General features: G+C 39.4%; 4 protein-coding genes and 1 long non-coding RNA gene across 9 annotated transcripts in view; 3 read left to right on the top strand and 2 right to left on the bottom strand.

The window, feature by feature from the left end:
• The window catches only part of LOC118231319 (H-2 class II histocompatibility antigen, E-S beta chain-like), a 14,440-nt gene extending 2,062 nt beyond the window's left edge, over positions 1-12,378 (top strand). The window contains exons 2-6 of the mRNA XM_035425021.1: positions 6,377-6,646; positions 7,550-7,831; positions 7,961-8,074; positions 9,022-9,048; positions 11,713-12,378. Coding sequence (XP_035280912.1) covers positions 6,377-6,646; positions 7,550-7,831; positions 7,961-8,074; positions 9,022-9,047 — 692 coding nt within the window. The 3' untranslated portion in view covers position 9,048; positions 11,713-12,378. The remainder of the gene's footprint in view (positions 1-6,376; positions 6,647-7,549; positions 7,832-7,960; positions 8,075-9,021; positions 9,049-11,712) is intronic.
• Positions 12,379-17,252: 4,874 nt separating this feature from the next.
• LOC118231348 lies at positions 17,253-24,316 on the top strand. Its single transcript, XR_004766043.1, has 2 exons — positions 17,253-20,005; positions 23,906-24,316. It is a non-coding gene; the product is annotated as an uncharacterized LOC118231348 (long non-coding RNA).
• A 9,036-nt stretch (positions 24,317-33,352) lies between these two features.
• Positions 33,353-53,555, bottom strand: LOC118231268 (retinoic acid receptor RXR-beta-A-like). Of its 4 annotated transcripts, none has more exons than XM_035424936.1 (11): positions 52,469-53,555; positions 50,126-50,343; positions 48,160-48,313; positions 45,093-45,272; positions 43,206-43,366; positions 42,683-42,812; positions 42,203-42,335; positions 38,052-38,093; positions 37,354-37,445; positions 36,496-36,601; positions 33,353-36,038 (listed from the first exon to the last, which is right to left on the bottom strand). In XM_035424936.1, the coding sequence occupies exons 1-11, from the start codon at positions 52,482-52,484 to the stop codon at positions 35,891-35,893; spliced, it is 1,380 nt and encodes a 459-aa protein (XP_035280827.1). In that variant the 5' UTR covers positions 52,485-53,555; the 3' UTR covers positions 33,353-35,890. The 4 variants fall into 4 exon arrangements, with proteins under 4 accessions (XP_035280827.1, XP_035280845.1, XP_035280819.1 ...); XM_035424954.1 differs by having other exon boundaries at positions 52,995-53,555; XM_035424928.1 differs by lacking the exon at positions 52,469-53,555 and adding an exon at positions 51,864-52,079.
• A 4,019-nt stretch (positions 53,556-57,574) lies between these two features.
• On the top strand, positions 57,575-61,706 carry LOC118231255 (C-type mannose receptor 2-like). 2 transcript variants are annotated; one of them, XM_035424915.1, is made up of 8 exons: positions 57,575-57,645; positions 58,034-58,078; positions 58,258-58,302; positions 58,918-59,307; positions 59,588-59,932; positions 60,543-60,791; positions 61,093-61,449; positions 61,568-61,706. In XM_035424915.1, the coding sequence occupies exons 2-8, from the start codon at positions 58,036-58,038 to the stop codon at positions 61,579-61,581; spliced, it is 1,443 nt and encodes a 480-aa protein (XP_035280806.1). In that variant the 5' UTR covers positions 57,575-57,645; positions 58,034-58,035; the 3' UTR covers positions 61,582-61,706. The 2 variants fall into 2 exon arrangements, with proteins under 2 accessions (XP_035280806.1, XP_035280800.1); XM_035424909.1 differs by lacking the exon at positions 57,575-57,645 and adding an exon at positions 57,707-57,855.
• Positions 61,707-68,694: 6,988 nt separating this feature from the next.
• Positions 68,695-71,876, bottom strand: LOC118231325 (40S ribosomal protein S18). Its single transcript, XM_035425033.1, has 6 exons — positions 71,753-71,876; positions 71,024-71,122; positions 70,769-70,855; positions 70,169-70,270; positions 69,223-69,314; positions 68,695-68,815 (listed from the first exon to the last, which is right to left on the bottom strand). The coding sequence occupies exons 1-6, from the start codon at positions 71,753-71,755 to the stop codon at positions 68,740-68,742; spliced, it is 459 nt and encodes a 152-aa protein (XP_035280924.1). The 5' UTR covers positions 71,756-71,876; the 3' UTR covers positions 68,695-68,739.
• Between the last annotated feature and the right edge of the window lie 213 nt (positions 71,877-72,089).

The raw sequence follows: 72,089 nt of genomic DNA, 5'->3' as shown, positions 1-72,089 counted from the left end.
ATCGCAACACAGATTAAGGTCTGGTTCTGTCTGTACTAACATTACACTCACTCTGTTGGCTCATTAGCAAGCTAGCTAATGTTAAACTCTGTCAAAATGCTGAAAGCGAATCTGTCTAAAGTGTGGCTGTATTTTACCCAGAAGGATTCAAACAATGGTACGTGCCTTTGCAATAAAACAGATGTCGTCATTTGCTCATTGTTTTAGGTAGACTACTGGTTCAGGTTTAAAAAGTGTTGTTTTATAGCAGGGGTATAATTCATTTAAAATGAATGAATTCATCCCTAGTCATGTAATGATATTATGTGGGGTTTGCATGTGAAGTGACAGAGAAATATATATTTCAGAAATATAAATTAGTTTCCCACAAAAATTATACAACTGTAAAAGCAATAGTTTTCATTGTTTTGGCACTTATTAGTTAGTAAGAAAGCTTCCACATGAACCAAAGATGGTGGCTGAAAAGATTTTTTAAAAATGTGTGCACTTCCTTATCCTTATATGTCCTGTCTTAACGACTAATTGTATTTTTATTTATTTTTATTTTTCCATAGATTGCGTTGTTGCCGTTCTCGTTGTTAGTGTTAATCAGTTTAACCATCAGGGTCCAAGTTGAACTATGCGGTTGTTCCCTGTACTTGGACCGGTACTTCTCTCTAGGGTTTTCGTCATACTTGTTCCTGGTTATGGTTATACACTTTGTTGTACGTCGCTCTGGATAAGAGCGTCTGCCAAATGCCTGTAATGTAATGTAATGTAATGTAATTTTGCGTGTGCATCCAAGTATCCTGAAAGCAGTTGGCTGCTTTCAAGATCCGATGTTGTCATAGGCTGCTATAGCTAAATGTCCAATGGGGAGAATTATTGATTGTGGTACTGGAGCATTTGTGATGATGTAAACACCTGCAGGAAAAAGGAGAAACATGAAATCAAGTTTAGGGCTTTGTTGTGTGGATGTTTGAAGTTTGTGAATTCTGTCTGTTAACATGAGGTCAAAACGTACAGAAGTTAATGTTCTAAAAGTCAGTGGTCATTTTGGTTATTTCTGTAGGGAACCCAAAAAGTGCTCTATAGGTATGGGGCATGCCTTGCCAAGGCGTAACATGGCAGATGGCATACCTGCCATCCTAATGCGGCCCGTAACAGCCGAGTGTAGCCCACATGGCTGTATGCATGGAAATGGTGCATGCATACACTTGCAGTGTAATGTAGTTGGGCCTGATTTGGGACAGAATTGAAGTGCAAACACACTTGAATCATGTCACCCAATCATCGGCTTTGAGTGCAAAGGTTATAATATCGGTCAGATTTGGTGAGTGGATTTGTTCAGCTGACATTTTATTTGATAAAATTGTGAATTATTACTAACATTAGCTATGGTTTGGTTTAATTATGGTGATGCTTTTATGCTGCAGTGAACAATGCTAGGGTTGAATGCTGTTTAGCTAACAGTGCCTAACATTAGTCTTAGAATCTTAACATTGCTTTCATTACTTCAATGATCTAGTAGCTTCATGGCTGTGTTGTAACACAAATATCTGAAGATATTTAAACTATCATTAGCTAGACTTGAGATAACATTATTTGTGAAGCAACATTAACGTTAGGTACCTTTACTAATTATAGACATAGCAAAACTGCTCTTATCTACAATGTAACTTTTTCAGGAAAACGGCAACTGTCAGCAAGAAATAGTGTTGACAAAATGCATGCTGTTGGACATGCTATTCGATATATATATATAGTACCAGTCAAAAGTTTGGACACACCTGCTTAAACCAGTTTTTTTCATGATTAAAAATGCTTTAAACTGTATAAACTTGTCTATAAACACTTAATATTTCATTATATGACATATGTACTTATATAAACAGATAATCTTAATATAATCTTGTAAGCTCATTAAATATGAAAAATTCTACAGGTCATCATGAACACCAGTATGTACCAAGATATTTAAATAACAAAACAATGCACCCCCCCCCCCCCCCCCCCCCCCCAATGAGCTTACAAGATTTCCATTTTCATTTAAAAACTTTTGAATGCAATTCACTTATGATTATCTGCTTATATAAGTATAGATATCATATAATGAAATATTAAGTGTTTATACACAAGTTTATACAGTTTAAAGCATTTTTAATCATGAAAAAACAGATTTAAGCCAGTGTGTCCAAACTTTTGACTGGTACTGTATATATATATATATATATATATATATATATATACTGTGGGCTCCAGAATTATTGGCACCCCTGAAGAAAAAATGAAGAAAAAAGGCTGCATCTAATAAATGACACAGATAATAATCTATATGTTATGTTCAAACATATGGGAAAACTGTATACCTTTATTTCAATAATTTACTCTCATGCTTCAATGTTTTTTTTATTAAGTAATCAAATTTTTTATGAAAACCAGAGGTGCCATAATTATTGGCACCCCTAACAGTTATTGTAAGTAAAATCAAACAAAATGAAATTAGCAATACAATTTTACTTAATTTAGTTCATCTCAGTCTAAAGGAACTATACTGTGTCATTCCATCACTTCCAGTTTCACTAGAGAATAAAAATGAGGTAACACGCATGCAAAATCCCTTTGTCATCCATCAGCATGGGAAAAGCCAAATAACTGTCAATTCAGAAGAGAACGATAGTAATTTACCGTCACAAGTGAGGTAATGGGTACAAAAAAAGACATAAACAGATAAACATACCACATAATAAAAAGGTCTAAAACATATGGAATGGCTGCAAATTTGCCAGGAAGAGGAAGCAAGTGCATGTTGTCCCCACGGACGGTGAGGAAGATGGTGAGGGAGGCCATTAATAACCCAAAGATCACTGATTAAGAATTGCAGAGATTGGTTTGTTTCTTGCGGTCAACAAGTCTAAAAAAAACATAAAATGGCAGCTCCATACCAACTAACTCTTTAGAAGGGTGGCACAAAGATAGCCCTTACTTAGCACAATAAACAAAACCAAGAATCTGGAGCTTGCCAAAACTCATTGGAATTATGACTGGAAGAGAATGCTATTGTCAGATGAGACCAAAATTGAATGTTTTGGCCATACGCACCATCAACATGTTTGGCGGCAAAAGAGGAATGCATACAGGAGAAGCACCTCATACCTACTATGGAGGTGGGTCATTGATATTTTGGAGTTGTTTTGGCAGTGGTCCCGGGGCACTATTTTAGATCAATGGCACAATGAATTCAACAAAGTAGCAGGAAATTCTGGCAGAAAATTTGGTTGTCTCTGCTAAGAAGCTAGGACTTGGTCATAGGAAGATTGTCCAGCAGGACAGTGACTCCAAGCATACATCAAAATGTAAACAGAAATGCTTAAGTGAAATCAACATCCATGTTTTACAGTGGCCATTTCAGTCTCCAGACTTAAATTCTATCAAAAACCTGTGGTCTGAACTAAAGCGGGGGGGGGGGGGGGGGGGTCCATAAGTGCAAACCCAAAGATATCAATGAATCTAAAAAGTTCTACATGGAGCAATGGTCAAAACCCCTCCAAATGTGTTCTCTAACCTTATCACAAATTATAGGAAAAGACTCATGGCTGTCATCTTTGCCAGGGGTGTTTTCACAAAGTATTAAACCAGAGGTGCCAATAATTGTGGAACCTGTTTTTTGGGGAAATATTTTATTTATTTAAAAAATGACTTTGGTTGATTCCAATGAATCATTAATCAAGCACACTCGTTTACGTATGTTGGGAAATAAAGCTTATGTCAATAACTATTATTTTTTTAGTTTAGAATTTTTTTAAGCATTTTTTGTGCATATTTATCAAGGGTGCCAATAATTCTGGAGCCGACTGTGTGTATATATAGGTATATATACATACTATACTATATATACTAATAGGGAAAAGTGCTTATTTCGTGTCTTGGTGTAGGCTGGTTTTTATTCCAACCAACTGCAAACCCAATAGTTTAGCAAGCTGTTATTTTAGGTGCTTTCTTGTTTAGAGGGTTTATTTACCCATAAAGATTTAAATTTTCTTGTTCATATTGTGCTTATTGTGTTATATTGCAAACAATTGCATAAAAAGAGGTAAAACTTAAAATTAACAACTGAGGTGAATCAATAGGCTTTTAACTGGTGAAAGTATGGACAGCTGGCCAGGAAAACCAACCATTAGGAAGATAATGAATTCAAAGACAAAGAAAATAATGAGTCAAATCTGCATTGTCTTAAGTTTAAGAAAAGAATTATGAAAGAAATTAAACACATGTTCAACAACCTAATTAGGAGCCTATTGATTTACCTATGTTTTTCATTTGATCAAAAAAGTTACCTCTTTTTATGTAATTGTTTGCAGTGTAGCACAATGTAGCACAATATCAACATGGGGATTTTATTCTTCATGGCATGCAAAGCTAAGCATAAAGCTGACAATTTTTTACTGACCAAGTCATTGAGAACTGTCATGGAGAACACACTTATAACACGGTGACAATAGTGTCAGCAGCTCACTCACCGGCCACTTTATTACCCAGACAGCACGCTCAGAAGAGTGACATAGGGCCGATGTAGACGCTCTGCTTTCCGTCTGTGGGAGGTAGTCCTGCCGTAGCGTGGAGGTAGTTTGCCCATTGGGAATTTGTCACAGCTCTCTGCTACAGGAAAGCAAAAGTATCTAACAAAGTATTGTATCAAGTATCAAAGACAACAGATATTTTTCACAGGCATATAAAAAATTACTTGTAATGTTTTTCCTTTTTGTTCCAAACTCAAATGTCTTAGGTTTTACTCTAGAAATCAATGTTTTTCTTTGCAATATTTATTTCGTTGTTCTCAGTCAGAAATGTTTTGTTTGATAATTTTGACACAAATCTAATTTTGTGATAACCTGAACAGAAAAGCCACAAATGCTCAAATCACAGCTTTTTTTCAACTGATGTGCAGAAGAGCATCTGAAGACTGGTAAAATATTGCCTGGTTTGAAGAATCTTGATTTCTTCTGCAACATGCAGATGGTAGGGTTAAAATTTGGGGTAAACAGCATGAATCCATGGATGCATCCAGCCTTGTGTCAATGGTGCAGGCTGGTGGTGGCAGTGTAATGGCATGGGGAAAGTTATCCCGACACACATTTGACCCATTAATACCAAACAAGCATCTTTTGAATGCCACAACATACCTAAACATTGTTGCTGACCATACGAGTTTCTTTATAGCCTCAGTCTACCCTTTTTTAAATGGATATTTCTAGCAGGATATGCGTGCCTTATCACGAAGCACACATCATCTCAAGCTGGTTCTACGAACATGACAGTGACCTGTTCACTCCAGTGACCTGCACTGTCTCCAGGTATCAGTCCAATCGAGCATTTTGGGAACCTATCGATTCAGCATGGACCAAAATCCCTAAGGAATATTTTCAGCACCTTATTGAATACATGCCACCAAGAATTCAAGTTGTTTTTTTAGGTAAAAGGGGTTGCTACTTGGTACTAGATAGGTCTACTTAATAAAATGCTCTGTGAGTGTATATTCATAATTTATATGTTTGTGCAGCTGTACTGTTTGTTACAGAGGTGCAAGTGACAAACTAGTTATAATGTCATGTTTAACAGAAGGAAGAAGGACACTTGAGCTAGCCTCTGACATGATCGCATGGCATCACTTGTGGGTGTGTCTTCTATTTTTGACACACTGTGTTCATTAAATGTTGTCTGGAGTTTAATGTTGTGTTGTCATTGTCCACAACCCTGACTAGGAATATGTGGTTCAGAAAAGAAAGAATGGGTTACTTTTGTGCAAAAAGGCAAGTGTGCAAGACTCAACTTTTGGCTTTAAAGAAAACGCTACAGTTTTACTCCATAGTCTGTGAGAGGAAGTTTGCAAGTTTGTGAAGTGAGTTAAAGTAATAATCTCAAATCTCAAGCTAAAATAGCAAAAATACATTCCTAACAGATAAAGTATATTTTCACACCCTTGAATGCCCCTATAACAGCCACTGTAAAGCTGACAGGACATCACAAACCTCTCTAAATATCTAGAATATTTTAATTGAACTATTCACTTAGTAATAGCACCCCTTTCAGAAATGTTTAAATGGACCTGCTTCATCAAAGAAGAATGCCTTGCTGATTTTTTTCTCCATTTGCCTCTTGATCATTATGTAACAGCACAATGCACCCACTCCCCCACCCCCACAGCATCTCCCAAATCTTCACCTCCCCCAGCCCTCCACATCGCCCCCTCTCCCACCCCCACCCAACCCCTGACCCCGCAGCAATCTCTCAACCCTCCTTATAATTCATTTACATTACCTTTACATTAAGACTGTTTTAATGACACATTTGTTCTGATTTGCTTGCTTGTTTGTTTTTTTTCTTGTTTATTTATCAGATGGCTATTTCCACCATATGCAGAGAGAGTGCCGTTTCAGCTCCAGAGGCCTGCAGGACCTCGAGTTCATTGACAGATACATCTTCAATAAATTAGAATACGGCAGATACAACAGCACTCTGAATAAATTTATTGGCTACACTGAACATGGAGTGAAAAATGCAGAGAGATTTAACCGAGACGGGGAGGCTGACCGTCAGCATACTAATTTGGATGGTTACTGCAGGCCTAATGCTAAATTGCGCTTTGACGCCATACTGGATTATACAGGTGAGTGTTTATAAAAGTGATAAAAATACAAATATGTTCAGAAGCTTAAACTTGGAAGTTACTAACAGGGAGACTATTGATAAAAAATGATTGGTAAAAATAATTTCTTTTTTTGGTTGGCAAAATGTAAATACGTTAAATTAAACCATGCATATATAGTGTATCCTTATGTAAAGGCAAATGTTGATGAGTGTTAAAGGCATGAAACAATACATGTCTTTGAAGCAGACTATGATTAAGCATATGGACATGATGTACCGTATCGAGTGTTTGTGAACCACATAGGGATAGATAAAACAGGACAAAAATAAATTTTGTTGCAAAATGGTGTTAGTTGTTTTGCTGGTGTACGGATGCATAAACCATACAAAGAAGGTTAGCAACTTGTATTATATGTAAAATATGTACATGAAAATGCTTGCACAATATTACATTATTTCCCATCCCTATGGTCAACAAATAATTCCTTCACCTGTTAAAGATTGATCTTTAAGACTTGATGTTTAATTTGACTGTGCAGCTTTATTAAAACTTTTTCCACTGCAAGGTCTCTATAGTTATAGGTATTACAACCATATTTGCAGATATGCATGGGAGGAAATTCAATTTCAATACTGTGAGACCTTCAGACCAGCCTAATACATGCCTTGTTCTTCTCCAGAAGAAAGGCCCTTATCCTTGTTAATATTTCAATAGGTTATTTAAACTGAGAGCCTTTCTGCAACAGAAGACCTAATTCTGTGTTTTATGATGGAAGCCATGATGGAGTCATGGACATAATGTAGTATATCAAATAATATGTTTCATAGAAAACAAATGAGCGGATATAGTGCAGGATTGAAATGGGAAATTGCATAATATGGTATGAGAAAATGGAGATAAAATGTGTATGCTTGTTTTCAGTTGAACCCACCATCGAAGTAATATCTGCCACCCATGGCAGTCACAAACACACCTCCCAGCTAGTCTGCAGTGCCTATGACTTCTACCCCAGAGGAATCAAAATGACCTGGCTGAGAGATGGAATGGAGGTAAAGTCTGATGTGACCACCACAGAGGAGCTGGCTGATGGAAACTGGTACTATCAGATCCACTCTCATCTGGAGTACACACCCAAATCAGGAGAGAAAATCTCCTGCAAGGTGGAGCATGCAAGTCTCCCGAAAGGCAAAGAGGTCAAGTGGGGTAAGACAATGATTTGTAAGGCAATGTACAGGTGTTTTTAATAGCAATTTAACACACGGTGTATTATGTAATAAAAAGATTCAAATCAGGAATAAGAACTCTGGGCTGAAGGAGAATATTGTTTTTCAGACCCCACCATGTCTGAGGTAAAGAGAAACAAGGTGATCATTGGGGCCTCTGGCCTGGTGTTGGGGCTGATAATCACTATTGCTGGAGTGGTCTATTACAAGAAGAAATCCACCGGTAAGAAGCAAGCTGTCAATCACCGATTAACATTGAGCATACCATGCGCTTCTAATCTGTGTTATATCTGATAAGGATTATTTTTTATTTATGTTAAAATATAATCAATGTTTATTTAATGCACTTTACAATGGGCTTCACTGGATAATTGTAAACACCAGTGCCAGTGAGTGTAAAATTTTCTGCTAATTCCTGGGCCCCTGATTAAAATAACAAATACATTCCCTGACTAAAAATGGTTTCGCTGTGGCATGTAAATGGTCACCTATGCTCATTATATTGCTTATATTATTATGTTATACTGCCTGTTTTGATCAGGGGCTCAGGAATTAAAATGCTTACTGACCCTTGTGATTACAATTCCCTAGTGAAGCCCATTATAAATTAAAATTGGTATGATAATAATATATTAGACAGGGTATTTAGGCTCTGAACTTTAAGTGCTTTTCTAAGGACCGATTTTTTCCCCAAAGTTCACAGGGCAATGCACAAGCTTATGCACTGGTGCACATATACATGGTGTGTACTCATTAGGAATATGGTTGTCTTGGATTGCACTTTGCCTTGCAGCCATGTGCACAGATCCCCTGCAGGAGATTTCAAGTGTAACAAGAAGTTTGCATGATTCCTCTTCTAATGTCATAATAATTATTTACAGTAAATTATTTTGATATTGCTATTATTGTTCTTACTGTTAATGCTGTTATTGCTATTACTATTAATGTTGCAGCAGTAGACCACTAGTGTTCTAGCAGCTCTGGCTTACAATCCAAGATACATGCCCCCACAGTGCACTGGCTAATGTAATTGCTCTGTATGCCCTTTGTATTTTTCCTTTGACCACACTGTGCATGTTATGTTTCCAGTTCAGGAAAAATGACACAAAGGATAGAAAAAGAATCAGTTCATCGGTTATTAATTGTGTTTTCTATGTTTTTGATGAACAGGGAGAATTCTGGTCCCATCAAATTAAGGTAAGATTTTATTGTTCTTATGACTGTGATTTTGACAAGGATGATTATTCCACTGATGGTTATGATGAAAGTATTTATTTGGCATCATCTTATGGACTACTAGTAGTTTTTAAAGTGATTGTGAAGTGGCTGAATATAGTTGAAATTACCATTAATTTTCACAGAGGGATGTATCCACACATCCACCAAATTTTACGAAATAATTATTCATTGTTAAATGTGTAGCAAAGTAGAATGAAATTAAAAGATGTCGTTCTTACAATTTCCCAACCATGGGATGTGGTTTAAGTAGCCACCATATGCAAATTTGGTCACAAAAGCGCATCTTTGCTCTGATTGGCCATCAAGATGCCATTGTGTAGATCTTTTCAGTGTCAAGATTGAATGTAATCCAATTCCCATATGCAGCTTAAAGCAAAGCTAATAAGGACAGAGAACATTTATTGGCTGTTACGTCAAGTCCTTCATGACATCATGAAGCACCTGGACCCAATAGTAATAATAAAGTAAGAACCTAGTAATTAATTGAACTCCACCCATTCAGTCCCCACATAGAAACTGATGAAGGTGTTTAGACTGATATACAGTCCCCTTCAAAAGTATTGGAACAGCAAGGCCAATTCCTTTGTTTTTGCAATACACTGAATACATTTGGGGTTGAGATAAAAAGATGAACATGAGACAAGAGTTCAGAATTTCAGCTTTTATTTCCTGGTATTTACACCTAGATGTGTTAAACTACTTAGAACATAGCACCTTTGGTATCAGACCACCCAATTTTTAGGTGAGCAAAAGTATTGGAACAGAGAGTATTTAAGTAAATGAAAGCAAATAACACTTAATATTTGGTAGCATATCTCTTGCTTGCAATAACTGCATCAAGACTGCAACCCATTGACATCACCAAACTGTTGCATTCTTCTTTTGTGATGCTTTTCCAGGCTTTTACTGCAGCCTCTTCCAGTTGTTGTTTGTTTCGGGGAGTTTTTCCCTTCAATTTCCTCTTCAGGAGGTGAAATGCATGCTCAATTGGGTTAAGGTCTGGTGATTGACTTGTCCAGTCTAAAACCTTCCCCTTTTTCTCCTTAATGAAATCCTTTGTTGTGTTGGCAGTGTGTTTTGGGTCATTGTCTTGCTGCATGATGAAGTTCCTCCCAATTAGTTTGGACTCATATCTCCGTAAGTTGGCAGACAGAATGTTTTTGTAGACTTCTGAATTCATCCTGCTGCTACCATCATGAGTTAAATCATCAATAAAGATTAGTGAGCCCACTCCAGAAGCAGCCATGCTAGCCCAAGCCATGACACTTCCTCCACCGTGCTTCACAGATGAGCTTATATATTTTGGACCATGAGCAGATCCCTTCTTTCTCCACACTTTGGCCTTTCCATCACTTTGGTAGAGGTTAATCTTGGTCTCATCAGTCCATAAAACTTTGTTCCAGAACTTTTGTGGGTCATCTCTGTACTTCTTTGCAAATTGTAATCTCGTCTTCCGATTCTTACTACTGATGAGTGGTTTGCATCTTGTGGTATAGCCTCTATGTTGCTGCTCTCTAAGTCTTCTTCGAACGGTTGATTGAGATACCTTCACCCCTGTCCTGTGGAGATTGTTTGTGATGTCACTGACTGATGTTTTGAGGTTTTTCTCTACAGCTTTCACAATGTTTCTGTCATCAACTGCTGTTGTTTTCCTTGGTCGACTTGTTCGATATCTGTTGCTCAGTACGCCAGTGGTTTCTTTTTTTTTCAGGATATTCCAAGTTGTCGTACAAGCTTTCCCCAATGCTTGTGCAATGGCTCTGATCGATTTCCCCTCTTTTCTAAGCTTGCTTTTCTCCCAAAGACAGCTCTCTGGTCTTCATGTTAGTTTATCTTTTATAACACAAATGCAGTTTTCACAGGCAAAACCCAAGGCTTAAACCAAGAGTAGACATTCAGAACTATTTATTGTTTAACCAATCAATCTAACAGGACACATCGGGGCAACAAGAAACACCTGTCAGTCACATGTTCCAATACTTTTGCTCACCTAAAAATTGGGTTGTCTGATACAAAAGGTGATATGTTCTAAGTTGTTTAACAAATCTACATAAAAATACCAGGAAATAAAAGATGAAATTCGGATCTGTCATCTCATGCACATCTTTTGACCTCAAACTCAGTTGTCAGTTGTATAGCAAAAACAAAGGAATTGACCTTGCTGTTCCAATACTTTTGGAGGGGACTGTAAGTCAATATTGCAATGCAATTGATTTCTCCTACTGTTGCTAATATGTAATACATACCAGACCTGGGTCAAATACGTATTTGTTTTGGATTCAAATACTTTTCTACGCTTTACTGATCTTGTCTGGTGTTTTGGAACCAATGAAATACCCTCAAAAAGTGCAAACCCCACCTTCTGGTCATATTGGCAGGCTCAATTATACCAGGCAAGATCAATAGAACACAGAAAAGTATTTAAATCCAAAACAAATATGTATTTGACCCAGGTCTGATACATACCATAATAACCACATACAATTTAGTCTGAAGCCATTCACGGATTTACCTTTACAGTCACTTTAAAATTGTCATGCATGTTGTACAATAATATTATTTTTTATTGGAAACTTAAATATGTGGAACTAACTAGCTATATGATTTCTTTGAAATTTCTAGATGCTGAATAATCATAAAGAAGTGGATCATGAGGATGGACTTAAAACCATAGGCTACATTTGAGATCTCAATAATATGTTGATACATTCACTGTTGCGTTGCTTTGATTGGACATAGATTAAGATGTTTTTTGGAGTGTGGGAACAACTTTTCTTCCCTATTTTAATATATCAAATCATTTAAAGGGTAGCAGGGCATTGCTTCACAAATTCTTATCATCTGCATTACACAATATAACATAATATTGCATGCCATTCTGTTAATACTGTACTAATGTTTAATAAGTTGTTGAATCTTTTATGTTGTATTTTACAGGTCTATTTTCATATATCAACTGTTTACTGTAAACTTAATTGGTTTTTTCTTTTAGTAGTATTTTTCTTAAAACTTCAATGGTATTGACTACTCTGTTCATGTAGCAAATTTTTTCACAGTTTCAAAGAAACGACTGTTGTTTACCTATAAATTTTAAATGACAAATGTAAAATTCCTCATATAACTTTTTGATTTGATAGTTGAAGTCCTATAATTAGTTGTATGAGTTATGTACGCTTAAGAAATCCATTACAGTTCATAATGGCAATGCTGTAATAAATAATAAAATAAAATTGAATAAATATAAAAATAAAAAAAGCCTGGTCTAACTGCACATTATGTGGTACACAAGAGAAGAGAGATTCTGTGTGTTTATCTTATGGTCAATACTATCTCAGATCAGATGTAGACAGTACACTTTCAAACAAAAGAGATACTTCACTGGTCACCGAAAGTTGTGTACATTCACAAAAAGGGTTTAAACAAAAAATGAAATATCTGAAAATGGTGCTCCATTAGGACCAATAGCACAATGGTATCCTTGAAAACCTCATTAAATGCAATCTAGAATTTTCTACAGCTACACTTCAGGTTTGTTTTGAAACAATATTGAAAGGGCACAAAAATTGTGTTCTTTTTTTTTGGAAAATCATTCCAGCAGGTGAATCGTGGTTTGGAAACCATCTTTAGAAATGTCATTTTAGAATGTTCATCATATTGAAACCATTGTTATAGTGGTGATAGGTTCCCAGTTTTATTTAGTATATATATATATATGTATGTATATTATATGTAGTGTGTTTCCTTTTCATACCATACTGTGTCTGTAGTTTGCTTGCCTCTATGTTTGGCACCTCTGTAGTGTGTCTCTGTATAACACCTCTAGTGTCTGCGGCAAGGATGTAACATTCCTATGCTAAATGGCTGCGAGGGTTCCCAGGAAGGGACAAGACCATTTGTCTCCGGCCCGCCACTTAACTCAACCTTTTGATGTGTATGACTGCAAACTGTATATCCAGACACCACACAGCGTGATCGGCAGAGATTCTCTCAGCACAGCGCCCGAATGTGCTGGGTCTGTCTCTCCCTTGCGCATTGAATTGAACATCAAATCCTCTGAGGAAACTTTGTCAGTGTGTTCTTCATCGTCCTGCATTTGACTCCACAAATAAGGGCAAAATATCCTAACAGTGGAAAGAGAAAGTAAAAAGTAGAGTCTTCTCTAAAAATGTATGTTAAAATGTATGTTATATGTGTGTGTGTCTGTGTGTGTGTGTGTGTGTGTGTGTGTAAAATATTACATAATTATAAAATGAAGGATATGCAAGTGAAAAGCACCTGAGATTAATGTTGAGACAATTTTAAATGGGCTCATTAGAATTATTTTATAAGTGATCGTTAGAAGTGAACTAACCAAATGAATACACTGTCTAAAATGCACTCAATTGCCAAGACCCTCTCACAGAAATAAATAGGCAAAAATGATAAACACACACTGCAGCCTCAGAAGGACACACACACCATTCACTCACACACTCATGCTTAGGCCAAGAAAGATGTCTACAGTTACAGATAATTGAAGAATTCTCACCAAAATGAAGAAAACCCCCCCCACCTGTCCCACAGATCAGAAACACTCTTCAGGAGGCAGCCGTGGACGTGTCAGTAACAATTGTCTGCAGAAGACTTCATGAACAGAACTTATAGAGGCAACACTGCAAGATGCAAGCCAGTAGTTAGCCACAAAACAGGATAGCCAGGTTACAGTTTGCTATGAAGTACCTAAAAGAACCAGCTGAGTTCTTGAAAAGGTCTTGTGGACAGATGAGGCCAAGATCTGTTCTGTTTTTAATGATTGCAATGCCCCCTACACAGAGCACAAGTATTTTCCCAGTGACTTCTGGTGTATGACAGGGACCAAATCTGCAACAAATTGAGTTTTTATAATGTATTCTGGAGGGTCACTTGAGGCAAAGTTTTCAAAACAAACATGAATTCATTGTCTTTCTCATGGAACACTGGTGTTATATACCTCCTGCACCTTACGCACTATTCCACTGGTAGACTTTGTCATGATGCATACAGGCTACACATGGGACCAAACATCCTTTTAAGTGACTTTCATATGTGTGTCTCTTTTATGACTACTTGCACAATGAAAACCTGGGGGGATGGGAGAGGGAGGGTCTTACTACCCAAATTGCTTAATCATCTCATCCCTTTGCATCACATACTGAAATGTCACTTGTCGAGGGAAGAGAACAGGAAGAGACTTGATTGCATTGTAATTCTTTTGATTCTACTACCTATTTCAAAAGTTTTTTAAAGTTATTTTTAAAGTTATTTTTAAAGTAAATCTTAAAACATACTACAGCGAATGTGAACTAAAATAAGTCAGTATAAATGGAACATGAATTATTGTATTTGCAGGCTTTGTTAGGACTGTTAGCATGGTTGGTGCTTTTTGCTAATGGATACTTAATTTAACATTGCAGGTCTGTTTTATCAGTAAACTCATGAAAACAGTACTGATAAAACCCAAACACAAACACAAGTAAAGCTAACCACTACCCATTACAGTCCACTTTAAACAGAAGGACAGTAAATGAGGGGGGTGGAAGGTACAGTACACACACAAACAGGACTATATCATACAAATGCTTCATGACTTCATGGAAGTTTCCACTTACTTTAAGCAACCATCCAATAAACGAAATGCCTCCATCTTTAGGAACCAATGAGAAAATAAAGAAATGGTGATGGACCTGTTGTTAGGTAAAATGATTCCCAGCAGAGCAACAGTCCTGCTTTATAACCTTTGTTTCGCCAATAGCTACAGAGTCTACACGTGAGATAAAGAACCAACTTTTGTCCTCAGGTTTGATTTATTATTGATTTATGTGTTTTTGTAAAAAAACATTTTTATTATAAACACAGTTTAAGGTATTCACTGATCACTGAAGGTAAAAAAAATTGGAAAACTATACATGAAAACAATACTTGCATTCAGTTTAAAGTTCAGTTTAGGGATAATGTTGATCGATGCCAGTTGCTTGTTGAGAAGTGCTATCCACAGCCATGGCTGGATTATGGACCGGGCCAGTGGGGCCAGTGCCCCGGGGCCTTGGACTGCCAGGGGGCCTCCAAGCCTCAGGCCACGTGCAGTGCATGGCCTAAGACTTCCCGAAGAAGCTGAACGCTAGGGCCCTCAGTGTGCACAGTGCAAGCTGACCACTAGGCCCCTGGGTGCTTATAGCATGAGCTCACCACTAGGGCCCCCCAGACCCCTCAGTGCTTACAATGTGAGGGCCCCCATACCCATTGGTGTTTAAAACGAGAGCTGACCACTACTGCCCCCCAGACTTTTTGCTGCTTACAATGTGAGGGCCCCAATACCCCTGGGTATTTAAAACGTTAGCTGACCACTAGGGCCCCGGGGCCCCTCTGTGCTTACAATGTGAGGGCCCCTGGGCCCCTCAGTGCTTACAGTGTGAGGGCCCCTGGGCCCCTCAGCTCTTACAGTGTGAGGGCCCCCAGGCCCCTTGGCGTTTAAAGAGTGAGATGACCACTAGGGCCTCTAGGCCCCTGGGGCTTAAAGCGTAATCTGGCCACTAGGGCCCCTGGGCCCCTTGGCATTTAAAGAGTGAGATGACCACTAGGGCCTCTAGGCCCCTGGGGCTTAAAGCGTAATCTGGCCACTAGGGCCCCTGGGCCCCTTGGCATCTAAAGTGTGAGGGTCCCTGGGCCCCTGGGACTTAAAGCATGAGCTGACCACTAGGGCCCCCGGGCCCCACAGCGCTTACAATGTGAGGCCCCTCGGTGCTTAAACCGTGAGTTGACCACTAGGGCCCCCAGTCCCCTTGGTGCATACATTGAGCGCAACACCTGGGCCCCTTGGTACATACAGTGCATGCTTAAAACGAGAACCTCTCGGAGAGTACAGTGCTGTACAACTGAGCCACTGGTTGGCACGCTACAATATGCTGTGGCATGATACAATATTCACCAACAAGTCAGTTCATTATGCATAACAGGACAGTTTGAAGGGCGTCATATTATGGCAAGCCGTTCGTTATTTGACTTACCGTAACTAGCTATCCCTTTATTTTAGCTAGCTGCCCATTTTCCCTAGCTAGCTGCCCATATGATTCAGCTTGTTAACAGAAATTAGTTAGCTTATAGGCGTAGATTTCGGGGGGGGACGCAGGGGATACGTCCCCCCCAAAATTTAGAACACGTGCATTTGTCCCCCCAATAAAAACATGAAATAAGCATTTCCACCATAAATTGATGCAGAAAAGCACAAATTGGTGCATAAAAATTCATCAGAATGCAGGAAATGAAGTGTTTGACGCTCAAAATTTCCTGGGGGAGGACACCCAGACCCCCCGCTTAATGTGTCCCCCCAATGTTCCAACAAAACCTATGCCACTGAGTGGCATTTGTTCGCGGGTCATCTGTGTGAAAGGGGTATAAGATAAAGGGGTAGCTAGCTACAGTGGGTTGAATAAATGTTAAAACAGCACGCTAGTCATGATGCTTAAATCAAAGCTACTAGCTAGCTAACTATTAGTGCTATTAGTCCAAAACTACTATTTGTTCAAAACATGGGATGCTGTGGCCGTGGGAATAAAAACCTCATTGAGAGCTTATTAGCTAGCCCAAAAGAACAAGTATGCTAAATGCACATTGTGGTGTTGTTACACACTAGCACACTGTTTAGTGGTTATCATTTAAGATCGTTGTTGGGGTGGGGTGGGGGGCCTCCAATAGACATGTGCCCAGGGGCCTCATGGGACCATAATCCGGCCCTGCCCACAGCACCGAAGTACAAACACTTATAAAAGCTATACTTTTCAGAGGTGAATTTTAACATAAAAATGAATGTTGTGACTACATAAGAAACTAAATATAATGCTCTCACGGTGTATATAAACAATAAAACATCAAAAATAAAAATGATAAGGATTTGATTTCCAGAATGGACTGCTTCCAGAATGCATTGATGGGGCTGACATAAACTGCCATGGCTTAGCTCTCTGGTCAATAGCACTAGTAGCATTAGTATGAGCAGACACACAAATAGGAATATTTTCAATCTTTGAACTGTAGTGTGAAATGATTAAGCCATAAATCGAACTTGACTCAAACTGGTCAGTTGACATTTTTAGTGGTTCTTTGACTGACCAAAATTCCGGCGGACAGCTGAACCTATCACAAGCATCAAGGCCAGACAATATCAAGAAAAAAGTCCATAATTTGCCAGTGGGGAAAAAAACATAAGTGTCAGCCAATTAAACAATGTGAAACCCCTGATGTCATCAGTTACCATGCAAAGGGATTCTCTGTTTCAAGTCTTCAATTCACGGAGGCCATCAGAAAGGTAATATGGACACTTAACCACCACCAAGGCACAATTTCTATTTTACTTGAACTTTCTCCCTGTTGGAATTCTAATCAATAATTTATATTTCTATTTTGAAAGTTTCTTCTTTAAAAAAAGAGTATGTTTTTAAAAATATATTTATTTTTTGAAGTAAATCTTAAAACATACTACAGCGAATGTGAACAAAAATACATCAGTATAAATGGAACATTAATTACTGTATCTGCAGGCAGTGTTAGGACGTTTAGCATGGTAGGTGCTTTTGGCTAATGGATAATCAATTTAACATGGCAGGTCTGTTTTATCAGTAAACTCATGAAAACAGTACTGAAAAAACACAAACACATGTAAAGTGAACCACTACCCTTTACAGTCCACTTTAACCAGAAGGACAGTAAATGAGTGGGGTGGAAGGTACAGTACACATACAAACAGGACTACTTCACACAAATGCTTCATGACTTCATGGAAGTTTCCATTTACTTTAAGCAACCACCCAACAAAATAAATTCCTCCATCTTTAGGAACCAATGAGAAAATAAAGAAATGGTGATGGACCTGTTGTTAGGTAAAAGGATTCCCAGCAGGGCAGTTACAGTTCTGCTTCACAACCTTTGTTTTGCCAATAGCTAACATCCTACACATGAGATAAAGGCCAAGAACAAACTCTTGTTTGATTTATTATTAAATTTGTGTGTTTTTATTTTTTTTTTAAAACAAACAACTTTTTTTTTCTAAACACAGTTTAAGGTATTCAGTGATAACAAAAGGTAAAAAATGGGAAACTATACATGAAAACAATACTTGCATTGAGTTTAAAGTTCAGTTTAAGGATAATGTTGATCGATTCCAGTTGCTTGCTGCGAAGTGCTACCCACTGCACCACAGAACAAACACTCGTAAAAGCTTTTTTTTCAGAGCTGAATTTTAACATAAAAATGAATGATGTGACTACATAAGAAACTAAATATGAAGCTCTCAGGGTGTATATAAACAATAAAAGATAAAAAATAAAAATAATAATGATTTTATTTCCAGAATGGACTTTTTCCAGAATGCATTGCTGGGGCTGACATAAACTGCCATTGCTCAGCTCTCTGGTCAATAGCACTAGCAGCATTGGTATGAGCAGACACACAAATAGGAGTATTTTTAATCTTTGAACTGTAGTGTGAAATGATTAAGCCTTAATCGAACTTCTCAAACTAGTCAGTTGACATTTTTGGTGGTTCTTTGCCTGGCCAAAATTCCTGCGGACAGCTGAACCAAAGTTGAAAAAGTCCCTAATTTGCCTGCGGGAAAAAAACATAAGTGTCAGCCAATTGAACAATGTGAAACCCCTGATGTCATCAGTTACCATGCAAAGGGATTCTCTGTTTCAAGTCTTCAATTCATAGAGGCCATCAGAAAGGTAATATGGGCACTTAACCACCACCAAGGCACAATTTCCATTTTACTTAAACTTTGCTGAGCCATGATACATTTTAAGCTGTCTCATAGATTTTATTTTACTCCTTTACTGTGAATCCTGCAGATGACAAATTTTATGATAAATTGGAAAGAAAGGTGGATGTTTAATGCATAATTACTTATGTTGTGGGAATTCCCAATGCAAAATGTAAGATCGGTCACATCAGACCTTCTACATAAAGAGATATCAATACTTCCATACTTTCTGTTTTTCTAAAGGATTACTCACACCTCTTTTTAACAAATTGGAAAGTTTTAATATTCGTGGATGGATTAAAGTGGGAAAGCCTGTAGTTAAATCCCATGTTTAACCATCTTACATGTTAAAGATCCCATTAAAAGCATAATTGCTGCAATAGCTCAGGGCCGAGGCTATGCTTATGTATATTTACTTCTACAGTTATCTAGTTGTTTATATGTTTGTCTTGAACAGAACAGCATCTGCTTAATTATACTCTGATGAGATTTTGTCCACTTTTCTTACAAGTTAAGTTGCCACTGTCACCTGTATAAAATGTAAAAAAAAGTTAAATAAGTAATCTTATGTTTAGATATCTGAATACAAAGATTTCCTTCAACAACATCCATCAGTGGCTTGCCCAGTTCCTCTAAGCTGAGTCCCTGAGCTAAGAGAGTACAGGCAGAGCAGCAGGTTTCACTTCTTTATGTCAAACCTCACATGTTTTGTTCTCATACAGGGAACAAAAACAACCAGAAAGCCCCTGGCACTTGTTCAAACATTGTGGCAATAAAGCAAATATCAGCACAGACACAGATATACAGAGAGGTGGAAAAGAGAAACTGAAAGGGAATGCGTGTGGCTGTGTGTGTGAGTGTGTGTGTGTTTGTCCAATATTTAACTGTTTTTGAGACACAGTGGGCATGCGTTGCTTTTAAATAATCCTTCCGCATGCCCAATGCATACACATGCTTGTGAATGTAGAATAACTTCTACAATTTTTGTTTGTTGTTGCTGTTGTTCAAATGTTATACTGCTAGTAACACTGGGAACACAAGTATTAATCTTCTCAATCCTATGAATTTATTTGAAACAGGTTCACCATCTTAAGATGGAATGCAGGAAACAATCAATGACTGTTAATATCTCAAAATTAAAAACAGGTAAGTTGGCATTTCAGATGGCTCAGTCCCTGCCCAACATTTGTGTGGATAACTGATCTTCACAATCATCGGTGCCAGAGATGATCAAAAAAGTCCCCAATTTACCAACAGGAAAAGAAAACATGCATGCTAGCCAATTGAAAAACCTGAAACCCTGGACGTCATTGGTTACCAAGCAAAGGCATTATTTGTTTAAGCATATTCATTCAAGATGCCTATCCAGCAGGCACCATGAAAGCAATTCCACAATATAGTGGATTTAAATCAGAAAAAACCAACACCACAAAACTAAGAGCCCAATGCTCTAAAAATAATATCTAACAGTCAACAAGTGTCTCTGGTCAAATACTAAGCTGTAGAAAGTATCAATGCTGGTTCGCCATTCTCAGTATAAAATAAACACTGTAATAAGCAGTTACTGCATCTTGCAGGCTGAGGGTAATGCCCATTGCTTTCACTGAGAGATAAGATGCATGTTGCAACTAGAATGTGTTGTGTGTGGATGGAGATTAGCTAGAGAAAAGACTGTTAACGTGTGTAATAATGAGTCAGTCAACAAAAGGCAAATGTTATGGGACACATATGCCTTTATATAAGTAAAAGTGAGGTTGTGTAGCAACCATGGCAGAAGTTGAAAGTTTACAGCCCTGTCTTAACATCAGTGAAAATGTAGTAATTGTCCAAAATCAGAGCAATTGACAATAATATACTCTATATGATCAAAAATACCTGGACACCCCTTGGACTAGGGCTGTTTTTCATGGTTTGGGCTAGACCCCTTAGTTCCAGTGAAGGAAAATCTTAATGCTATAGCATACAATGATATTCTAGACAATTCTGTGCTTCCCCAACAGTTTGGGGAAGGCCCTTTCCTGTTTCAGCGTGACAATGCCCCCAGGCACAGAGTGAGGTCCGCATAGAAATGGTTTTGCCAAGAACGGTGCGAAAGAACTTGACTTGCCTGCACAGAGCCCTGTCCTCAACCTGATCTAACACCTTTGGGATCAGTTGGAAAGCTAACTGTAAGCCAGGCCTGATTGCCCAATCAGTGTCTGACCTCACTAATGCTTTTCTGGCTGAATGAAAAAAAAATCCCTGCAACAATGCTCTAACATTTAATATAAAGCCTTCCCAGAAGAGAAGAGGTTGTTATAGCAGCAAAGGGTGGACCAACTCCATATTAATGGCCATAATTTTGGATGAGATGTTGCATGTGAGATGTCCACATACTTTTGGCCATATAGTGTATGTTCATTCAATGATGAATTGAGATCATAAATCGGCAACCATAGGAAATTTTTTGTCAATTTTTACATGAAAACTGAAAAAGTCGAAAACCTAATCTAAGCTCTTACTATTGGTCCAAAAAAATGTAAAAAATAATAATATATTCAAAAATTATAAGGCAACTAATCAAAAATCCAAAAACCACTTTTAAAACATGAAAATCCTACACATTGAAATGACTGAAATCATTCAATAGACCGTATCTGAGATTGAGCTACTATCAGATTGGGAAGAGACATGATAATTAGTTTTGTGTTTATCAACTGGAATAGAAACACAAAAACATACTTGCCTTTTAATGCCTGTAAAATGCTTTGAGCTAAAGTGCTATACAACTGAAGATAGTATTATTGCATTCGAAATATGATTCCCAAGAATCCAGTCCCTACACTATGATTAAAAAAATGATTATGTCACAGATTATGATTTGACTCCAGGCAACAGGATGGGAAAGCATTATCAATAATGCTTTCCCATCCCATCCATCCATCCATCCATTATCTATACCCGCTTATTCCTGGTCAGGGTTGCGGGGAGTGCTAGAGCCTATCCCAGCATGCATTGGGCGAGACGCAGAAATACACCCTGGACAGGTCGCCAATCTATCTCAGGGCACACACACCATCCATCATAAGCATAAACACGCTAATATTAATGAGAGCAAGAGGTATGTGTGCGTGCGTGTGTGTGTGTGTGTGTGTGTGTGTGTGTGCGTGTGCTTTTGCTTGCGTCCTTAATCATTGTTTCTGCACAAAAGAGTGTTAATTAGAGGCGTTTCTGAATGTTTGGAAGTTTAGTGTGATTACAATCTGATGATGTGATTGAGACAGGTACAGTAAATACAACAGGTTTGGTAACATGATATATCACGAGGTGAGGTAATATCAGGAGTGAACAACATATGTTAGTCAAAAGTGTCCATTCTGCAATCATACTCATTTTATAGTTAGCAAGCTGGAACATGATTGTAAACCAATGACTTCAGTCAGACAGTTATACCTTGTGAAGAAAGAGGAATTATGCAGTAGAACAGTTGAACCTGTTAAGATACAAAGACTACCTCAAAAATATCTCAATACTTTAAATAGCATTTTAAGCAAGGACACTATAAAGGCAAGTTCATTTCAGTAGACACAACAAGATTCTATTACTTAATTTTTTTTAGCCAAAATTAAAAAAATAAAAAACTTCCAGCTGTAACTGTGAAGTAAAACCGATCATGGCATGCATGTCTATGTCTGTAATAACTTTACTACCAATGGTATTGAAACATCATTTGAGTAACAGGAGGTTGTTGTGGACCAGGGCAACAACAGGGAGAAGCAACCCTTATAAACTATGGGTAATATTTCTGTACAGAAATTGGTCATAAGAAAACAATAAATAATACATTAAATGACAGAATGGCTTTTAAACATTTTGAACAATGCTAAGGCACATACCTCAAACTGTCAATTGCATTGGGCACACAACGTTTTATAATGGCGCTTCAGTTCAGCACACCCAATGCATACTGATATTGAATGTACAATGTCTTTTAAAGATTTGTTTTGTCATTGTTACTGTTGTTCAGGTCCTAAGTTGTCTATTGTAGTATCACTGGTAGAAGGAGAAAGATAGAAACAAGCATATACCATCTTAAGATGGAATGCCAGGAGGGAAATCATCAATGACCCCTTATATCTCATATGTAAAAATAGGTAAGTTGGCATTACAGAGGCTCACTCCCTGCCCAGCATTCCTGTAGATAATCAACCTTCACAAGCATCAAGGCCAGACACGATCAAAAAAGTCCCTAATTTACCAACAGGAGAACAAAACATGCACGTGAGCCAACTGAAAAATTTGAAACCCAGGACGTCATTGGTTACCAAGCAGAGGCATTCTTGTTTAATATGTTTAAGCATATTCATTCAAGAGGCCAGTCTGATAGGCAACATAACCGCTATTCTGCCACCTAGTGGATTTAAATGAGACCAATATCTGTAACACATTACAAAACTAAGAGCCAAAAAGCTAAATATAAAATCTAATAGTTACCAAGTGCCTCTGAGCAAATATCAAGCTGTAGAAAGTATCGGTGCTTGCTTGCCATTCTCAGAATCAAACATTCACAGGCCTATCAAGACATTCACTTCAATGTTGTGTCCTGCAGGCTGAGGGAAAGGGGTAACACCCATTCCTTTCACTGAGAGCTTCATACAGCAGTGTAATGTGTGCATGGAGATTAACAAGACAAATGTGGATATGTGAAATATCAGGTTAAGCACATGACATTTAGCTTCAGCCAGGTGCAACATTTATCAACCCATTTTACCCAAAACTAAAAGTTTAAGTAATATTGGATAAGTACACATGTTCATTTTATAATATATGTGTACGATATTTATCATATATAAGATATTTCTGATATTAATTAAATTTTTAAAAAAGAAGGCTAATTTTATTAAGTGCTGTCTAGTATCCTTCTGACTGAGTCCTTGAAGTGAGTGCGGTAAGTTTTCAGCCGTTTTCCTGTGTATTTACCTCACTGTTACCTGAGAGAACCTGACTGAGCAACAGAATTCATTTGTGAGAGTCATACCTCCTCATAGGCCTCTTTCTCATGATCAGGGATCAAGAACATAAAGAAACCCCCTGGCATTCATCCAACCACTGTGGTGGACAGGAGAGGCAGAGATATGAAGAGGAGTGATGAGGAAGAGAAAGTAAAAGAGCGAGCGTAGATTTGTGTGCGTGTGTGTGTGTGTGGGTGTGTGTGTGTGTGTATGTGTGTGTATGCAAAATTTCTGGGTCTGCAAAAGAGCTTCAGAAGAGGTTGTGATGCTTGGATGAGTATATTTACACTGTGATGCTAATTTATTCAGATGCCTGTAATACAGATACCAGGGTGGTTGATGTAGTGCTGAATTGAGCATTCTGTTCAAATACTGGCAGCAAGCATACATGCGTCAGCATGAGTGACAACAATCAATGCTGAAAAAATAAACTTTGATTTTATCATATTAATGTGATGAAATGTGATGAGCATTATTCTGTTGTCATTATTTGCGAAGAAAATCATTAAACAATGAAGTTCATTGTGTTTCTGTATAAACACATCAGTAGACTGAACAAAGTACATAACTGTCAGTTTGTCAAAAATTCAATAATACATATACTATTTATGTTTACATATACCACAGTATATCTAGTCAATTAGTTTTATAATACAGCAAAGGTCAAAGGTTATGGATGACACTGTATATTGAGACACTCATGAGATAATAAATTATAAACAAATTTTAAAATTAAACTTAAAGGCAACTGAAAGGTAAGTGCAGTAAGTACAGCTCACATCACCAAATTCCATAATTCAAAAATCACTGATCTGGAAGTTTAAGGACTGTTTGAATTTCACCCCTCCCCCCAGAAATGACTGAACACTTAAGCTGGAAGTGAAACAAAATGCTGACATGCATTTCTCATCCTGTGCAGTTATTTAGGATGATGACAGCAAAAAAATATTAGAAACCACTAAATAAATTTCTGATTATTATTTTGAGAAACAACTGCCATCACCACCATTGGTCCATAATAAAATAATAATCCATCATCATTGACCAATGAAAATGACTGCACCATAACAGATTGGCCTGTTGCCTGGTAGAAAGATCACAACAGACAACCAATCTTTATACTTTATGTACAGGCCAATGATTTTAGAGAAGCATGGTATTCCAACATAGAATGGAGTTTATTTGGTTAAAGTAAAGCACTCACATTGATTTAATTACCTCAGTACTCATTATTTTAAATGAGACATCAACACCATGTTCCCACTAATATGTCTCAATACTCTCAATACCTCAATACTTGACATTAGAACGTTTGCAGAAATGAAATTCAAACCACTTCTTTAGGAAACTTAACAAATGGGCAAACACAATTCACCCCTGCTATTCATCATATCAACATTTTGACAAGCGAAATGTCCCCACAGCGATGAGAAACCTGTAGGGGATTTCTGCTTATTATTTTGAGGAACAAACACGTTACAAGCATTCTTCTACTATTACTGACCAATGAAAAATACAGCAATGAGTGACATTACTTGTTGCCAGGTAGACTGTTGCTAAGTAATACTATATCAGACAGACTTCCTGCTTGTTCGTGGTAATGCAAAGGTGCTTCAAAGAGCCACTGATTTCTGTCATCTGGCTAAGGACAGTGACAACAAATCACCCCATTTAATACAAAGATCAGAAAGAGAAACTAACGCTGGCAAGCATGTTGCATCCTGTACTAATTTCAAACATTTGAAAAACAGGCGGGTTTTTAGGATGATGACAGGACAACAACAATAGATTATAAACCACTAAGGAAATTTCTGATTATTATTTTCAGGAACAACTGCCATTACCACCATTGACCAATGAAAAGTGCAATCATCAGATATTCTCCTGTTGCCAGGTAGAATGATCACAGCAGATAACCAATTTATATACCATACTTACAGGCCAAAGATTTTGAGAGATATATAGGTTCCCAGTTTAGAATTGAGTTTAATTGGTTAAAGTACAACTCTCACTTTGATTAACAAACCTCAGTACTCATTATTTTTAATGAGGCATCAAGACCATGGTCCCACTGAAATACCTCAATATGAACAACACTAAGTTTTTGCAGAAATTAAATTCAAACCATTTCTTTACAAAGCTAAACTAACTGGCAAGCACAGCCCACCCAATATTCTTCATATCAATATTTTGATGATCAAATGTACCCACAGGGACCAAAAACTTGTTGGGGATTTCGGCATATTACTTTAAGGAACAAACACATTGTAAGGATTCTTGTATTATCAACCAATGAAAAATACAATAATGAGTGATATTACTGTTGCCAGGCAGACGGTTACCCCAGCATGTAGTAAGTTCCTTGCACAGTTACAGAGCACTCAGTTTAAGAATCAACAATCACTATAATTCTGAATATCAGACAGACCTCCTGCTTGTCCATGGTAATATAAAGTTGCCTCAAAGAGCCACTGATTTCTGTTATCTGGCTAAGGACAGTGATCACAAATCAATCCATGTAATACAAAGATCAGAGAAGGTTTGCAGGCACCAGTTCCGAAGTGAAAAAGTAATACTGCTGCTGAATGTCACCCCCTGGTGGTACTAAAACCACACCTTACGAAAGTCTCCACGTGTATCCATCAATTCTTGAACACAAAACAATGTATCTGGTTTATGGTGGACAACCCCCCCCCCCCCCCCCCCTACAGGGAGGACCTACATCACTCATTATTTTAAAATGTACCCATACTGTTGTTCATCTTCACTTCACAAGATTTGGGAGAAAAGGTCTAAAGTAAACAAAAAATATTCCTGTTAGTTCATGTTCACAAATGGTGCTACCATTTCAGTGCCACACACAGATGTGATTATAGAGAAATGTGATCACAGGAATCAACAGATATTCTGTATTAGGAATGGACAAATATTGGATTTGAAAATTTTTCTGAAGGGACATCACCTAAAATACATTTTTTTAAAAATCTGAATAAGATTTAGCAGTAGGAAAAAGTAGCTACATTGACTGGAAATGGGGTTAGAAAGATAAATATATTCCACATAACAGTATGTCTACACATTTGAAGGTTAAAACATTTGGATATTAAGAGTATGGAGAGAGCAGGGAATGCATGCAGGGAAACCATCAATGTCTCTTAATTTCATTTCTTTTTTTTTAAACTGTCAAGTTGGCATTTCACGTGGCTGTCTAACATCCCTGTGGATAATTGACATTCACAAGTATCAAGCCTAGACACAGTCAAAAAGTCCCTAATTTACCAACAGGAAAAGAAAACATGCTTGCTTGACAGTTGAAAAATCTGAAACCCTGGATGTCATTGGTTACCAAGCAAATGCATTCTTTACGGACTCATTTAGTGGACTCATTCAAAAAGCCAGTCTGACAGGCAACATAAACACTAGTCCACCATCTAGTGGATTTAAATGAGAGAAATATCTGTAACTTATACTACAAAACTAAGAGCCAAAATGATAAATATATACTATTGGTCAAAAGTTTTAATACTACCTATTTTACTCATGTTTTAGTATTGTTTTTAGGGAGCTTTAAGCAGTAAATGGCCTCAAATGGCACAAGCCAAGACACAAATAGTCCGAAGGTACTTAACAGGATAGTGACCAAAATTTTGGAGTTCATAAAAAATGTCATTTTTGGTTAAATAAACAGGTATTCAAATTATTTCCATTCCCCAACAAGTAAAGTAAAATCAAACTAATTTTGAGCAAATTTGACAGAAAGGTCAAAGAGAAGCTGGCTACAAGTGCCGCACAACTGTGGGAACCTCTACAGCACTGTTGGAGAGAACTTTCAGAACCATATGACAGCCCTTGCAGAAAAAATAGCATAAATATGCTCGGCAGGCATAACTGTAAAAGGTAGTTATTTTGATGACTCCAATATTTGGATCATAATTTTTTTATGTAAAACAATGGTGTTTAGTTTTTTATCTTTGATTTGTTGAACATTGTGGGAGGACTGTGACCATGCAATATCTAATAGTCACCTAGTGTCTCTTGGCACATACCAAGCTGTGAAAACCATCAGTGCTGGTTTGCCATTCTTTGTATGAAACAGGCACAGGCCTATCAAGAAATTTACTTCAGTGTTGTGTCCTGCAGGCTGAGGGAAAGGGGTAACACCTATCCCTTTCATTGAGAGCTTCATACGGCAGTGTCATGTGTGCGTGGAGATTAACAAGAGAACAGTGGATACGTGGTACATCAGGTTAAGCACATTTATGACCTACTAGCTCCAGCCAAGTGCAACATTTATCAACCCACTTTACCCAAATCTAAAAAGCAAAATCAAATAATATCATTTCAGCACACATCTTCATTTTAGAACAGATATTATATGAATTATATTTTTAGATAAAAAGGCAAATTTTATTCAGTGCTAACCAGGAGTATACATTCCAATCTAATTGAGTCCTTGAAGTGAGTGCGGTAAGTTTTCAGCCGTTTTCCTGTGTATTTACCTCACTGTTACCTGAGAGAACCTGACTGAGCAACAGAATTCATTTGTGAGAGGCACACCTCCTCATAGGCCTCTTTCTCATGATCAGAGAACAAGAACATAAAGAAACCCCCTGGCATTCATCCAACCACTGTGGTGGACAGGAGAGGCAGAGATATGAAGAGGAGTGTTGAGGAAGAGAAAGTGAAAGAGGGAAAGTGGCTTTGTGTGTGTGTGTGCATGTGTAAAACTGCTCAATCTGCAGAAAAGAGCTTCAGGAGAGGCTTTGTTTGATGCTTGGATTAAAGCATTTACACTCTAATGCCAAAACATTCAGGTGCCCTTAATACAGATACCAGGGTGGCATTATTTTTTATTTTATTATACAGAAAATACTTCTGAAACATTTTAAAGTTACATTAAATTTGGCAGACGCTTTTATCCAAAGCGACACACAGTCTAGTGCATACCGAAGGTCATTGGAACAACTACCAAAACACAGGTCCAATAAGGTACAATACTCATAAAGTATCAGTTATCCATAACCATGAACATCAAGTCCAGTTCACAATGTAAGCATTGGCTAGGTCATGGAAAGTCAAACCAGAAATTAGGTATGACAATTATATGATAAAGAGCTACAGTACATTAAGATAATGATCCAAGTGCAATATAAGTGCAGGATGAAGATACAATTGAAACATGTTAAGTGCTACATGTTGGTGCAGTGCTGAATTGAACATACAGGTCAAATACATACATGCTTCGCCATGAGTTACAGTGGTCAATGCTAAAAAATAAACCCAAATTTGATAAAATATTAATGTAATGATATGTGATGAGCATTGTTCAATTTTTTTCCATTATTTCAGAAAACATCTAAGTTGGGTTCATCGGTTTTCTGTATGGTAACACCACTAGACTAAATAAAGCATCTAACTGTCAGTCTGTCAAAAAAAAAATTCAATCTTACTATTTATGTTTTAATATGCCACAGTATATCTTGTAGACTTGGTTTATATCAAAGGTCAAAGTTTATGAACATAGAACAAGCCTTTATACAAGTGAAAGCAAGGTCGAGTTGCAGAAAGTGTACAGCCCATGCTCTAACAACAATGCAAAAAGTAGAAATAATTGTCAAAATATTAAAGCAATTTACAGACAATCATGAGATAATGAATTAAGATCCTGAATCCACAAGCACAGGCACATTTTCGTTCACTTTTTCATGAAATAGAAAACTTCAATTGAAGCTCTTAGAACAAAATCCTGCACATTGAAATGAGTTTAATGCATCGTTAACATAAACGCGGTTTCCATTGCAGTAAGCCTAAAACCTAACCCTAAACCAACTGCACAGAAAACCATTCTATAAAAAATTCAGTCAATCACACATACATCTCAACTGAAAAGAGCATGCAGTTTTGTTTTGTGTGCGTTTGCATGAGTCCTTAATCATTGATTCTGCAGAAAAGAGCTTTGACTGCAAACATTTCTGAATGTTTGGATGCCAAGTGCGTTTACACTCTGATACAGTAGTCAAGCACAGTACATACAGCAGGCTTGGTAACATCACAAGGCAAGGTAATACAAGGAGTGAACAACTTAAGGTAATTGATTGGCCATCCTGTAAGCTTACTCACATTGTAGTTTTCTAGTTGGAAGTGGCAATAAGCAAATTACTTCTTCAGTCAGACAGTTAAGCCTTCTGAAGAAACGTGTTATGCAACAGAACAGTTGAACCTGCTAAGGTGAAAAAACTACCTCACTTATTTAAAAATATATCTCAATATTATTTTCATACCATTTTTTTCTATTGAAAAAATGATATTTAACATTTTTACATTTTTATTTTTGGAGAAAGTAACTTCCAGCAGCAACTAAGAAGTATAAGCATATTATCATCTTCAAAGCCTGCAACACCTTCCCTACCAATGATGCGGATACATCATTTGAACAACAGGTTGTTGTAGACAATAAAAAGGCAACCACAGAGAGAAGCAACTTTTTGGGAATTTCTGAATATTACTTTAAAGAACAAATGCTACATTAAAGAACCAACGCTGCTAACTTCTCCCTTTCTCATAATGGTTGCTTGAATGTCAGCATTATAAACTATGGTTCCTCGTTCATTATCCAACACTATCACACAAAATGTGTTGCATGGCCACATTGATGTCTGTGCCTCTATCTACAGACTCATATTACAGCGCAAGTGGAAAAACAACATCCAGAAAATTCTACAATGCTGAAAATGTGGTTATGGTTTATGAAGCAGTTTTTTGTTTTTCTGAGACACATCCCACTCGTGAAAGTGAGTACATTATTCAGAAAATATATTTACTCCATGCTGAAGTGGTTACTACAGACACCAGATTACTAGAAACTGCATTGTGTAGCAGCACTGTTGATCCAACAGAGGCGATTGATACAATTACATTCAAATTTCAAAACAACTTTCATAGATTTCTTCTTCTGCAAAAAAACAACAAAACAAAACAAAAAAACATAATGCAGATCTATCACTTGCAGTCCACATCACTAACTTCCATCATACAAAAATCATTGATGTGGAGGTTTAGGGACCTGAATCCCCTCCACCCAGAAATTACTGAACACTAATGCAGGAAGAGAAACTAATGCTGGCAAGCATGTCACATGCTGTACCCTTTTCATACATTTGAAAAACAAGCTGTTTTTAGGATGACAGGACAACAAAAGATTAGAAACCACTAAGGAAGAATCTGATTATTATTCTCAGGAACAACTGCCATTACCACCATTGACCAATGAGAAGTGCAATCATCACAGATTCACCTGTTGTCAGGTAAAATGATCACAGCAGATAACCAATTTATATACCATACTTACAGGCCAAATATTTTAGTTTCCCTGTTTAGAATGGAGTTTAATTGGTGTAAGTAAAACTCTTTGATTTACAAACATCAGTGCTCATTATTTTTAATGAGGGAATCAACACTGTGGTCCCACGGAAATACCTCAATATGAACAACACTAAGTGTTTGCAGAAATGAAATTCCAGAAAAACCATTTCTTGACAAAGCTAAACTAACTGGCAAGCACAGCCCACCCAATATTCTTCATACCAATATTTTGATAATCAAATGTACCCACAGGGACCAGAAACTAGTTGGGGATTTCTGCATATAATTTTGAGGAACAAACACATAAGGATTCTTGTATTGGCAGCCAATGAAAAATTCAGTAATGAGTGATATTACTGTTGCCAGGCAGACAGTTACCCAGTATGTAACATGTTCTTTTCAGTTATAGAGCACTCCGTTAAAGAATCAACAATTCTTTGATCAATCACTAAAATTCTGAATATCAGACAGACCTCCTGCTTCTCCATGTAATATAAAGGTGGTTCCAACAGCTACTGATTTCGATCATCTGGTTATTTGACCACAAATCACTCCATTTAACACGAAGATCAGAGTAGGTTTGCAGTACCAGCTCCGAAGTGAAAAGTGTTACTGCTGGTACATGGCGCCCCCTGGTGGTACTAAAACCACATGTACTTTTCAAACATTATCTTTGACCGACTATTATGACTAGACGGATACGAAAGCTGCCTGTCGTTATACTGACCTGAGATTTTTGTCCATTTGAACACATACCTTTAATACCCTTTAGTAAGTTTGTTAACCACTTGGAGGAAAGATGCAAAACCCTGCACTTGCAGTCTTACGAAAGTCTTCAAATGTATCATTAATCAGTTTCATAATGGGCATGGGGGTCAGAAGGACCTACATAGCTCATTTTAAAATGTACACATACTTTTGATCACATCACTAAATTGGGGAGACAATAGATTATAGAGAAATGTGATCACAGCAAATTAAAATATTCTGTACTAGGAATGGACAAATCGTGCATTTGAAAGGACAGTCAAGGAGGGAGGCATTCATGAAATACTGCCACCAAGTGTGCACTGATTGGTTAAGGTGGGTAAATTAAGACAGTCAGAGCATATTCACTGAATGCAATGAAGAATTAATTCACGGTCGCCATTTTTCTGAAGGGACACCACCTAAAACACATTTTTAAAATTCTGAATAAGAATGAGAAAGCAGCAGGAAAAAGCTGCAACAGTGACTGTAAAGGAATAAGAATGAAGAAAGATAAATATAAATACATTGTCATGGTATATCTGACTATTAAAACATTTTTAACAGTCAGATATTATAAGGGTGTCTTTTCGGTAATACTGGAGATTTTCAAAACATCAAATAAGTGTAATGCACGCGACATTTTGCACATTTAAACAAAGCACCACCTCGATTCACACAGCACTGAGCTCTGCACACAGACGTTTACTAAAGGTGCCATTGGCCAATAGTGGTTACATGATGACTGCAGAGCCACAGGTCATCAGTCTAGTTTTGTGCTCAGCACATAAGCCCTGTCTTGAATATATGAGCTGGGGGAATTCGAAGGAACTGCAGGAATAGATGTCTCTTCAGAGGTTCAACTGGCATCTTCTGTTGGGCATAATTCCAAATAAAAAAAATAAAAGAAAAAACTTGAACTCTGCTGGGACAGAGAACATTTTAGAGCTAATGACCAAGACCTACTGTATTTTCATTACGCAGTCTGCCCCACGCACAACAATACAAACTAACAAGCAAGCAAACATACATACACACAGTTACATGAAGTGCAATAATGCAATAATAAAGAAAGTGTTGATAAAATGAAAAAAATTAAATAAAATCCAATAACTTTCCAGCAGGAATCACTTGCTGAACAGTCCGAAATACAAAACAGCATAGTAGTCAGGGGTAAAGATCAAATACAAGGACATGCATTGTATAACATTTTCATGGAATCAAAAAAAAAAGTCCATATGAAATCCCATACTTTAACCTCTGCTAGAATTTTCCCCCCCATACAAGTGATTTTATTATCAGAAATGAATGCACTTACATATGCTGAATATTTTAAAATAAAGAAGCACACACCAAAATTGTGAACAGACCGTAGGACGTCCGCTACATCAAGCACTTTTAAATAGAAAATTTATTTTCTGGCACCCAGCTTGAGTTGGAATATGATCATTACAAAGACATTATTTTGCGCATACACAAGAAAAACCACCACCATGGTGAGACATCCAGAAAAGAACATTTTAGCCCAGACTCAAGTTCCACGGTTTCATCTTCGTTTCTCTGCTTAGAACACACACTCAATATATGCTGCCACACATTCATGATATATTCATTCATAATGTGCACACATATACAACCAATCCATTTGTTATACCAGCTTTGCAACTTACACATGCTCAGCATACAAAATCCATTAGATGTGCACTTGATACATCTCCGCCCATCTTATAGAGTGGGTATGGTTAAGGGCTTTGTATAATAATTCAAGCGGACAGGACAATGTGGTTGGTGTGCAAGATCACTTCAAGGAAGCCAAGCAAAACATAACCAAATTAAGGAAGACTAAAAGGCAAAAATGACGTCTCTGAGTGTAAGGACAGAAACATTGATGCTAACAACAGGCATAGGCCAGAAACTCGCTCCATGGAGCCCGCAGTTGATAAGACCTGGACTCCCTGAAATGCCGTGCAAAGGGAACCCTTCCTTCTAGACTCTGTGGTACAAGCTGAACAATAAGAAAAATTGCATACATATTCACATACATTAGACACGTCTTTAGGACTCGTACCTCATCATACACAGTATGTTCCCTGAACACTCCCAATCCGACTGCACAGCACCTAATAAACCCTATGTAAAAATTACATACTGGAGTGTCTCTTCCCAACAGACAGCTCTTAACTGAATTTATAAACTGGCAATCAAAAAAATTGAGTGTCTCTGTTCTTGCATATTTGCGGTGTTGTGCACGCGCACTGTGCAGGATGCACACTGTGCAGGATGCGTACTGTGCAGCATTCCGTGTCTGTTCGGTGTCTGTACGCTGCCAGAGTCTGTGCCGTCTAGCACCAAAGCACAGGAAAACTCAGCCGCCATTTGAAAAACTGCGAATCTGCTTGCGAAACAAGTGCCAGTATGAACGAACCTGAACCCCACTACACTATGTTTAATACATACTGTGCAGTCTCTGAGAGGGTTCCAGCAGAATAACACTCGCTAGCTTTTCAAAATTTGTATTTGCACTATAAAGAGAGAAGCAACTTCTTCTAGAGGTTGCACTCCTCCTTCTGTATTCAAAGTGTAAAAAAATTCAAGAACCTTTGTCTCGCCTGTATCTTTACATCGCTTCAACAGACGCAGTTCAGTGTGGCCTCACTACTGGTCAGTCAGCCTAGCTTATTTTTTGTTCAGGGTAAATCCAAGAAGGAAGAGACACTTCCCATTACTTTAGTTGATTTCTTAATGTAAATGATTGCACGTTTAGAGTGCGCGCTTCAAGTAAAAAGCAAACTTAAATTGTATGATCAAAAATAAAAAAATAAAAAATGAATCCCAGGGATAAATATACCATGCTCATTGCACATTTAAAGACTGGTAAGGTCTGTCAATAAGAACACAGCAACCTGACATTTGATGTATTTGCAATTAACTGCTGATTAATTCTCGTTCTACCTACAAATGTTTACACTTTGTATGCACGCATTCCCCTAGTTCCTTGTTCCGTGTATTTAGCTTAATGTGTGTACTGTGTTACATGCATAGACTGGTATATCCTATATCCCTGACTGCAACTGGATTCTTCACTTGTTGCCTCAGGACTGTTCCAAAAGATTACCAGAGGGGCAGCCCAACATGCCTTGGAATGTACCAAACATCTTTTCCCCCCATCAGCTCTTTAAGAGCTTAGAGTCTGCTTGGCCAGTCCATATCAAATACGTTCCCTAGGTTTCAATTTCAAGAACATACGAATATCCCAGAGGACATATTGGCTATTCTATCCAGAGAACCACCCTTGCCCCTGGAAAGAGTAGCTGCTGGCTGTTCAGTCGAGTTTCAGAGCACAACCTCATCCAGGTTTGCTCTCGATCAACAAGGGGAAGTACATTTTGTATTCGGTATGTAATTCTAATCATTACGAACAGTTCATACTGATGCTGGAGAGAAGCAGCAAGCACCGTATAAGACAGGATTTGATGAAAGTGTGAAAGGGATAAAATGCACAGGTGGGCACCACAGACTGCATTATAATGTCAACTTCAACGTCAATGTCAAAAAGCTTTAACATGGCTTCGATTTTTCTTCTGCCTCCCTCCCCTGCATACACATACACTCAAATTATGAGCTTTGGTTAGATGCTAAGTCAGACACAAGCCACAGTGGAAAACCAAAGTTTTACATTTTTCAAAATTTTTCTTACTCCTATCGTTAAGACTTAAAATGAATTTAAAAGCACCAGCATATTAGAATTTCATGGTGAGGGTGTATTCCTCTGGGATGCTGCACTCAAACGCACACATGTGCATTACAGGCAGTTCAATCGGCTGCTTGGGTGACCTGGGAAGTAAATGCTCAGGGGAAGAAGGAAATGCAGTCACTGCAGATTCCCAGGACCAAGAGCCAATCAGAACCCTGCTCCAGGCTGGATCATTCTCTATGTTAACTGATGGGGCGCCTCAAGCATTTCCATCAGGAAAGTGTCAATGGGGGTGTCTCCAATCAATTTGAAGAAGAAAAGGTGCTCCAGGCACTTTAGGCCAATGGAACGCAGAGCTGGCAGTCGGAGGAGGAGTTTAGCAAACCTGAAACAGTGAGAGAGGAAGGATTAGCAAAGCTGTTTACACACCTCCATAAAACAATACTTGAAGAACTGATCAGAGAATAACTGACAACGTGGTAAAACACACTATCTCCTCAGGTTACTCAAAACACCAAATCAGTCAAGTTTTATGATTCAGGTTCATGAAGTGTTAATGACATCCACAGTTCCTACCCTTCCCTTTAAATTAAGTGCTTCTTCAGCAATGCCAATTCAGTCAGGGTAGTAACTTCCTGGCCCAGGTCAGCTAATTGTTTACTGTTTGAAAGGCTTCTTAAAGATCTTAATTTGTAGGACGTGGACTCTACTAACCTAGAGCATTTACAAGAACCAGGCTACTGGAGAGGCATTTAACAACAGCCCAGCTGAATTCGTTTCCTCCATCTCTCTGCATATCTAGGGCATGGCAAGGCGAGGCAGCTGTTGGGTAATGGCATTACCTGCCCTGCTGCTCCGGGTATCTCTGTTTACAGTAGGTCTCCAATGACGCGTACACCTTCTCTCTCAGAACCTCCACCTCGCTGGAGTTGGACAGACCTTTGGCATCTGGAGAACAGCACAAAGTCAGTTCACCCTCAGATATGCTGATTTTAGCACTACCAAAATCTGAAAGAATGACAAGCCAAGACTATTATACCCTGGAATATGATCTTTGCTTTTGATTTTCGTATCGCAAGATTAAATACAACTTAAATTGGACTTTCAAAAGTTTAGATACTGGAGGTCATCCTGCTGCAGTTTGTTGAAAATGATGGAGGCACTAACACACTGACATTTAATTTGGCTGACCAAGTTTTTCTACAGTATTGCATGTTCGAAGCGGACGTTGTGCCCATTTCTGATGAGATCGAGTCACTTGCAGTGAAACCAATCAAGAGGCACCACCTAGCTTCAAATCACCCATATTGTTGTTGTAGTTTTTGCACAGCGACAAAGTGAATGCAAATGAAATAAAATATTTATACAGGACGGTTAATCATTCTCTCAACACTTTTGGTCTTTTCGTGCAATGGCGCGAAACTGAACCGAAAGAATACCTACCGAATACCCACTGTCCTCCCCACTGAGATGTAAACTGAAAAAACAGGTGCATCTTAATCCATTGGAGAAGCTCACAGCGAGTTAGCGATATGCACTTCATACTACCCACACGGCCCAACCGCAGTTATGACAGCGCTTTGCCAGTTCAGCGGAGGGCTCTTATCTGAAGGCTCCTAGCTGAAGGCTCCTAGCCCTCCAGGCTCTCTCAGGCTCGATTGTTCGGAGCTGGGTCTATGTTGCGGCCACGCCGCAGGTACCTGGGTTGAAGAGGATGATGGCTCGGAGGCAGCCGAGCTCAGTCTTGTCCATCTGCATGTCCCTCATCTTACTGACCAGCTCAGTGAGAACCCTGCAGGAAGAGGGAAGAGACGGCACCCAGAGAGAGGGAGGGGGAGGGGGAGGTTCAAAGACACAAAAGGATATGAAGAAGAGACGCAATGTGTGAGAGGAGGGGTACAGGAGGGACAGAGTGTTAGCATATATTAGCCTCACGCTACACCCCTCCACACTGGGAGCAGCGATCAGTTCACAAGGAGACGTGCAGTATGTAGCAAACTCGTAAACGAGAATGGATGGTGCCATTTTTAATAAGCAAATCATGTTGAAAAGCCATTTTTAAAGATATTTTCTAAAAAAATAAAACAATTTTCTGATTCTATATTACAAATGAAATACCAAGCTTCAATTTAATTTCCGTGTTTGGCAAGCAAGTTTCCGCCCCATTTCTCTGGTGAACCAATGCTGAATCCCAGTGACCGGTGGTGTTTTCTGTGCACAAGAAACTTTAAAATGGAAATACCCACTGACTTAAAACTAAAAGAGCAGTGGTGATGAAATGAATAGTCAAAGGACACTTTACCTGCGCATCTACAGTTCACTTCCATTCTACATCCAAAATCTCACTTATTTTATGATGTTAAAAAAGTGCTATTGTTGTGTTGTGTGGCGTTATTACCTGTCAAATATGGCCCCAACCTCTGCACTGTGCGCACTCTCCCTGCGTATTCAATCAAAATGTGTTATTACAATGTTATTATACTGCAGTTGCATTGTTATTACATTGTCATTATACAGTCAAAGTCCAGGTTTTGGCCCCAGGCATAAAGATTGGACTCCGCTTACATTGAAGCCCAGTTCTAGGTGTAACAAGCGACAGGCTCTTAATGATGAAGGCTCAGCTCCTGTGGTCATCAAATTAAACTTCAGAAAACTTTCGAGTTTCATCTGAAAACAACACACAGCTAACAGACTAGGATCTCACAAAGCTTTCTATACTATTAGAACACATCCAGCAGGTTCAATGAGAGGTTAATGCCCTCCGGGGACAAATAAAGTTGAAAGTTGAAGGTGAGAAGTGTAAACAGGGTTTTTAATTCAGTGAAAACCAAAGTTCTTAAAAAACCACAAAGCAATCCAAACAGCGTCCTTGTTGGAATACCTCGGAAAGCTTCTCATTCATTCTGATTTCTGTAATTAAGTATAAGCCAAATGCTTCTGCTGCTGTCAAATGTCCAAAATTAGATCCTACTGACATTTCAAAAAACAGGCAAAAACAGTATTATAAAGCCACAATCATAAACAGTAGAAGTTTTTATTTAAAATTAATTTACAGATAAATAAAATGAATCATACTGTACGAGCAGAATCACAACCCAAATAGGCGATTACCTTCAGAGCACAGTCAGTCGCAGAAGAGAAGATTAAGAGACTGAGAAGAGAAGCTGGCCGAGCCAATGACACACTTTGATCAGTTTTGGACACACACAGAAACATTGCTAACGTCTACAAGCACAGCTTCAGACCGTGGTACTCTAATGAGGGACACAGCAGAGGTCCTAAAGCAGGGTGGTTAATACTGGGCGGTTGACCAAGCCATTACAGCACAAGACACAGACCAAGCAGAATACACAAGATCAAAAAGCTGTACCGAATTTGCAACAGTCCAATACTGACTGCATCCATTAAGCGATGACACAGAACACATTCCCTGCAACAGTGGTCAATACTGGCCCTAGAGAGCCACTGGGAGTGTTACTCAGCACTTCACCAGTTACAGCAGCTGATGATACAGATAACCTATTTCACCTGGTTACTTGGGTCTGAACTGCTTAAGGTTAAACTGAGGTGAAAACACCAGACCCTTTGGCTCTCCAACGCCAGTACTTAAAACGTGTAACGCCCTACATTATGAGTATGGCCACCAGTTTGTTTCCACCATACAAAGTGAGTTTCTAATTGAGACGTTAGGAAAAACAATTAGTTGATCTAATACGGGGATTGTAAGAGGAAGAGAAGTGAACATGAGTGGAAGTTCAAATGCTACAAAAAGCAAGTCTTGAATGAACAAGTGAAGCAGCATCCACCTAGTACACTGCATACTGACAGACTGAATTTATTTTGCACAACTAGAAATTTAACAATAAATTACACAGATTAAGGTGTGAGATCCACACAGAGGGCAAATCTTCAGTCAGCAAGGTAAAAGACTGGATGTCATTCCAGATTTAACAGATGCTTTCTGAAGCGCAAATGTTTCACTTGAAAAAGCAGACTATCCCAAATGACATGCATTTAGTAACAGGCAAGTCATTACTGGGGAGAGGGTGATTCTGTCAGCTCGACAGCTTCAACAGAAGCATATGCTGCAGACCACTACTTTCCATAAAATAAAAATTCAAAAACTGAGTGACAATTTACAGCTGACGCCATGTCTGTGGTCAGACAAAGCATGATACAGACAATTATGTTATACATATTTTATTTATTCTTCAAGGAAAAGCCATCACAACCGATCTGATAGTTTTCCTTGCTGGACCCTGCAAGACTGGGTGGGAAAGTTGGTATTCTGCTGCAGAGTACCACTCAAAGTACATCTGTTTTTATCCCAGATTTGTGGAAATGGAGTTGGATACCACTCCAAACAACACTGCGCTGACAATGCTCAAGGCATTAAGGAGGGATAAGGGTATGGAGAGACAGCTCTTGCTAATCGCTGTTAATGGCAAGAGTCATGACATCAGGATCCACAAAACCTATGATGCAACTGAACGGCTTACAAATGAATATTTTGCACTTGCTCAACAGACGCAAAGACAAACCAGACAGACAAACCAATACACCACCGATGCTTCAATACTTTCAGAGCTGTTGCAGAGATACTCACAGCGTATTACAGCCCTGAACAGCTCAAAAATGAACCACGTTTATCAACCAGCTCACAAACTTCTTAAAGCCGTAAGGGTCTCGGATCCGAAGCAAGTGTGCAGACTCATCGATGTGCGATGTGTCATCGCTCTCACAACTCAATTTCGGGCTTTGCCAAAAACTGCAGATCACAGCTGGGCAATTTCTAATTATTTGCACAAGAAAACAGCACTGCAACGTTGCTGGGTGGATACTGGGATACAGCTATAGAGATATTTCCAAACCTTACTCAAAAGGCAAAATGATACTTGGCCGTGGTGGTAAACTCAGTCGATGCAAAAATATGCATGCCTTCCTATAAACAAACTTACACCAAACACTGTGAATAAATATTACCCGTTTTTTCATTTGATCATTCTACATGACATTCTCCACTTGTTTCATATATTTTTTCTAATATACCTCAGCAGCAAACTATTTTATTACTAACACAATTTATTTTTAGTTTAACGTTTCTGTGCACATTAAATGTTACATAACTGCTTTCTTTTTTTTTTTTTTTTTTTAATGTGGGCATTTCTGACTGCTTCTAAAAAAAAGAATTGTGCAGGATGCCTATGGTAGTAAGTCATTGATCTGAATTTAACACAAGCGTTACTTGTAATCATCACCATTGATCATCATCTGCGCTTAATTACTGGCAATGACTTTATCGACTTAGATGACTGAGGTGGCGCAAATGTGATAATTGTGTGAGAAGTGGCTTGATAAAGAGGCTATGACGACCTCTAGCTGGCGGAGGACTGAAGTACCACGTGAGAAAAAACAAGGGGGAACAAACTGATGGCCCTAATAATGAGCAGTCTCCTGGACAGTGGCTCTAAAAGGCCAGCAAAACAAAGGAGTTCCCCTGTGACCTGAAGCTCCACATAATGCAGCACAGTGGCGGACGTGCAAGTGAGCCCCATCATATTAAGATGTACAAACACATGACAGGCCTGTTAAAGGAATGGAATCTCTCCTGTTAATAAAAGCCTGCAACTGGTTAAACCGAGAATTGTTCACCCCACAGGGAGCCAGTGCCCACCCTGCAGTCAAAATCTCCCATCACTGTGTTAATAACAATGTAATGACTACGTGAACAGTGACCTGGAACCCTGAGCGGCTAGAAGTGCCACCGACCAACTACCATCTGACCGGCGGCATGAAAACTTTCAGACAAAAGTAGCTTTGGGTACATAATCCTGGTTTAGCAGGTACGTAAATTTTGTTAAAATTTTCCATTACTACAAGGTACTTAAATTGGGTTAGCTCTCATCTTAAACATATATTCAGTAGGACACGTGAGACAGCGTTAGCCTGTTTATGAGTAAGCACGAAAATGCCTGCGGCAGTGCCACACTATAGTAGAGATTGGGGATGTTTCTAAACGGCACAGAACAATCTGCTTCAGGCTTCGATTTTATGTGTGAGTAAAATAGTTCCGTCAACTAAATTAGCAGCTTGATTTTTACTTCACCTTTTCTGTATTTAACCCTTTAATGTAATAGAGCTGAAGTCAAGAGACCGCAACAGATGATTCACTTACTTTGGGTAAGAGCAGCTGCTAAATTAAAAAATGTAACACTACCCCTTTTCCAGGAAGACGACTGCTGGTGTTAGTACAGAATGGGTGACAGTGGGTGTGTCAGTTCCGGGGTTTATGAGTCAATATGCATGATGTAGTAAGATACTCTGGATAAGAGAGTCTGTTGACTGATAACGCATCCTTTGTGAAAGTATATCTGCCACATGCAGTTCCACTGACAGAGATGTCAAAGCAATGTGAATGAGAGTGTGAGAGACATGCAGCCTATGGCTGAATGCTAGCAGCATCCACGCCGAGTCAGCGCATGGCAGGAGCGCCCACGCTGCAGCGGACGAGCGGCGTGGCAGCGCGGCTCGCGGCGGCGGCGGCGATACCTGTCGAAGATGGCCCCCACGCCCGCGCTGTGCGCGCTGTTCCGGTGGACGTGCAGCCCGGTGGCCAGCAGGATGCCGTCCTTCACCGTGATGGAGCGGTGCGAGAACGAGGCGATCAGCAGCTCATTCCAGCCTGATGAGAGAGGGGAGGGGCCACACAGACAGACACACCAATCAGGGCTCAGCAGTCTGGTCCTGAGGGCAGGGATAGTCCACGCCTGGCTCAGGAGGAATTTCCAGCAAAGGCCTAATTCATCCTATTGGTTTGACTGGTGACCGACGACCCAAGTCCACCCAATCGACCTGTGAAGAGTCTGAGCTTGTCCACGATGCACACGGGTGCAGCTCCAGACACGGAATTTAAACAGTAACCTTGAGGCAAGGTTATACTGTGTAAGCAGTCACACTAAGCCCCACCCCTGCTGGGCGTTTATGACTTTAGAAAGGGAGGAGCAGGAGAGAGCAGGGGGCTGCGGGTACCTGCACGCAGGAGGATGACCTGGTCGTCCAGCGGAAGCTCAGAGAAGTGCGGGATCCTCTTGGCCCACTCCACCAGGGTGAAGAGCTGCTTGTCTGCAGCCTGGCAGATGTTGGTGACCGGATCATTGGGCTGGAGGCAGTGGGGGAGGAAGGCATTACAGTCAACTGGAAATCACAACATGCAAATAGCACAGATGCGGTTGCAAAAACTTTTTTTATTCACCAGAGGATTTCTATTCCTGGCCCAGGAGAGGTCTTTCCCAGCTGAAGTTCAATTAAAGATTTGCTTCAGGAACAGGATGGCTCAATGAAGGCTGAAGCTATTGACCAACTCACTCATATGATAGCTTTCCCTGGAACTTTTACTTCAGAACACGCTAGCACCCAACTACTCACATTTGCTCAGTCGATGCGCTAAACAGTAGACAGGTGAAAATATCTGAGGGACCCTTTGGGTCGTTAAGCCCGTACGTTAGACGTGGAGAGCGCAGTCTCCCAACAGCTCTGCGGGGCCCACACTCACAGAGCTGGTCCCGGAGCTCCCGTCAGAGTGCAGCTCCGTCTTCTGCTCTACCGCCATCTCCGCCTCCAGGATCTTCTCCACCGGCATCTCCTCGTTCACCGCGCTGGTGGACTCCATCTCCCCCTCGCGCTCCTTATTCCTCTGCCTCTCCTCCTGCACAGCTGCAGAGGGGAGAGACAGGAGAGAGGAAAGGGGGCTCAAAACATTGAACAAGGAGGAGAGCAAGAAGAGAACAAAAGAGGTATGCGCATTTAATTTCCCCCCAAATTCAAACTTGCGCGTTTTCTTCCTTTCAACACATCAATCCACCGAACCAACAGCAGGTGCAATAGGGGCTGCCCAGATGCTGTTCCCTCACTCTTCACTTCACTTCTCTGACCAACGAACATGTGCCTCCGCTGTTGTAAATTTAAGAACACACTACCCTTTGACTCCCTACCCTCATGGTTCTTGTAACATTTATATTCCAAAATATAATAAGTGGAATAGAATTACATTTCTCCCTTATCAAGAAGGTTTGACAGGAGTTTCAACAAACATACAGTCTGGACGTTTTAGTCTGCTGAAATTATTAAGTGGCATGCGTATCGGGTAATGTTGCTTTTCAAAATTAATTTTTATCTATAAAAGTCAGTCTTGGCAGCCCTTTCGATACACCATTTCAAATTTCTGTCAATGGTTTGAAAGGAAGAGTTCTTATCAATAACATTTTTTCCCTACTTGTACTCCGGTAATTACAATGCATGCAGTCCTAAATTTTGGTCCACAAAGTGCAATGACTGAAATGCAAAAGCACACATCTCTGCCCCTTCCTGCCCCTTGTCCTCCTTACATCTGTCATTCATGCTGGACAGCTGTAGGAAAGAGAAACGGAGTGAGAGGAAACAAAAGGGAGACAGGAAGAGAGAGATTACATTTTACACAAAAACACGCTTCCTCCCCTTTTTTATTCATTCGGTTCATCCCCTTGAACAGGCAGAGAGATCGGTGTGGTTCGTGTGGCATGGGGCCCAATTTTGCTTTCCAAACCACAGCCTCAATTTTCAGTAAATCAATAAAAACCCCTCTCAAATGATATTCTGCCCACAGGGGGCAGTCATATCAACTTTTTCTATATAAAGCTACAGTTGACTGAACATCCAGAATTATTTTAAGCGGTAAGTAGTATTAACCTGCACAGCCCACAGCCAGAGGTGGTAACAGTGATGCTGATCAGACAACAGCAACTTCTACACTTCCAAATTCTAAATGGTTAGTGAATGAGATCTGTACAAGGAGACATGTCAATGGCTATACTGTAATTTCATCCACTGGATGAAGACTTTGAGAGTACTGTAATGTACCCTGTGGCTCAGGTGCTTAAACTAGAAACTACTGGGCGCAAACATCGCTACTTCTACAGAATTTTCTTGCCAATGGCGGGATTTATGTTCCTAGATATTCCTAGGAGATATTCTGGAAAATGGAGGGGAGCGTTTGGGCAGTGTTCCTTGACAAACAAACCTAAAATGAAATGTATTCTATTAACAAGGCAACACACCAACAGTTCTGATGCTATGCACATGAAGGGTCACTGCCTATATTGTGACAAGTTTGACTGGATAATTGTGAATGTCCTTATAATCAAATCTCATTTTCCAACCAGCTATTCCTACCTCTATCTCCCTGGCTATATATATATATATAATATATACATACAGCCACAAATTTTCTCTACCATCTCTTGTCTGTTTTTAAGGGGGGGGGGGGGGGGGGGGGGAATGTTCAGAAATTTTTCCCTACGATTTACTGAAGTATACCAACAGGCAGTACCCATCAGAACTGTCTCACTGTCGCCCCCTGTCAGCAGCAGGCGTGAAGTACACTGCCCAAGCCCCAGTTAATCACCTTCTCTCTTCATGCCCATGGCCAGGCACTTCTGGTAGCGGCAGTACTGGCAGCGGTTTCTCTGGCGCTTGTCCACCAGGCAGTCCTTGTTGTCTCTGCAGGTGTAGCTCAGGTCTTTCCTCACTGTGCGCTTAAAGAAGCCCTTACAGCCCTCACAGCTGTACACCCCATAGTGCTTCCCTGAAGCCAGCAATGGTGGACAGGACGTGTGGGGAGGGAGGGAGGGAGGGAGGGAGGGACACAGAACAGACACGCAAGGGGAAAAAACAGAGAGGAGAGGTGGGGGCGGGAGGAATACTGTGTTAGAGCTGGTTAACACCTGTGTCCTGTTGACAGAACACCACCAAAAATACATAGTTTCACAGGCTGTTCATTTTTAAGAAACACAGACCTCGTGTGTTTGGTAGCGTTGTGGATTACTGTATGTGACAATGAATGCATGATCACTGACTGTAAAAATCAGCTGGCAACAGTATATAAACTGCAGGACAAAATTTGGATGAAAATAGTTTAGTAAACAGCAACTCAAAGGCAGACTGTTTCCTTCAATCGGAATGGCAGTTAACCAGTTCTTAGTTTACCACAAATCATTCTATAAACACCAATGGAATTGCAGTTCCTGTCGCTTATATACCAAACTCTGCAGCCAGATTAGATTAGCTCACATGCAACAACATTCTGCACTCTCAAATTATTATTATTAGGATATTTTAAATTAAGCTTATATTGGTTGGTCATCGACACCTGTTGGCATTTAGGTAACATTAGGGATGCACCATAGTATCAATGTCACATCAGTACTGGCAAGTGTAAATATTTTGTTACACAACGAAAATCCCCCTGAACTACCCCCTCCTTCCCCTCCACCATTCCCTCCTTCCCCTCCACCATTCCCTCCTCCCCCTCCACCATTCCCTCTTTCCCCTCCACCATTCCCTCTTTCCCCTCCACCATTCCCTCCATCCCCTCCACCATTCCCTCCTCCCCCTCCACCATCCCCTCCTCCCCCTCCACCATCCCCTCCACCATTCCCTCCTCCCCTTCCACCATTCCCTCCTTCCCCTCCACCATTCCCTCCTTCCCCTCCACCATTCCCTCCTCCCCCTCCACCATTCCCTCTTTCCCCTCCACCATTCCCTCTTTCCCCTCCACCATTCCCTCCATCCCCTCCACCATTCCCTCCTCCCCCTCCACATCCCCTCCACCATTCCCTCCTCCCCTTCCACCATTCCCTCCTCCCCCTCCACCATTCCCTCTTTCCCCTCCACCATCCCCTCTTTCCCCTCCACCATCCCCTCTTTCCTCTCCACCATCCTCTTTCCTCTCCACCATCCCCTCTTTTCTCCCCACCATCCCCTCCTTCCCCTCCACCATCCCCCCTTTCCCCTCCACCATCCCCTCCTTCCCCTCCACCATCCCCCCTTTCCCCTCCACCATCCCCTTTCCTCTCCACCGTCCCCTCCTTCCCCTCCACCATTCCCTCCTTCCCCTCCACCATTCCCTCCTCTCCCTCCACCATTCCCTCCTCCCCCTCCACCATTCCCTCCTCCCCCTCCACCATCCCCTCTTTCCCCTCCACCATCCCCTCTTTCCTCTCCACCATCCCCTCTTTCCTCCCCACCATCCCCTCCTTCCCCTCCACCATCCCCTCTTTCCCCTCCACCATCCCCTCTTTCCCCTCCACCATCCCCTTTCCTCTCCATCATCCCCTCCTTCCCCTTCACCATCCCCTTTCCTCTTCACCGTCCCCTCCTTCACCTTCACCATCCCCTCTTTCCCCTCCACCACCCCCTCTTTCCCATCCACCATCCCTTCCTTTCCCTCCATCATCCCCTTTCCTCCACCATTCCCTCCTCCCCCTCCACCGTTCCCTCTTTCCCCTCCACCATCCCCTCTTTCCTCTCCACCATCCCCTCTTTCCTCCCCACCATCCCCTCCTTCCCCTCCACCATCCCTTTCCCCTCCACCATCCCCTTTCCCCTCCACCATCCCCTTTCCCCTCCACCATCCCCTTTCCTCTCCATCATCCCCTCCTTCCCCTCCACCATCCCCTTTCCTCTCCACCGTCCCCTCCTTCCCCTTCACCATCCCCTCTTTCCCATCCACCATCCCTTCCTTTCCCTCCATCATCCCCTCTTTCCTCCACCATTCCCTCCACCCCTCCACCATTCCCTCCTCCCCCTCCACCATTCCCTCTTTCCCCTCCACCATCCCCTCTTTCCTCTCCACCATCCCCTCTTTCCTCCCCACCATCCCCTCTTTCCCCTCCACCATCCCCTTTCCCCTCCACCATCCCCTTTCCCCTCCACTATCCCCTTTCCTCTCCATCATCCCCTCCTTCCCCTCCACCATCCCCTTTCCTCTCCACCGTCCCCTCCTTCCCCTTCACCATCCCCTCTTTCCCCTCCACCACCCCCTCTTTCCCATCCACCATCCCTTCCTTTCCCTCCATCATCCCCTCTTTCCTCCACCATTCCCTCCTCCCCCTCCACCATTCCCTCTTTCCCCTCCACCATCCCCTCTTTCCTCTCCACCATCCCCTTTCCTCCCCACCATCCCCTCCTTCTCCTCCACCATCCCCTCTTTCCCCTCCACCATCCCCTCTTTCCCCTCCACCATCCCCTTTCCCCTCCACCATCCCCTTTCCCCTCCACCATCCCCTTTCCCCTCCACCATCCCCTTTCCTCTCCATCATCCCCTCCTTCCCCTCCACCATCCCCTTTCCTCTCCACCGTCCCCTCCTTCCCCTTCACCATCCCCTCTTTCCCCTCCACCACCCCCTTTCCCATCCACCATCCCTTCCTTTCCCTCCATCATCCCCTCTTTCCTCCACCATCCCCTCCTTCCCCTCCACCATCCCCTTTCCTCTCCACCATCCCCTTTCCTTTCCACCATCCCCTTTCCTTTCCACCATCCCCTCTTTCCCCTCCACCATCCCCTCTTTCCCCTCCACCATCCCCTCTTTCCCCTCCACCCTCCGCCCTTTCCCCTCCACCATCCCCTCTTTCCTTTCCACCATCCCCTCTTTCCCCTCCACCATCCGCCCTTTCCCCTGCACTCAGCTCACCAGAGGAGCGGTCCCCACAGATGCCGCAGAGCCGTTTCTGTGACATCACGGCTCCAGGGCTGTGGGCGGGCTGAGACTTGAGTCCGAGTGGGGGCTTCACGTCGTCCGAGCTGCTCACCGAGTGCGGCCCCGAGACGGACACCGTGGAGTTCACCTGAGAGAAGGGGCCAAAGAAAAGGGGGAACGGGCAGAAGGGAGACAAAGGGAGAAAGGAGATGTGCACAATGAGCAACAACAGAAGAGGCCTGAGTGGGGGGAACTGTGAAAAGGCTCATTTCATATTTGAGCTGGTAAATTCAGAGATAACTAGAAAGAATCACAATATATGAAGTAAAGACACCTTCCAATCATACAGGGCGCCTTTCCGACAGCAATATCCAGGTTAGGATATTTCTTATATTAGACTGGTGCAGTTAACATCAGCAGCGTTTCCCATAAATTGACTTCATTTGAACGGCCCGCCGAAATAGATTCACCCTCATCCAAAAAGATTTTTTGTATTTAATGTAGACTTGTGGTATTCTGATTTCTGAGTACGAAGTTTGCGGTGTTCTTAACATGGCATTCCAAACGTAGTGGCATTGCGCTCTCCTTTTCTCAATAATTATTGGTCCAAGTCACATCAATCAAAGTGTTTTAGTGTCTCAGGGAACCAATAAAGAAAACACCATCATAAATATCGTTCATCAGGAGAAAAACTGCCATTGAAGGGCCGTCAGATTTTGCATTAAGCGGCCGCCTCCCTGTGTTTTGTTCGGAAGATTGTGAGTACATTATTTGTTTATTTCTGTAACTATATCTGTCTTCGTGTACATTTTTTCCCCTTCCAATGTTGCTAAGTCTGATTGCTATAAGCCACTTATTTTTATTTTTGGCTTTTTTAAGTCTCTGTTAAATTTAAAGAGTTGGTTGCAGTTTTTTTGGACTTGTTTTAGTTTGAGTGTATTTTTGGGCTTTTTTTATGGGATAAATTAAAGATAAAATGTCTCTAGTCGTTGTGTTTTCAAAACAACACCCCCTGCCCTCCCAGTGCCAAAGAGCTCCTATTCATAAGACAACTAAATGTTCTGTGATACTGCTGCATTTATCCGTACCACATCTGATAGGATGCACATTTTATACAATTTCTTTGATCGAAGATCTTTATTGCTAGTGAATGAATAACCGGTAGTCGTGAAGGTAAATTCCCTTGACTATACAACTCACCAGTAACAATGTAAGTGAAGCAAGAGGCAACACTTTTCCTGACTCCAGGCTTGGTGAATGAGTTTCTTTTCACCAATTTTCAAAACGCATTAGATAAAAGTGTCTGGCACAATGTGAAAGCACAGAACAAGGTTTGTTTAGATGTTAAATTTAGACAAAATGTTGCTTCCTTCAGTCTGATACGCTTAAATTGTTTATTAAAACAGAATAGATGTAGCCCAAGGATATGGTCTTCGTGTGTAACAATAAATTTCAACTCACCAACCAGTCAATGCAAAAGGAACATAGCAGTAAACAACTCGCCTATGCACTGGAAATTGGCACCAGGGAGGCATTTCACAAAGCAGGATTACCGAGTTAGCTGAATAACAGCTCTTTTTACTTCAGTCCATGTTCCAGATCTGGGAGGACTCTTGAGTTTTACTTGGTGCAGTTATGCAGCTAACTAAGTAATCCTCCTTCGTGAAACAGGGCCCAGGACCAGGATGTAGATGTCCAAGCCTACCTCAGCTCCATCTGGTGGACAATTTAAATCATTAAGTTTTCACTGAAAGAGGGTGCAACATTAGGAGACCCAAAATAAAATTACTTTTTAATCGCTAAGCTCAATCAACCTGAATACGAAATGAAGAATAATCCATCATCAATTAATCATTAGCATCCCTAATATCAGATGGAAGCCGATCCACACAGATGACGAGTTTGTCTGTAGAGTAAAGTTTGTGAGCGCTCGGGGAATCCCCAAACATCTGCATCTGACCTGGGGGTTGCTGATGTTGCTGTAGCCCACAGAGGGAGTCCCAGGGGCCCCAGGTGATCCCAGGGAGGAGCTGATGACGGAGAAGGGAGAGCCCAGGCTGCTGATGGGGCTGCTGACTGCAGAAGTGATGGGAGGCAGGGAGGTCATGGATGCTGCCTGAGGAGAACACTGGCCTGAGGGAGGGGAGGAAACCGAGGAGCTGTCTGGGCTGCGTGAATCTGGAGGGGCAGAGAGAGCCAGGGACAGTTCAGACTACAATCACAGGACCTTACAGCGGATGCACAATTACTGGACAAATATACAGCGGCCGATATTCACTGATCATGGAGAAATGTGTGGCTCAGCCCATAGGACAGGGTTGGATCTCCCATTGTGCCACCTTCTGATCTCTGACCTGTTTTCCTGCAAGCCTCTCTGATATCTCCCCATCTGAATAATGCAAGGGAGACTGACCACTCTCCTTTAACCAATTTTTTTTTAAACTTTCAAATCCTTATCTTGGCTACGAAATAATCTGGATCTTATTTTAAAATACTTCGTTTCAGCAAACTCCTTACAAAATGTTGAGCTGTTATAGCCCATAAGTTCCACCAATTAACATCTAGCATGATCATAGACATATTCTGACAGTGCTACTACCCAGTTATTGCATTCAGTGTTTTTATTTAATAACACCAGCATTCTTAATTTAAAATACAATAGTTTTAAAGACATGAAAATTCCATAATACACAAATGAGCATCACATGACCAATCTTCCTAGAAGCAAGAATCAGCTAGCAAGCAAACCAGCTACATCAACAGATCCAGAACCAGTAATTAGATAGCTAGCCATCATTGTGGAGACTGCAGTAGTTTAGCTGATCAGTAGGTTAACCTAGCATGGCTAACAGTCCACTGAATAGCGAGTTATCATACTGTTGATTCAGTACACAAAAAAGTTAGCCAATGCTACCATTTTCAAAGAGAAAAAACTTAAGCAAAATGAATTTCTCCCCAATTTTGGGATGTCCCTTCTCGTTTCCAAGCCCATCACATCCTTACTTTCAATTGAGGTGTGTATCCATCTAGCCATTCAACGTCACAGCATTACCTCTAAAACTGCGATCCAATGTTACCAATAGTTCTGTCTGCACTTGCCAATGTGAACCCGTCTGCATGTACTGTCTGCAGACATGATATCATCGATAAGCACAAACAAAAAAAGTGTCTTGTGACCCTGGACATTGACATTAATTGCACCAAGGTTTTTGTACCCACGGTCGGTCACAGGTGTTTAAGCAAAACGGTCACAATCGTAAACATATTTTCAAGCCTACGAATACATATTCCTATAAATATTGTACTATCACAATAGTTTTCACTAGCGATTTCAAAAGCCTTATTAAGTGCCCAGAAAAGGCATCGGTTTTTTCCATTATTGATACCAAATATTTGGGAAAGCACTTCAATTGAAAATACCAGAAAAAGACCTGTTTAATGCCTCTCTGTATATGAAAGCATAAAGGCAATTAATACGTTCTTTTTAATAAATTAAATATCCCAATTGGCACAATAATTCTAGAACACAGAAAATTTTAAGCTAGAGTAAGCAGTGCAAGTTAATACTTATACCCCTTAAACAGATCAGTCGCCAAAAACCACTCCTTAGTCGTCTACAAAATGTCATTAAACAAAAGTTCTCAATATTAGCCAGCTGCTATTAATAAAGTAACAAACGTTATAGACCATCTGCTTACCACAGCGACGGTGTACTAGGACAGAATGTTCTGACATGGAATGGATGGTTACTTTAAGCCACACGACCGTAGGCGTAGAGCAGCAAATGCTGCTAATTAAAATGGACACTGCCACAGAATGAACACTGCTATTAATATATTAAGTTTACAGACTGGTGTTAACGGACTAAATAGTTTAGTTAGCAAAGGCTAGTTAGCCAGCCATTTGCCATGCAGCTAGTTCGAATACCACAGTAGGCTGTTCGGTTGCAAACTGGCAAATGAACCAAGCACATTTTACCTTACAAAATCACGGATACCTTGCGGTTAACATTAGCTAGATCATTTAAGTTAAATTTGTTGGTTACATGGGTAGCTTATGTGTGAACTTCCAAACAATATTATTAGAAATCCATAGCAGGCAAGTTGTTTGCAGGAACTGAACAGTGGCTCTAGATAAACTAACGTTAGTAAAATAGCTTGCTTCTACGATAGCAGATCAAAACCCATAGTGGATTAGCTAGCTAATTTTAACGTTAGCCAATTCATGATATATCAACAGATTCTATGCAGCACCAAAAATAACCCATTCTCACTCACACTATAATTTAAAATCAATGTCTTACCTCTACTATCGCCCATGGCTGTCCCGTAGCTTTACGGATTTTGTAGGTTTTATACGTTCAGACCACGTTAAAATCCCACTATCAAACGTGCTGTATTAGGCCTAATAATCAACAGAACACCGCGGACTAGCTCAAGGCTAATACCTGGTTGGTGGATAGCGAAGTTGTAAATAGCAAAACAGACTTCAACGACTACTAATATATAGATATATATCTAATAATAGGTAGCTAACGTAGCACTCCAATACTCAAACAGCCAATTTGAGAAAGGCTCGCTTGCAGGCTGCCTATTTCGTTAGGTCTAGCCATAAACTAGCAAACGTTAGCTAGCTAGTAGTCTAAACCTTCAAACGTTAGCATTGGTTTACAAAATAATATAGGGCTAGCTAACTGACTTAGCTCACAACGTTGTGCTTGGTAGTTAGGTATCTTGGTTGTTAGTATTTACAAATGCCCTAATTTTCATATTCAAGGAAATAATCAACAAATGTAATTAAACAACTCTAGCTAGCGCTAAGTTACTTACGACAAATATGTCAAAACATATCCCCGTTCGTATCTGAAAGCCACCACGCTAGCTGGATAACAAGACAGCTACGCTACACACAGTAAGCGAGCTAACTCTAACTTGAAAGGTAACGTTAGCTAGCTAGTTAGCCTGCTGACGGCTAGTCAACTCATTTATGGCCCACAACATCCGACAAAGATAGACAGCTATCTGTGATGCGTAACCTAAACGTTAAATTAGTCTAACTGAATGCAAGCATCGGGTTGAATTACAGAACATAACATAAACGGTGAACACTCCAGGGCCGCCAAATAGATACAAAAACGAGAAATGAGGCCTTAAGGTCAACCCAACACTTCACTTTCACCCATCTGTTGTTCAAACGAAAAACTAGCAAACAAGTTCTACTTCCGGTGGCCACCTCGAGGGCAACCCTTTAGACATTTACCTACATAATACTCTTATTACTTTAAAACTTTGTATAATCATTTCTCAGTGAGGATTGCCACTGTCTCTCCATCCGTCCATATGTAGCTACGTAGGCTAAGGGACGCAGGAGCTGCATGGCAAAGGTCTTCTTTATCCGAATACTTTGTGACACCTGTTTACACCAAGTAGGTCAAATTGTTGGATTCAAAATCGAAAATTTTAATATATATATTTTAATATATACTAAGTATATAATATATATTTATAAAAATGTTTTGAAACCATTTTTATTAGTCTGAATGGGTTAAATATAATCTTTTTATGAAATATCACTCATTCATTGTAAAAACATAACATTCCCTCCTTATGTATTTTTTTATTTTTCAGTTTTTGTGACACTAATATCACAAGGCCTTTGTGAATAATTGAGTGTTTAGTGGTTATCCAGTTTCAATATAAGCAGGACAGAAGGTTATTTGAAATTGTTTAGTCTCTCAGTAATTCCAATTCCGGTATATTACCAGATGCTGTGCTAGTGCATTAAAAACTTACATTTCTCTGTTGTAACATGAAAGTGGTAAAGTGGATCTTTGAAATTTTTGATATTTTTTGTTTTTCATTTGCTGTGAAATTATGAGCTACAAAATGAGATATCAATGGAAAAAACTGCATAAAAATATCTGCAATATTTCCAGAACAAAAAAAAATGTTGGTTCAAAAGAGAATGTCATAAAATGTTTAAACCAGCAACCAATTAGGAAGGTAATTTGTTTTTTAGTTTATTGCCAAAGAAAGTAGGCATGCAGGTTATATCTGAGCAAAATCTCATGCAGGCAGACTGGTATGAAACTTGAGTGGTGGTGATGTAACATTCATGGAATGCGACCACTTGTTACTGTTTCAATATTGCTACTTGTTAGCAACTTACCTCATTTAAAGGAGTACCATGGTGGTTGAACGTGACACTTCCCAGTTGTCTTCAGGCAACAACAAAACAAATGTGCATAATTTTTTTATTCTTCAGTCATTTCAATGTACTTTAAAACGTATTTTTCTAAGCCTAAATTTCCCACTATAAAAATTCACCCGAACCGTCTGGGCGTGGTAATGAGAACTGTCAGTTAGCTATGATTGACAGACCGTGCCCCGTTACTAAAGCTTCCCCCATGATACGCTCTCTTTGGGAGACTGAATTTTCACAAGCTAGCTAGCTTAGTAGTATATCAAGTATCGATAGATAGCTAAGGTAAGGACGTTGACTTATATCCAATTATAATTTTTGCTATCTAGCTAGCCAAGTTAAGATAAAAGCACAACTATAACGTCCTCATAAAAGCAAACTAGCAAGCTAACGTTATCGATAACATTGCCTTATGAAAGCAAACCTCCTAGCTAGCTAACGTTAGCTAGCTAGCTAAATGAATATAACCAGAAATAATCTAAAGGCACTCTAATTTAAGTGAACCTAACGTTAGTCAAATATTTGCATTGTCTGAACAGCAGGACGGTGTGTCCTGTCAGATTTCTTTACGGGGCGTGGAAATGGGAGTGGTTACTGTATTCGTGACGTAGAAAAATGACAACTTTCTCAACCGGTTGAAAATAGGACGATGAATTTAAAACGCATATTTCTCCAAAAATACAGAACGGACATATTTAATACTTTGCTTACTGTGTTTCTTCAATGCCTCTTGTGCAAATAGCACATAAAACCGAGAAAGTGTGAAAATCACCATGGTACTCCTTTAAGCACATAACAGTTTCAAAATTCATATTCGGTTCAGTTGGTCCACCCTTTGCTGCTATAACAACCTCCACTCTTCTGGGAAAGATTTATTATAGATGTTGGGGCATTGCTGCAAGGATTTGCTTCCACAGAAGACTAGTCAGAAACACCTGTGATGCCATTTGTCCCAAATATTATGGTGCCCTAAAATGGGGGGACTATGTATAAAAAGTTCTGTGATTTCTACATGGTGAGATCAAAGTCTATAATATACCCTTTAATAAAAGCTGTGAATCTGCACTTTCCACTTGTGAATTATTTGATTAACAATGGAAAACTGTGAAGTGCAGAGCCAAATCAATGTCTTTGTCCTAAATGTTATTGAGCTCACTGTAGATGAAAAGACCGAAACCTACAATGAATTTATCCTACCAGCAAGTGTTATTCATTATAGGCAACCCCAGATATAGCCAATATTCCAGTAGTCGTAGAACTCAATTGTTGTCCAAAAAAACTGTTGAAAAGTTATGTTACATTACAGGCATTTAGCAGACACTCTTATCCAGAGTGACTTACACAGCATTTACATTGCGTCCATTTATACAGCTGGATATATACTGAAGCAATGCAGGTTAAGTACCTTGCTCAAGGATACGACAACGGTGTCCTACCCGGGAATCAAACTTGTGACCTTTAAGTTACAAAACCAATTCCTTATCCATTATACTACACAGCCACCAAAAAGACAAGTCAAAGAGCTATACTGCTTTGGTGAGCATAATTCATCTTACAATGAACCTGACCTTTGCAGTTTTTATTGAATCAACTTCATGAAGTAACAACGATTGCTTTTTCGACATGTGCAAAGCTCAGTTTCATTTAGGCACTGACATGCTGAAAATAGTCCCCATCGAAATGAACAATTTGGTCCGTTTTGAAGTAAATTGGATAAAAACTACACTGGCCATTTTTTTCATGATATTAGGTTGCGTTTTCTGAAAATGATATGGCTTTCTGGGCTATTAATTATTTGTTTGCACAATTGGAACAAATGGCTTCCTGTTTAAGCTGTAAGTGGGATAGGAGAAGGTCAGACAGTACTGAATTGGACAGAAGTATTGTAGGTTTTTATCTTTTAAAATGACATGTTGACAATAAGAAAATGTTAGAATTACACCAGTCTTATCCTTTACAAGTAAGTTGATCTCAAAAGTCTTTCAAATCAGGACCATGTTATTTGCATCATCATGCATCTGCATGTCATTTGCAAGCTACAGCATTTTCCACCAATGAAAAAGACATGGCTGAGTGGCAACTGACCAGACTTGACCAGGCTTTATATTTTCATATTTGCACATTGTGACACATAAGGGAATTTTTGACCAAAATCTCACCTGACAGTGTTTTTTAGGCATTTTTATTGTTGAGAGCTGCGCAGAGCCCCCCTTTTTGCTGCATTGAGTCAAGAATATTATTTTCAAGACAGAGAAAATAATATTACTGAACAACCCAAATCTGTACCAGACAGAGAGCATTTGGTAACTTTTATAATATACCACAATAATTATATGAAGTGATAAATGTTAATAAAAAATTTTTAAAAATGTTACAAAATAAAAAACACTTTCATGGTCACAACAATTCAAGAAACTTTAGTTTCGGTGATGCTTAACATTGAAAAAAATCTAAATATTTTTGTGTTTGTATTTCGCCATGGGACTACGTAAGGTAGGGAAAATAGGTTTATATTTGGCACACCCACAAGTAGAACAATGATAAAACTATAAATGTTCATGTTCACAAAACACAACTATATAAAAATGGAGGAAGTTCAAAGATACTTACGTATGGTTTAGAACTACCTTTTTAAAATTATTTTGCTGGAGAATTTAAAACCATCCATACTTCATTTTTAACACATAATACAGGGCGAGGTAGGCTTATTTTGGTGAATGAGTAAAATACGTTTGACTGACCAGGCTGACTTATCTTCATTTTCTGTGTCTGTGGATGATGGGTATTGTTGAAAGGGACCAAAAATAATAGAATTTGTCCACAACCTTAGCTGGAACTAGAATTATGGATGGCGTATACAGTGAAACTCACTGAAAGCACAAGAAGTAATGGTGGCTGTCTCACTTGTCAAGGAATTACAAAGGACGCCATGTCATGAAACCCCTATCACTTTCTGTGATCACTACATGCTCTGACATTTCTATTAAATGTGACCCTGAACAGCATTCCTTTCTTCCTATCTCCTATGCCCTCACAGAGGTTGTTAAAATAATAGCCTCGACCTGAAGAACCACTCTTTTCTGTGCAAATTAGCACTGAGGACACCTCAAAATAAATGTTTGTGACAACTGGCCAAGTGGCATTCTTACTCAAAAAACAAGAAGTCATTGTTCAAAATATATTCATTTCTGTTGTTTTTGTGAAACAGACACATGTGAGAGGAACTATGTGGGGCAAAGCAGTTCCACACAGTGAGTAAAAAGTGATGAACAACAATAGGTAGGTAAGGAGGGGGAGTGAATCATTGCATGAGTGTCATTTTAGCTAGCATAGCTGGCACTTTAGAGATACTTTCAAGACAACAGCAGTTAAGACAGAATGAAGTGTGTCTTTGTGTGTTATGCTTAAAGCGGTATAGAGTGAGTGTCCGTTGAAAATACACGGTTATGAAAAACAGAGCCAGTGTGTTTCCTTACCTGAGTGTTCTAGGTGAGTCACTTATCAATATTTTTGCTAATAGTTATAGGTAAATTTAGTATAGCTTGTTTAAAAAAACAGCTTGTTTAAAAAAAAATTCTATCGTCTGAGGATTCTAAGGAAACAAAGAAGAGAGTGAACAATTTCAATGCATGTGATTGAGCTCTTACAAGGAAATATGTTTCTACAGCCATGAAAAACAGAGCCAGTGTGTTTCCTATCCTGATTATCGTAGGTGAGTGTCATTTAACAGTATTTCTTGCATGGATGCAGTTATGGGTAGATTTAATGTAGTTAAAAAAAAAAAAACGTGTAGTTAAAGTCTATCGTCTGAGAAATCAAAGGGGACAAAGAAAAGAGTGAATCATTTCAGTGCATGTGATTGAGCTCTTACATGGAATTATGTATCTACAGTTATGAAAAACACAGCCAGTATGTTTCCTGTCCTGATTATCATAGGTGAGTGCCATTTAACAATATTTCTTGCATGGAGGCAGTTAAGGGTAAATTTAATACGGTTTCTTTTTAAAAAAATGTAGCCTAAAGTCTATAGTCTGAGCATTCTAAGGAGACAAAGAAGAGAGAGAACATTTCAGTGCATGTGATTGAGCTCTTGCATGGAAATATGTGGTTGAAAACTAACAAGGGAATTTAAAGAGAATGTTTAGGGCATTCAACCAGCCGAACCAGAGCTTGTTTCAAGTTTCCTTTAACATTATATTTCATATTGACTGTTTTTTGAGAACTTAACATAATTATTCATGTTGATTATCTTTTGAGAACTATGGCAAATTTTCCGAAATGGAAAAGACCTCCATTTCAAACTGGCTGTAGGTAAAAGAGTAAGACATTCCACTAATCTCATATTGTAGCACTGCAAGTTCATTGGTGAACATTTCATACAATGAACCTTTATTTTGGAGGTTACGAAGGCATTTTGGAGTCAAAAAATAAAATAAACAAATCAATTATATTTATTTCTCATAAGGAACTTGAACTAGAGAGAGGGGAATTGTGTGTAGGAGACCCTGTCCATCAAAAATAGTTTATGTCATCTCTCTGTTCATTTCACAGGACTTTGCTCCCTGATATCAGGGCTCTCACCTCAGTATCACTTTGTGATTGACCAGAAGAACTGGACAGAAGCTCAGAAATACTGCAGGGAAAAGTACTCAGACCTGGTGACAATCTACGACAGAGATGACATTGGGAGCATAACAGAGGCTGTGCGCAGTGGTTTTACAGGCAGGGCATGGATAGGACTAGAAAGGGGAGACTTGTTCAAGTGGCACTGGTCCTTGGCAGACAGAGAATTTTACAGTGACAGGGAGTTTGACTTTCGAAACTGGAAGCAGGGAGAACCGAATATTGATCGCAACGAGAGTGAGTGTGCAGCAATGTACCACACTGGTGAATGGTTTGATGATGACTGCAACAATAAAAAACACTTTATATGCATTAAAGGTTAGTACTTTGTTTGTTTCTATTTCTTCACACACAGTATTGTAGTTTTCAGCATTCTAGGGTATGGAATATTTAAATAACATTTTGCCATTTATTTTTAACAGATTTATGTCACAGAGACCAAAAGTCTATGTGATTTACAGACTATGAAATATTTTAATATTGTCTAAATGTCAATATCCTGCTAATTGCTATATCGTGCTATGAATTGTGAAATGTGATTCCTGCTGTTCAGTTTCGATAGATGAATAATGACTTCACAGTGTTTACATATTGCCAGGAAGAAGAAATGACAACAAGGGCTTCATCTTGCTTCGGCAAAGAAAGACATGGAGAGAAGCTCAGACCTTCTGTAGGCAGAATCATGAAGATCTGGTCAGTGTGCGGAACCAGTCAGAGAACCAGGAAATACTGAATGTGTTACAGTCAGAGAGTGCATGGATTGGGCTGTTCAGTGATCCCTGGAAGTGGTCTGACCACAGTAACTCCTCATTCCGATTTTGGAGGTCAAAACAACCAAACAATTTTGGAGGAAATCAGAATTGTGTGGCAGCTGTGCTGGACAACTCTGGGGAATGGAACGACTTTCAGTGCAAGAGGAGTCGGCCTTTCTTCTGTCAAGGCAGTAAGTTGACCTGGATTTGCTTTTGGCTGCAGACTTTTGAATCAGCCTGTTAATTATGCAACACATTAAACAGGTTTAGAAAGTGTGCCCTAAAATGGGAGGCTGTGTCTAAAAAATGCTGTGATTTCTACATGGTCAAACCAAAATATATAATTTACAAAATATAGAAATCACAGCATCTTTTTAGACCTATTGTGGAGTACAGAGTCAAATCAAGAAAATAATGTTGTTGTCCCAAACATTATGGATCTCACAGTATATATATATATATATACTTTTTAAATCTCAAATAATGGGTGCCATGCGGTGGGGGTGGGGGATTTTTTTTTCTAAAGTCTCTTGTATTTTGTATCCTATCATCTCTGACAATAAACACTTGATCACAAAAAGTCATTATAGTAATTACTGCATGCTAATTGGCAACTTTTTCATGAAATTCTTATGATTCTATTTTATCTTGTATTGATGATTGTTGCTTTTGTGACACCTATTGGTTTAAGAACAACTGACAGCCAAAGACTCTTTTTCCCACTGTTGGAAAACACAGCACATAACCCTGTTTTAACAATATGGTGATTTGTAATATATTTATTTTTTATATAATTCACAGGAATGAAGTCCAAAACCCCTCTGCCCACCATTGAGAGTGCAACGCACAGCGATAAAACTACAAATCAAGCATCTAAACACACTCCTCAGAAAAGCACTACTGAGCCACGAACCACTGAACGTGAAACTACTCAATTTGAAAAATACATCACCACTACAGGCCCCATTGATAAACAGACGTCAGTCACCACGTACAAATATACAGAACGTTCAACAACTGAAGAGTCAATAATAGAACGCTCAGCTGGAGGTAATTATGGAGTATTTTTCTAATTAGTTTATGTTATTTCTTCTTCATCTTCTTAAAAACAATGATAATGCTATTTAGAAATTAATATGATGTAAATATAAATAAGAAAATGAATCACATGGATGTATATGAAACAATATTTCAACTGGGTACTTTAGAAATCTTTCTGTCCAATATTGGCTTTTGTCTAATTTGGAAACCATTTTGTATAGCATCGAATTCACAGAGATTGCTCCTCATCAACTAACCTTAACACAGATGTATTGTTTAAATTCAATGAGAATCATTTCACCCGTTGCAGATTATCTGATTCTGCTTCAGGAGAATAAGACCTGGAGTGAAGCCCTGCACTATTGCAGAGAGCACCATGTCAACCTGGTGTCTGTGACCACTGCAGCCACTCAGAACTGGGTGGCAAGAAAGGCTGAGAATGCTTCCACTGCCCATGTTTGGCTGGGCCTGCGCTTCACCTGTGCCTTCAAATTCTGGTTCTGGGTAAGATCTGAGCCTGGCTGTTACCAGAACTGGGCTCATGGACATGAGCCAGCTGGGATGGAAGTGTGTGGTCATGCAGGAGCTGTTGAATCTGGAGGGGAGCATCATTGGGTCAGCTTGCCAGAAACAGAGAGGCTCAATTTCATCTGCTATACCTGTGATCGTGAGTTTTTAAAAAAAAAACAATGCTCTTTTGAATTAGAGTAAATTTTGTTTCCATGTACAATAAATAAAGAAGAAACATAGGCAGTGTTTGACTTGTATCCCTGTCATTGTTTCAGGTCAGGGACACTAATTTGGAGCACCCTCCTGGTATTATAAAACTGAGCTTCTGGATCCGGAAAAAGACCCTTGGATAATATACTTTGAGAAAACAACTGTTTCTTTTGGGAATAAAAAACTATTTCTTGATACTTCGATAAAAACATGAAATAATAAAATATTACCTTTTCAAAGAATGTAAAAATTGTAAGCATTGATTGATTTTTAATTTGGACAAAAACCATTTTAATTTCAAACACATTATCAAAACATTGAATGAAAAAAACACACCTCCGTAAAGGACATAACAATTGAAAATTTGTCAGGCCTCTGATTTAAATATTGCTGCAACGATCCTGCCTGTGACATTGATTTGATAGTTTGGCTACCATTCTAGTGGCACATGAGTACATGATGTGGAATATTTATTGTATTGATTCATTCAAAGGGCGGCATGGTTGTGCAGTATGTAGCACTGTTGCTTCACAGCAAGAAGGTTCTTGGTTCAAATCCTGTTTGCATGTTCTCCCCATGCTTGTGTGGGTTTCCTCCAGGTACTCTGTTTTCCTGCAACAGTCCAAAGACATCAGGTTAGGTTCATTGGAAAGGCTAAATTGCTACTAGGTATGAGTGTGTGTGCCCGGCGATGGGCTGGTGAACTGTCCTGTGTATTCCTGCCTCTTGCCCAATGCACGCTGGAATAGGCCCCAGGACCTCCTGTGACACTGACCAGTAATAAGTCGATATAGCTAATGGATGATTCAGCTATATTCTGCTTCTTTTTTTCCTTCTTTTCTTCTTATTTCAGTCCTTAGAGCAGGAATGTACCAGAATCCCGGTGCAAATCACCAACTCTTCCTAGGAAATACTGGATCTAATAATCTGTCTATCTCTATTTTCAGTAATACCTTCATGGAAAATAAACATGCTGAATAATATGCAAACATAGTATTCATACCCAGTTGAAATAAATATGTGCATATGTGTGTGTGAATGTGTTTGTGCGCCTGTCTGTGAGTGCATGTGTGTCCATTTTCTTGTGCATGTGTGTATGTACATATATGTACAATATGTGTGTGAGTGTGAGCTGAATCAGAGTATGTAATATAAGTTATCTGTCGCCAGCACTGATGACAGCTTTTTTCATAATATTCCATGTCTTGGAGAGGGGTGGGATTTGAAATATATCAAAATGTATATGTAATTATAGATTTCTTTTTGGTCATATGAACATTGGGCATCTGGTCATCAAGTAGCCTCCTTGATTGATCCCTTCACACCACCCCCCCCCCTTTCCCCGACCCCAGGGCACTTCTCACTTTAGCCAGACCTGCCATAGTCTGCCATCACCCCACCCTCTGACTGACCAGCTGGAGTTCAAGGTAAGCTACCCTTTGTTTGCTGTCTGCACCCTGTCTTGTTTGTGTAATCATGTTACACGTGTCACTTTTATAATAACAGCAGGAAATGCATGATGTTTAGATATGCATTAGATGCTGCTGACCTCAAAACGTTATCTACATCTGAACAATACCAAAGAACACTTTCAGTGTTATTACAAAAGGGGTAAGTATAATATAATTGCTTATATTTTGTCTACCTTCATTTTTACTACAGTTGGAGGTTTAAAATAATAAAAATAAGGCTTTCCATGCAGTTCAATATAACACTCTCCAAAAGAAACAATATGACATTAAAAAGTTTTCTTGTTTCAGCTATGCTGAAATCCACTTTTCCCTCATTAACTCCTCCTTTCAATGAAGAGTTACTGTACATATTATCCTGCAAATGTACAGTCTTTTCCATTAGGCATGCAGTCACACATAGTGTAGTTGCTCACTTGTTTTAAAATCATGTTCTCTGCCCAGTGTCTCCCAGGAGTGGGTGGCTACCCCCTGAGTCAGGATCCACTGAAGGTTTCTTCCCATTTCCTCAAGGGAGTTTATTCTGTGTCACTATCGCCCTTAACTGCTCTTAGGGGCCTAGACACACAATGTCTGGGAAATTCTTTGAGACATAGGCCTTTGTCAAATGGACTGTACGAATAAAAAATGAATTGAATCATTCAATTAATTAAAACAGTAAATAGTGTGTTAAGACAAATACCTTATGTTATGGTTGCAGATATAATGCTGATTATATATCTTTTAAAGCAATTTTTGTATCATTTCCCTTTGAAGTGTAATCTGTCAAGATGTTCTAAATGTATCCTATTATTTATTGAAATCACAGTGACTTGTTTTTGGCTCCATCACATAATCTGAGTTGTGCTGTGTGTTTATTAAATTTGACACTGCTTGTTGGCATGGTTCCTATGAATATATGTTTTGTGGGTGCATGCATAATTCTGTACAAATACTAATTTTGTACTATAGTACTCATGTTGAAGTCCTCTGAGGTTCAGTAGCATTACTGTGGGCCTCTGGACCAGTCACCCAAGGCTAGGGTGAAATGATCCTTCCTTGTTTCCTTGCAGTAGAGCATGAATGCTTCTATCGTATTTTGTCATCAAATAATGGACCACGGATGATTCAGTAAAAATTAAATAACGGGCGATATATTTTGTTCCAGTGTTTGATCTCTTGAAAAAAGGGGATGGGCAGCAAACAGTACCGGTCTGAAACTTTCACTGGTTAGTGAATGTCATGATTAGAGACATACCACAATAATACTGCCTTCTTTACAGTAACAGTGCAAATAAAGCTGCAATAACTGGTGTGTTTATTTAATGGTGAACATTATTTGTGCCCTCAGTGAGCTTGGATACACATGGTTTGCCATATGTGTAAAAAATTTGTGTGAAGACTTATTTTCTCAAAAGCAACTGAAATAAAACATTCTAGACAAATGCTTTCCCTCTTGAATGAATATAAAAGATACATAGCCCACCTCAGATCTCAATAGCTGGATTTCTGTGGGCATTGAGAGGAGTCAATTGCGTGTCAAACGGCATGCATGATTAGACAACAGTAGGCCTTCGCTGAAATGCAGGTTTCCTTCAACAGTGGTCAGTGGGCCTCAGTCGGGTTCCGCATTTATCTTCTCTCAGTTCAATGTTAATGTCCTGTTGTGTCCGGTCGGTCAGCTCCTCTGTTACCCTTCCACCCCCTTTTTCTCACCCACATCTTCTCTTGTCTGTTGTCCAGCTGGCTGTGACCTTCGACCCCATAGCCCTCACTCCTGACCCGTGGACTCTTTCCCACGCCACGCCCTTTTGTGTAAACCTTGCCATGGCAACGCAGTGGTCACTGCTGCCAAGGTAACAGATGGACAAGGCTCTTGAAATAACTTAATTGAAGAGAACTATGGACAATCTGCTAGGATTTCCCATGATCCATTCTAGGGCAAGTCTCATAATAAACTTGATCAAGCCATTGGCATTGGCAAGTATAAAACAAAAAATATATATTTCTTAAAAAAACGAATTAAATGTGATTTTTACAATATCGAGGATTGTAGGGCCCTGGGTCAAGTTGTCAAAGAAAGCCATTGGCACTGATTCTTTTTAGGAAGTATATAATATAAAAATATAATTGTCAAGAAAGAAAGACTTATGACTGTATTTATCATAATTAGATATAAAAGTGTTTTTTTTATAATTATACTAATGTATTCTATCCTTTTGGCTGCTGTTTCAGCTTTCTAACTTTGTAGTGGTTGTCTGTACTTACTTCCATTGCCTTCGTAGACCCTCCAGTAGACATCAGGTTAGAATTACTGGTACATCAGGTCACTGTGATATTCAAAGGGTTAAAGGACTGTGAAAAAAATTCCTGTTTAATTCTGTGGAGCATACTGAAAAAATCTAGAGGTGACTTTTTCTTGTCACATTTCACTGAAAAAGTTATGCTCTGTTATCATTATGCAAATTGAGGAGAATCATGATTTGTGGTAAAAGTATGCAGTAAAGTAACAACCAACACAGATTTCAAATGAAGTGTTTCAAGCTCGACTGATCTGTTTAACCAAGGTGCCCAGACTGACGCCACAACAGTCTGGCCATCAATGCAAAGTCACACAAGCACAGCCATTTATTCAATTTCTAATATTGTGTCTCTCCACCCGGCATCTGTACCGCTATCCTTCTTTTTCTCTCTCTCTCACTCTCTCTCTCTGCACCCCTCCTCTGTTCCCTCCCTCTGTCCCCTCTGTTACTCTCGGTTTATTGTAGCTAAAGAGATTTTCTCCATTGAAGCCCAGTCTCTTAGGTAACCCCAGTCCTGCATGAAATGAGGCGATAGAGGGATAGAGAGAAATTGAAAGACAGAGTGAGAAACTGACAGAGATGGTTGAGGACGGGGACAGAAGAGAATGTGGCGAACATGGAGAAAGACGAGGAGAGTTAGAGGCAAGATTCACAAAATCTGGGAGAAATTATAAAGAAGATAAAAATTAAAGGTAAAAAACAAAACAAATTCGGGGCAGTTTCAGGCATCAAGGACCATGATAAAAACATTTTGGTTTAAATCTTTAAATGATGTGCTTTTAGAAACAAAACTTTTAAAAATGTATTCAAATAGATTTGTTAGTTTTAATTATGTGTAGGCCTGTTGCTACAAAAAGCTCTGTTCTTTTAAGTAGCTAACTTTTGCAGTTTTTCATCAAATGCTTCAAGAAACTGAGAAATGCTTTAGTTCCTGTACTTTTATCCAAAAGTTACAGTCGCAGTAACAAAGTCTGAGGTCAAGAGAGTGTCATTTGCAGTTGAATTTTCTTTGACTGGACCGGGGTACACCTTTTTTTTCTTCTTTTTGGATTACTTTCCAGTAGAGTACATCACAGTGGTCTGAATGCTCATGTTGTACCATAGCATGCCAGAATTAGCAGTGATTAGCCATCTGTGAAGCCAAATAGATTTGCTTTTAAACTGGTTCCTTATATTTCTATTATAATTGTATCCTGAATGGGTGAAGGCATGGGCTAGATTTTTGCAAAGCTCAGTTACACCTATATAATACAGAATATCTGAAGGTAACTAAAAAATCTAGCTTTTATCTGCCTATCTCGTTTTCATCAATCATTTTCAACTTGTAAATTTTTTAATTAAAATTAAGTTTAGGTTTATTGCCATTGTTAACTTGTAATGATGCATGTAATAAACTGTAGTTTAATGTGTAAGCAACTAGCAATATGGATTTCTTTTCTGTTAATAAATGTCATTTTCAAAAAATATCAAGAAGATTCCTTCAAAATGCTATTTCCAGAAATATTAGCATGGTCTTGAAGGAAACCAAAAAAGTAAAAAATTATAACAGCATTCAATGTGTTAATGTATATGATGCATCTTCCTTTTTTTCAGTTCATATTGACTTTTTATTTGGCAGATTGTGGTTTCATCAGGATACTGTATTTGGGGCCTAGAGTCACATTGTGGCAGAGTATAGTACAGAGAACGTGGATGGATGAAAGGACCTCGGTCATACATGCCACGTTGTTCATCTGTCCTTCCATCCAGAGTCTGGGAGTCTGGAGCTGATTGTCCAAACGCAATTCTTGTCTGCCAGTAACAATCCAGGAGTTGTGGATGGACATCACACCCCAGATTCTCTCTCACATCGAAACAGAATGACAAAAAAGAGAAATGAGCATGAATGTGGCTAGGGTGTGTGTGTGTGTGTGCTGTGGAGGGGGAGGGTTGTTTGGCAAGGTGCAGTGACCAGAACAAGAAAATGAATAGGAGAGAGAGGAATTAGAGGATAAGAGATTTAAAGACTGGGATTAATGGAGAGATTTTGGAAGAGAAAGAAGATGAGGGGAGGACAAGAGATGGAAGGAAATTGAGGAGAAAGCAAAATTGACAGGGATATTTGAGGGAAAGAGTGATAGTTGGAGGAAGGAGTAGATATAAAGAGTGAAATGATGCAAGAGAAATTAAGGAAACAGAGATGGTAGAGAGAAAAGGGAGAGTGTGACAGATATGCAGAAAGAAATCAGGGGCAAATAGCATTAAAATGCTAATAGCTTGATTCAATGCACAACAGGCTAATCGCTGTTGGACACACACTGAGGCTAATCCATCACACACAAACCAATGTAAAATAGTCACGTACACTACTAATATAATACTAACAAATACATACACCCTCAAAAGACATAAAATATGAAGACCATGCCTACACTCAGGCCAATGCGAATACTTTTTCCAAACATGGTAACACTACGACAAAGGCTGGCATTTAATAATTTGTCATTACCATTGGCTAACAATTGTTTTTCATAAACAGTTACGCAACCACTAACACTTAAGGAGTCTGAAGAAAAAGCGCTGTCACGTCAAACAGTTAAAAGTTAATAAAAAATGTAGACTATGGTTCAAACAATTCTACAGGTAAATATGCATGTCTGTCACATCAGCAGTCCTTGCTTTGGTGAGGTTAGCTTGCTGTAGAATGCAGTACAATCTGATTTGTCTTTCCTTGAAGCACTGTGTATCGATGCTTTTCAATAAATACTAAATTCCACTTTAATTTGAGAACTCTTGACGTCTCAGTATGTATGTTCCTGAATCAGTGATAACTGTAGTAACATTTCAGTTCTGTAAACCACATGTGGAACATGCATTTTAGAAGTCTTTACTCAAAAAACACTGATGCAAGTATATAATTCTGCATAGCGCTACCAGTCACCACAGCTAAACTATTCATCCATTCTGTGGTCAAATGCTTCAATAATCGTACCTAATTACAAATAATTCGCAGATTGTTACAATTAGGTTATAATTACAACCACTATACATATTTGGTCTCCCGGTCCAAGTTTGAAATCCCCTTGTGATACTTAGAAAGCTGCCCATTTACTCTGTGGATTAAATTATGAGGACATAATTTGTGTGTGAGTGTTTTGGAAACCGTATCCCATTTCTTGCAAACATAACTAAATGGCTTTAAGAATCTTTTTTTTTTGTTTTTTTTTCCAAAATTAGATGTACACAAAATTTCTCATGTCAAGAAATCAACATTAAAATTGGATCATATAGTTGTTTAACACTAGTGATGGACTTTACAATATCTATATTTAACAATGTTTTATGGACAATGGAGCATCTTAACATATTAATAGTACTGTATTTTGAGCAAATTCTTCAAACAAGACATTAAGAATGTAAAAACAAATTTGTGAAATCCCAGAACAGATACAAGAGGCAGAATTCTGTGATTTGGGACATTTATTAGCTTGGGGTGAAGGGGGATTTTTACTTCTTCTTGGACACACCAACGGTGCGACCACGGCGGCCTGTAGTCTTGGTGTGTTGACCTCGCACACGCAGACTAAAGGGGGGATAGAAGATTAATAGATCCATTGTGGCACACAGTTAAGATTATAAGGCAAATGTTGGCACCAAGCATATTTTGCAAAAATTAAAATCGGAAAAAAATACACATTTAAGAATAAAAACAAAGAATTGAACTATCACTTATCAAAACAGCAAACATTAAATACAAAACCAGACAAATTTTTGAGGATTAAACTTATTGATCCCACTGAAGAAACTGAACGGCCTTTTCATTTGTCAGATGTTTAGCATAAATTATTTAATCACATATATAGTTTGCCCTACAAGGGAGTCACTGCTGTTTCAAGTTATTCAGGTAATATGCCTAAGACAGGTAAAGCTCGTAATTGTTATTCAGAATAAAGGTAAGTTGTAGCAAGGCGGTGAGAAATAGAATCTTACCCCCAGAAGTGCCTGAGGCCACGATGAGCCCTGATCTTCTTCAATCTCTCCAGATCTTCTCTTAGTTTGTTGTCCAGACCGTTGGCAAGAACCTAAAAGACGCAACAATCTACTGTGCCATTGTTCGGACTTCATTTGCAATGAAGAAAAGCTTCCATACAAACACAGGGCTGTACATAATAGAGACTGACTTAACTTTTAGACTCCAGTAAACAAACATCAATGCTCCAATGCTCCTCCATTATATAACTAATGACTGAGTTATGGTGCATTATGTTTTTGTTCTATTTACACTGGTGGGCTTTCATGCAGCTAATAAAATCAAAAATACTGCATGCTTTATATGAAATAATAAATACTGAATGAATGGCAGGAAAGCATGAACACAAGGGGACAAACAGTATCACATATTGTACTTTAATTCTTGTTGCATTGGGAACATTTTATTTACACTTTATTTACACAGAATTTATGTTTCATTAGTATAAATGACCATTTAAAATTCTTAAGTAAACTACTAAAATCACGAACTGAAATTCGGTTTACTTTAAGCTATTACTCACATAGTAAATGCTGCGGAATAAATGGCAGGTGTTCATAATGAATACCACTGAAATGAAATGTGCATGTTGATGGAGGATATAAATCTTGTGTTAAGGAAATTATTAAACATGACATAATTTGATGTCCACCATGCGTAACAGATCTGTCACAAAGCCTAAGCAATATTTAGGCATATAATTCCAAATGGGTTTCCTAAAGCCCACCAAAAGCAGTTAAGAGCACTCTGCAATGATGTTGACCTTTGAAAAGTAGTTCACAATCACTGATACTAAGCATCTTATACAATATCAGCAGAGCATACAAAGGGTAACAACATCAAGTACTACATCACATTCAGGAACAGACTCTAAGATGTGCTGATTCTTTAAAACATAAAACATACCTGGCTGTATTTTCCATCCTTGACATCTTTTTGCCTGTTCAGGAACCAGTCAGGGATTTTGTACTGGCGAGGATTCTGCATTATAGTCACCACTCTCTCAACCTGAGAACACACACACACACACACACACACACACACACAAAACACAACACAACACACTAAGCTTTTGACACCAGGAAAACAGCAACAATACCAGGTCCAAATACAGGTGACATGATACTACAATGACTACAAAATGACTAGAACAGGAAGTATTCAAGTAACACTGACAAAATATTGGGAATGTTTCCATTGAAAAACACTATTTACAATAAATTCACAACACTGAAAAAAAATTCTAGTTATAGTCTCTGACAAGCAGAAAGGTCCAAGTTAGTCATAAAATGGATTATATATACAAAGCACATAAAATTCTCAGCAAACCCTACAAAGTTCTTAATACAGTTCTGTGCAGCGCTGAAACACTTACATGAATGACACTCAACAGACTTGGCAATATCCAAACTTAGCAAACATTTTCAGTAAGCCTGGAAATGCGTGTATAACTCAAAGCATTAAATTTCTTTACCACAATCCAGGCATGAATGGTGGCGTTCTCACCTCATCATCGGTCAGCTCCCCAGCTCTTTTGTTGAGGTCGATATCAGCTTTCCTCAGGACAACATGGGCATACCGTCTACCAACACCCTGCGAAAGATAAGATATTTTAGCAAGGACGCCGTTTGCTGTGCGAGTGTTAAGTGACTCAGCTAGCTACAACCTGAAGACTTCCAATCTCGCTTGTGAAAATATTTCTGCAGTTTTCTACATGTGATCATTCACACAAATCCCTACATCCGATCTGACTCTTCTCACCTTGATGGCAGTGATGGCAAAGGCGATCTTCCTCCTCCCATCAATGTTCGTGTTAAGAACACGCAGAATGTGCTGGAACTTCTCAGGGATTACCAGAGACTGGAGACACATGTGCTTATTAGGAAAATTGTTTACATGGATTGCGCGTGAAGAAAACAAGTTGCAACTATTGGCTAGCCATCACCTGCACAAACCTAAACACTGTTGTATCACGTACAATTGTCAGTACCAAACACTACATATTACGTTAGCTATCAGCTAAAAGTTACGGAATAGGTGTCACAAGGATCAAAACGCAACGTATTACGGAAGCGAATTATTATTCGCAATACTAAAAACTGAGCAGTGACACTAGCTTTTTCCCTCAACTAGCCAGCTGGTCGGTCAGTGAACAGATGAGTTACGACGGGACAATGTATGTATATAAAACAGTACGAAATATACCTGTAGTCGCGTTACTCCCAATTACAACAGGTACATAAAATAATAACTTGAAAACTGGAAAATGAGACCCCAAGTTGTTTGCTTTGACAAGACAGGTATCTAGCGACTTTTACCTATGTCCATGTCTATTATCATTATAATCAGATTGATCTAATAATAGCCTGACAACAAATAATCGAATGTTCTGAGATCATTTCGCTGGCAAACTTGTATTGCCCAGTCTTATTTACTGACGATTAAAGTTGATTACAAAACTATCCATACTGCTTGATCTCATTCAATTACCATGTTTGTAGCCAGCTCCGTTCAGAAAAGGAAGCTGAAAGATCTCGCGAGAGCAAAGTCGTCGTCGTCGTCTTCTTCTTCGTCTTCTTCTTCGTCTTCTTCTTCTTTAGTTTGTTTGACGGCGGAATAAACAGCAAAGGGTGCATTACCACCACCCACTGATCAGGAGTGTGGACTGAGGAGATTTATAGACTATGTGACATATAAATAAGTAAACTCCGTTGTAATAGAAATTCCTTGCTTCTATCCCCATTGATTTTTCTTTCCAGAATTTTATGAACATTAAGGCCCGAAACATACCCTACGCAAGTACACGAACAAAATGGCCTATGTTGTA

The sequence above is a fragment of the Anguilla anguilla genome, chromosome 1, assembly GCF_013347855.1.
Source record: "Anguilla anguilla isolate fAngAng1 chromosome 1, fAngAng1.pri, whole genome shotgun sequence".
NCBI lineage: Eukaryota > Metazoa > Chordata > Actinopteri > Anguilliformes > Anguillidae > Anguilla > Anguilla anguilla.
Note: the sequence above shows the minus strand (reverse complement) of the source record. Positions and strands in the feature narration are given on the sequence as shown.

What these genes read in the sequence shown, in the direction of transcription:
- LOC118231325 (XM_035425033.1), bottom strand. An exon ending in TTGCCATCACTGCCATCAAG is followed by an intron (nt 70,856 to 71,023) that starts GTGAGAAGAGTC and finishes TATCTTTCGCAG; the next exon opens with GGTGTTGGTAGACGGTATGC. An exon ending in GGCCTCAGGCACTTCTGGGG is followed by an intron (nt 68,816 to 69,222) that starts GTAAGATTCTAT and finishes TCCCCCCTTTAG; the next exon opens with TCTGCGTGTGCGAGGTCAAC.
- LOC118231255 (XM_035424909.1), top strand. Translation starts at nt 57,813, where the DNA reads ATGAAAAACAGAGCCAGTGTGTTTCCTTACCTGAGTGTTCTAG. An exon ending in TCCTGTCCTGATTATCATAG is followed by an intron (nt 58,303 to 58,917) that starts GTGAGTGCCATT and finishes TTCATTTCACAG; the next exon opens with GACTTTGCTCCCTGATATCA. An exon ending in GCCTTTCTTCTGTCAAGGCA is followed by an intron (nt 59,933 to 60,542) that starts GTAAGTTGACCT and finishes TATAATTCACAG; the next exon opens with GAATGAAGTCCAAAACCCCT.
- LOC118231268 (XM_035424928.1), bottom strand. Translation starts at nt 51,900, where the DNA reads ATGTCAGAACATTCTGTCCTAGTACACCGTCGCTGTG. An exon ending in GCAACATCAGCAACCCCCAG is followed by an intron (nt 48,314 to 50,125) that starts GTCAGATGCAGA and finishes CCCTTCTCTCAG; the next exon opens with GTGAACTCCACGGTGTCCGT. An exon ending in GTTGGGGCCATATTTGACAG is followed by an intron (nt 37,446 to 38,051) that starts GTAATAACGCCA and finishes CTCTTCCTGCAG; the next exon opens with GGTTCTCACTGAGCTGGTCA.